This window comes from Adiantum capillus-veneris, chromosome 6, assembly GCF_014529385.1.
Source record: "Adiantum capillus-veneris isolate H3 chromosome 6, ASM1452938v2, whole genome shotgun sequence".
Taxonomy (NCBI): Eukaryota; Viridiplantae; Streptophyta; class Polypodiopsida; order Polypodiales; family Pteridaceae; genus Adiantum; species Adiantum capillus-veneris.
Window position 1 is genome coordinate 111,134,922 of NC_140936.1, and position 71,790 is coordinate 111,206,711.

Here is a 71,790-nt window from a genome sequence, read left to right on the forward strand (position 1 = left end):
ATTCCAAAGGCAAGGGCAAGAGATTACAAAAGGACAAAGGCAAAGGTAACCTCAACGAGGACAGCAGAGACAAAGTTTCCACCAAGGAGATTCGCATGGATCACGTGGCTGTGGTCACAGTGGCCACGGTGCCAAATTTCTAGCATGATAGAGGTTGCTACAACTTGCTACAACTCGCTTCATGCAAAGAGAGGCTTATGAGCCGCAGAGAGGGCCAAAAGGAGCTTCATATAATGGATTTGGACCCGTATGTCGGAGTTCAAGCTATCAATGTTTGAACCCTTGAGTCGGAGTTCAAGGCACATGCATTGGCAAGGAACCAATGCGGACGTATACAAAACATTATGGATGTGCACACTATTCATTGTTGTAGGCCAAATTATGGTCAACCTATGTTCCAAAGTTCATTTTCATAAAATCTTGGGCGTGATGCATTCATAGTCCACGAATAGGGATTCTTGGACGTAGTGTGGTTTACAATGTGGTAGATGTCACTACTAGGGTGTACAAGGTAGCTTCTTCATCAACTTGGTATGTCCACTATGAGGTGCAGAGACGGTGTTAAAGTTCAAGCATCTCAAGTGAATGGCCCAAAGGGATTCTAGTATTTAATTTGTCTTTTAGGTATTTATTTTATCAATTTGACATGATTTTGGGTAGGGCAATTTTCTCAAAGGGTACATACCACACCCCCCCCCCTCCCCCGCAATTGTATAATAATTATTTCAACGCTTAGCTGGTTGGTTTAGAAAACTTTGTTGTGTATTTTCTCCCTCATTGTACACATTCGCATCGTCAATTTTGACAAAGAGATAGGTGGTAGGGCTAGGAATGAGGTTAGTAAGTTAGTAATAGATAGTTTTCTAGTTAGCATTCGCATAATAGATTTATACAATGGATAATATCAAAGAAAATTTACAAATGGTAGAATAAATAGGATGAAAAATTAGCCAAATAGAAAAATTTACTCTCTTCTTTCCATTGGCATTGATGAAATGATGATTTGCTACCTGTGTTTTTTGCATATGGTGCATCCTTTCCATTGGATGTGGTTGGCTCATCACTGAATTCATCCTCCTTTCTTTTCCATGGTTTAAATTCAGTAAAAAATAGATAATTCCAGAATTGTTGGTTAGTGGATTGTGGTAGGGAAATGTGAAATATGAAGGTATATATATGATAGCCATTGCTAACTTTATCGAGATTTTTGTCCATACTAATAGTAGCGGAGTGTGTGTGTGTGTGTGTGTGTGTGTGTGTGTGTGTGTGTGTGTGTGTGTGTGTGTGTGTGAGAGAGAGAGAGAGAGAGAGAGAGAGAGAGAGAGAGAGAGAGTTCAAATAGAGAAAATAAAAAAGGTGTGTTGTTTGGAGTATGCGTGTATTTAATGGCCCTCGAGAGAATCGGTTAAGTCCCGGAGTCATAGTGATTGGCGAGCTCTTTTTGAATGTACAAGAGAGGAAAAGCTGGTCAAAATTGAGAGAGTCAAAAACAACTTTTGGTTTTGGAAGCATGTGGAGAATGACAATTTGCAAATTCTTATGCTCTTACAAGTTTTACATGCTTCAACTTTCTATGTACCTTTGTCATCTCCCATTCGATAGGCTTTTAAAACTATCAACAATATTTCCATCGCAGGAAAGCAAATGCAAAGGACTGCTCAGTTATTGAAGTCTCCCTGTTTTCTGTTAAGGGAAATAGTGCCACTCTTATTTTACCTTTAGCAATATTTAAATTGAGTAGCATAAATATAAATAAATAGGCATAGAAAAAACAGTATTTCAAAATTTTCTTGAGATAACCCCCAAACCATAACGAAATTATGCAAATTCACACTTATTAATAACACTCGTTTAGTCACAAAAAGGGGGATTCCAACGAGGAAACTTAATGGCATGGTTTGATCCACCAATTTACCTATGCTACATAAGATTATTAGAACTATACACATGTTCAGTTTGTTTAGGGTTGAATTCAAGACTTTTACTTTTTCTTTGTTCATGATAGTTGGACCAAAAAATGGCTATCAATATCAGTGATTATATTCGTATGTATTTATCATGCCACAAAGGTGCACACACACTCAATCCAGTCCCGTAGTGCTCTTGCGAACCATTGGGCAGGCGGGGAGAGAGAGAGAGAGAGAGAGAGAGAGAGAGAGAGAGAGAGAGAGAGAGCTGTTTTTGCAGGAACAATCCCAAGAGACCTTATAGATCCATCTGATGTGTCTTGAACATAAGAGAGATCAGGTTAACATCCTTTGGAGGCCAATGTTGATCTGTAGGACGAATCAGATAAATCAATCTTTATATCCTACTTTAAAAGAGTGAACTGTTATCCTTTTACATTCTTGCTCAATATTCATCTCTTGCATAAGCATCAAATGGGTCAGTTTTGCAGCCAATGCCCTGACTCGAGCAAGAATATCGCTTTCAAGCAGCATTAAAAGGCAGGCATAAGCTGAATGCATCATCTGAAGCTTGAAACTTGTTGCATACACAGCCCTTTGACCACGATTGCGTACAAAGAAACACAAACAAACCATTTATGGCCAACATCAACATCAGTACTCACAAAGAACCATCCATACACGCTGACTGATACACCAATGCCTTAAACTACAAGGACTCAATATCATTCATATAAGTGACTACAGATAATCTTCAACGTTTTCCCACAACATCAACATCAGTACTCATAAAGAACCATCCATACATGCTGACTGATACACCAATGCCTTAAACTACAAGGGACCCAATATCATTCATATAAGTGACTACAGATAATCCTTCAAAGTCTTTCCACGATACATTCACAATCTAGAGGTAAAATAAGTCCCCAAAAAAAGAAAAAATCCACAAGCTTCAAAAGAATCCACACACAGTAATATTTGCAATAAAACTTGTAGAATCTGCGAAGTTGGACCAAAGAAAGACCCATGCCTTGCTTCATGTCAAGATTGTGTCCATTCTTGACCTAATCACAGAAGGTAAAATGGCTCCGTTACTCTTGAAATGGAGCTTTTGGGGATTTGACAAGCGATATGCGGCCGAGGTCAGTACGTCGCGAATTTTCTGATATTTTTGACTGTATTGCAGGTAACATACAACTCCATGATTAATAAGACAATGAACAAGAGCATCTTCTGAATCCGATAAAACTAAGTATCATCAGATGCATCTTGTGTAATAGTGTCCATTGATGTAACCACCTGCCATTGACCGCTTCACATTTGACTCAAACTGTTTTGGATGATCTTTAAGTACGTCTGCAGCTTCTTGATTGAGGGGATCATCAGGGTTGGGGTCCTGAATTGAAAACACAGTATCATCTAAAGTTTGATTACATACAAAACACACTAAAATTTATAACAATTGCCATGTACTGACCAGAAATAAGTACTGCAATCCATAGATAATGGAGTTGATACTCAGCACTGGTTTCCAATCTTCTCTCAATATGTTGAGGCACACATTGCCTTCCAAATCAATATTTGGGTGATATACCTATCATTTCCGGTTTTAACACTTAATTAGAGATACAAGTGCTTAATTAGAGAAAAGGCAGATCTGGATATACCTTAGTCTTGCACTTGACTTTGGGAGCTTCATGTGGGTATATGGGTGATATTTTGAAGCTAAAGACAAAAGTACCACCCCTGAAAAAGTATGCATACACTTTGGTACCCTTTGATAAACAGAAAGGATGACATGCTTTGAAAAGACTTCTTGAATGAAACTCCTTCGCAACACTTACATATAGTAACCTTCATCTGGTCGAATGGTTATTTCAAAGTTTAAAAGATCATCCTTTCCATTGGGAAAGGAAATGAAAGTTGTTTTGGACAAGTTCAGCTCGCTGATATCTGCAACAAGAGCGAATATGAAAACAAAATAGTATATCTTTTTGGGTGGGTGTGTTAGTCTGTTGTGTGTTTTAATGTGCCTTTTTCTTTTCTTTCTTGTTTGTAAAGGTTGGGTGTTTTCAGTTGGGACTGAGAGGCTTGGGTGATGGTCTCTCCTTCTTGCCTTGCCCTACAATTTTGAAGATGCTTTTGCAAGGCAATGGTTGGTTGAAGATGATTAGGAAAGGTTCTTGTCAAGACTGTGACAAACGCCAACTTTATTTGTTGGTTTCTTCCCTTGATTTTTATTTAATTTTTGGGACACTCTTTTTTTGAAATCACAAATGCTTGGACATTGCATGGCTAGTGTGAAATGGCCAATGGCCAAGAGCTTTACCCACAGGAATCAAGGCTAGGCAGCCACGAGATGGTTGGGCCGATTGGCACTGAAATCTGACTAGTAAAGGAGTGGCTAGGCTCAGTTGAGTCATTTAGGCCCAACCATCTCATAAGTTGGTGAGACTTCATAAGTTGGTGGGTAGTAGGAAATTAAACCAAATGGGAGATTTTAGCAGGAGAATCACACGAGGGAGCACCCAAATCGAGGAGGAGGAAAGAGGGGGCTGATTTGAGCTCAATTATGGACTATTGTGTGTGTGAGTAGTGGGTGCACGTGATCACAGCTTAAATGGAAAGCTTGCCTTCTCCTCTGTCGTATGTAGCACGATGATTCCACTCTCATGCATCTCTCTCCCCTTTTGAATACATATTCGTGATACCCAGCTCAAGGGATTCTCATATGTTATGTACAATTGTGGGGATTCTATGCTCGATTGTCAAGGCAAGAGCCTCTTGCACAAGTACCGAATCAGCTAATCACTGATTCAAAGCACGTACACGAGCTAACAAGACGATTTAGAGAGATTTCTTGCAAGAAATCTTGCCTTAATCAAAGGGCAAGTAACCCAATAGGTGCGGGAGCTCGTGGACTACCCACAAGAGCAATTGGCACACGAATCGAAGTCAAAAACAGAGAATTACAACTTGCTGTAATTTTTTTGCAGGTTTAGGGTTTTGGTCAATTTTGATGCCCAAATGCCCAGGAGCTTCAGGGATGCTAGAACTGTCAAACAGGTGTTTTGGTGCATTTTAGAGGCCAAAAACAGAGAATTCAGCGTGTTTATAAAAGTGCTCTAAAGTGTGTGAGAAATCACCGTTTGCTTGGGTTCTTGACCATGCTGACTTCTACTGGTGTTATGCAATAAGAATAAAGAAATACCAAAAGGGATGCCAACCTCTGGGGCCAACAGGGTGTCTTTGGCTACCAAGTGGTTTATTTGTGAAGTTTCTTTGTGTCCTTAAGTGCAGGGGAAGTTAAGACGGTTTATTTACAGGTGAAAGCTAAAGTTTACCGCCCTTTAATAAGGCTACATGTCACAAACTGATGACATGTCAAGCCACTGAAGAACGGAGCCAACCTGCACATCCCGGCCAAGGGGCCTAAACCCTAAATGAAGAAGCAACAGAAGAAGTTTTACCAACTTGCAAAGTCTTACTGAGTGGCCTATTTTCAAAGACGAGTTCCCACCAACTTATGGGACCCCGTCCGATGGGGCCCAGGGCACCTAAAGTCATTAAACTAAAGCGGGACCAACACACACACACACACACACAAACACACACACAAAGCATAGAGAACTGATGACGTGGCAACAACTATACGGACGCTCGCGAATTGCGTCGATAGTGCCATGTGGCAACTTCTACAAAATTCCGCGATTTGTGCTGCTGGCTCGTGACGTGGCAGGCTACAGATTTCCCTTATTTTGCTTTGGTTGCTTTTGAGAGGTCAGATGCTTTTGGAACTTGAATGCTTTTCATGTAAACTGCTTTTAAAGGCCAAGGGCCTTTAAATATGACTTGGATGCTTTTGGAACTTGAATGCTTTTCATGTAAACTACTTTTAGAGGCCAAGGGCCTTTAAATATGACCCATGGGCTCTCACTCTAGCAGTCTACCCGCGGGGGATGCAGAGCAGAGCCATGGGAGTTGTACTCAGTTGAAGCAATATAAAGTAATACCGAAAGGGGCGCCAAGGTTTGGGGCCAGTGCTCTCTTGGGGTGGGACTCCGCAACTCCCCGTCTCGTGTGTCGTGCACTCTCTATCTCTTTCAATTCAATTGTTATTTGAAGTGCTTAAGTTGTTCAGTCTGTTCTTTTCCATTGGCACGTGGTGCCCGTCCCGTTACACTACACGCCAGTTTCATGGTTCCGTCGCTGGGACCACATCACTTTTTTCTCAAGAAGTGAGCCTTGGTTTGTTTTGGGCTAAACACGTACTTGGAAATCCACTATGGCTGACAAGACGGATGACACCAGGGAAGAGGGCTCCTCTTCACAGGACACACAGGCTGTTACATTGTATGAGGTTGGCGAAAGTTCACGGCCACCATTGTCTGCACCTTTTATTGATGTGAATGCGCCACAAGCTCAAGGGATAATGGTTGGGCAACTAGATGAGGATGTGTTCAGGACATTGTTGGTTACTGCCATGAATGTGTTTACACGGTTGATGCAGAATCCCAATTTCTGCAAGTTCCACCAGTGTCACAGCAAGGCAGGCAATATTCTCATCCAGTAGAGCCTATTGAGGCTCATGGGCAAGGCCCAAATGTGTCCCATCAAAAGAGAGAGAGAGAGAGAGAGAGAGAGAGAGAGAGAGAGAGAGAGAGAGAGAGAGAGAGAGAGAGAGAGAGAGAGAGAGAGAGAGAGCGCATTCTCATGTTGTGGAGTAACAGGAGGCTCCAAGACAAACCCTTTTTGTCCATGAACAGGTGGCCAAGCCAATTCCTCAGGCTATACCAGTTCAGCCAGCCAAAGTGTCCAAATGTTGCTCTAAATGGATAGGAAACTACCTTCCAAGCTATGCATCAAGTATTTCCACCACTTGTAGTACATCTTGGGTATTTTGGAAGTGGATCAATGTTTCAAAGCATGACTGGTTATGTGCCTGGAAATTAGCAGTATAAGCCAAGAACTATGATAGACTTGGACACCCCAAGTCGAGAATCCGGCACGACACACGTAAGAGCAACTGAAAATCACTCAATACTTTCAATCACAACTGAGAGATACGACACCGCCCTGCGTAGTTTCGTGCCAAAAGGTATTGGCCCCAAAGTCTCGCGCCCCTTTCGGTATTTATTTTTATACTAATTCTGAGCAAAGTAAAATGTCTAAGGGTCCTCTCTCTCTGCTCAGTGCTCCCAAGCCAATCTGAGGGAGAGAGGCGCCTTGGCAACTCTTATAAAGGCCTCAAGTCCAAAAGCAATACATGAAAAGCTTCGAGTTCCAAAAGCATTGGCCCCCAAAAGCACCAGCGCTGCCAACGTGAACAGCGCCGCAAATCGCAGAAATTCCGTACAACTGTGCCATGTCAACAGTCAGCGTGATTCGCGGGTTCTGTCATACAACCAACCAGTTCCTACACAATCTGGAGGCCTTGCTTTATTTTGAAGTTTCTTGTGTCCCCTGGGCCCCATCAGACAAGACCTCATAAGCTGGAACAACTTAAATCATTTTATCTGTTAGTTTCCCTGGACTTTGTCCGGGTAGACATGCCACGTCATCACTGTGACATACCCCCCTCTTGAAAGAATTGTAATCGCCCTCGATTACGCCTGCAAATCAAACATAAGCCATTAGACACTGACGCACTTGCACAAAGACAAGAGTCGTTGAACATTCATATCACTACTTCCGTCGAGATCTTGGATGAGAATCATGATGAATCGGTAACATATTTAGCAATCACATCTAGCTCTATCACAGATCTCCACTAATGTCTCGATTGACTAAATCTTGTTACTATCATGTCCATCTCATCTCTTCGGAAAAAAGACCGAAATTCTGCAGTCATTTCATCTTTCAAACATGCACTCAAACACTACTGACTTGAGAGAGCACATATATCAGATTCATTTCAGGAATTCCTAGTTCAAAGGACTTCTCTCGTAAAGTCATCAGCAAAATACTACCAGCCTGTTAGTATCCCTGAAATCCAAAGGGAAATCAGTGACTTTATTCCATCTAGGTAATCTGTGACAAAGGAGCGGAGTAACTCCCCTCTTGTGCAGTCCCGTCTGCACCCAATTCAACCCTGCTGATCTCCAAGATCTCTCAACATAAAGTTCCAGTATCCGAGGAGTATCTGCCAGCTCCTCCATCCACTTCGCGTCCAATGTCGAATAGTTCTTGTTAGGTGCATCAGAATGATTGTTTACGCTTTGCTCAAGATGAGTGCTCCCAACTGTGCTCGAGATTCCTTTTAGTTCTTATGGAAGGGAGAGCCTTCCGTTCTTAATGGAAAGTGCTATGATCACAACAAAGTGAATGGACACTGTGCGTGAAAGTGTATGAAACTGAGAGAGAGAGAGAAGAGAGATACGACACCAGAGACGTTGTAAAACCCTCCTCCGAAGGCCCCACTCTCGTCGACGAGAGTGGTCTACTTTTTGATTGCACAAAGTGGTACAATGACGATGCAATGGACTGATGCAATCTGGGACTATGCCGATGACGACGACGGTGATGACGACGACGACACTAGGGCTGAAATCTGCAATCTTTCTACTGCTGTCCAAAAACGCTATGGGCTGAAATCTGCAAATCTTCTATGTGCTGAATTCTGATTCTATGTCCGTGACGATGTCGATGACGACGATGCGACGATGACGCGCTTGAAAACGCAGATGCTGAAATCTGCGTTTTCCGGGCTGAAACAGTAAACCTTGCGGAAACCGACCGTGTGGCGAGGAACTGTTGCGGGAAGGTGAGATCTGCGAGGTTCGGAACTTGATCTGCGAAGTCTAACTGCTGAAAACTGAAAACGCTGATGGTTCTGGAGTTTCCGTCGCGATGATGGTGCAAAACGCCAGGGCTGATCTGCAACCAAAAACTCTAGGGCTGAATTCTGGTGTTTCTATCGCCGGGATTCTGCAGATGCAAAAACGCTAGGCTGATCTGCTGTGATCTTGTCGCCGTGGCTCTGCAAATGCAAAACGCTGGCTGATCTGCTGTGGTCTGATCCAAAAACGCTAGGCTCTAGCTTGGGAGCAAAAACGCTAGGTCACTTGGGGGTTCTGCTGATGTTCTGCTAAGAAGGTGCTTGTTGAGCATGTGCTCCTGCTGCCTCTTCTGCCATTTAGTGCTAACTTGGGTTTGCTTATATATTAACTTAGCAAATTGCCCTACCTACTTTTGTTGGGAAGTCACTTAAAAATAATAAGTGAAAAATATCAAAAATAGGGAAAATAGGCTAAATGCATTGGAAAATTCCCTTGACTGAATTTGATCGATTCTGAAGGGAATACTGATGATCATGCTGTGTGCAACCAGAGGATATGCATCTATACTAAGTGACTGGGCATGCACGGTCTACGAATAGACTCACAAAAGTGCCAGATCACTTCTAAATCTAGACTGACTCGACTGACTGAACCCTGATCATGCTGTAGCTTGGCCACGGACACATAGGGTTGGATGTGTCACGTGACAGTTCTAGACCGAAAGCCTCAACATAAAGTTCCAGTATCCGAGGAGTATCTGCCAGGTCCTCCATCCACTTCGCGTCCAATGTCGAATAGTTCTTAAATTTAACTAAGAGCCACTGTATCACTTTACCTTTCACTTTCCTTTCCTTGTGAGCCAGTATTTATTTTGGAACAAGAGTCTCCTCACTCTCGTCTACTTCAGGTTCTCCTCGGGCTCCCTATCGATTGGTACCTCACCTTTGAAAGGTTTTATCATACTCACATGAAAGGAATTGTGAATCTTCCAAGTATCTAGCAGCTTCAGTCTGAAGGATACATTGTTGATCTTCTCTTGAATCTGAAAAGGGTCATAGTATCGCATACTCAGCTTTGGAAAAAGCCACTCCTTTCCCTTCCGTTTCCGTAGGCATGCCTTCTCAAACTGTAAGACCACCCAATCATCTTTTGTAACAGACTTGGACACTCCAAGTCAAGAATCAATGGCGACAGCACCAAATAACCACATCAAAACAATTCACAGATCACAATAGATTTGCACTGGATCGGCAGAGTTCCGTGCCTAGAGATATTGGCCCCAAAGACTGGCACCCCTTTCGGTATTTCTTTATGTAATAAATCAATGTCAAAGTACAAAGAGCGGTTAGGGTTTCACTCTCAGACTCTACGTCCAGATGCTCTGAGAAGTGAGCCCTAAACCACTAATTTGAAGGTTACAAGGGATGCCCAAAAGTAGAGCCCCAAGCTTCAGAACAAAACCAAAAATTCTCTCTCTCTCAAACCCCTTTACGGCTTTCAAAAATAAAGCAATTAATCTCTCTCTCTCTCTCTCTCTCTCTCTCTCTCTCTCTCTCTCTCTCTCTCTCTCTCTCTCTCTCTCTCTCTCTCTCTCTCTCTCGCCAAGGCATAGAGAAAAAGAAAGGAATTGCGTCGCCCATGCTGATGCTTTTCACCTCCGCAAATCCCGGAAATCTGTACACTGCTGCCACGTGGCATATCAGCCGCCAGATTAGGGTTTCCAGCCAATTTAGGGTTTCAGCCAGCAGTTAGGGTTAGGGTTTCCAGTAATTAGGGTTTTGAAAATTAGGGTTTCTGACACAAATTAGGGTTTGTAGGAAATTAGGGTTTCTGGCAGAAATTAGGGTTTCTGCTGTCGGTAGCCACGTCATGACTTTGTGACATACCCCCCTCTTGAAAGCATTGTAATCGACCGCGATTACGCATGCAAAACCGACAAAAGCAATAAACCGTCTTAGCAGAAACTGACTGTTAGTACCTACGTACTAGGAACACACATCTAGCACATGTACCAAATCGACAGTCACATCACACGATATCACAAGACATCATTAGACATCACGGGACATCACATGACATTCAACATTCATTCGGATCTTAGACCATGATTTATCGGCAATGTAGCTAGCAATCGCATCTAGGTCCAATCGGGACCTCATCGATGTCCGATTGACTAACCCCTATTGCAACCATGTCTATTCGAGATCAATCAGACCAAAATGTTGCAATCATTTCGTCTATCAGTTCCTACACTTAAAAAGAAGTCAAGAACAAATCAGTATCATAATAAAAAATTCCATTTCATTAAAGTCAGACAGCAAAATACTGTCAGCTTTCAGTATCCCTGACGCTCAAAGAAACATCAGTGACTCTAGTATCTAAATCAAGGCATCTCTTGACAAAGGAGCGGAGTGACTCCCCTCTTTTGCATCCCACTGCACCAGATCTCCGACCAAGCTGAATTCAAGGTTCCATTTGAAATAGACTATGCTAAACTAAAAGCATCGAGGTAAAGTTTCACAATCTGAGGAGTATCTGCTAGGTCCTCCTCCATCCACTTTGCATCCAATGCAGGATAGTTCTTGAACTTAACCAAGAACCGCCTTCGGACTTTACCTTTATTCTTCAAAATCTGTTCAGGAACAAGGATCTCCCCGTTTCTTCCACTTCAGGTTGCTCATCATGCTCCCCATCATCAGGCACATCACCCTTAAAAGGTTTCAAGAGACTCACATGTAATGCATTGTGAATCCTTCAAGTATCTAGCAGTTTCAATAGGAAGGAGACATCATTTATCTTTTCAGTGATCTGGAAAGGTCCATAGTATCGTATACTAAGCTTTGGAAAAAGCCTCTCCTTTTCTTTTTTCTTTCTTAGGCGCGCCTTCTCAAAACCTAAGAGCACCCAATCATCATCCTTCAATTTCAAATTGCGAGGATGGCGATCCGCTGCCTTTTTCTGTCGTTCTTGAGACTTCTGCAAAGTCTCGCGAACCTTGGTAGAAGCCGTATCCAAATCTCGCATGTATTCATCCGCTTCAAAGATCTGATTTTTCATGCTTAGGAAGGGTGGAACCTTCGCAGCACCTTCAACAATCTCAAATGGCGCCTTCCCCGTCGAAGAGTGTATCGTGTTATTGTAGGCAAATTCCACCAAAGGTAGGTACTTTCCCCATTGAGCCTTCTGATCCGAGATATAAGACTTCAATCAATCTAGAGCCACTGAATTTCCAATCTCAGATTGCCCATCAGTCTGCAAGTGGAACGATGACGAAAACTGCAACCGCATGCCAATGTTCTCCCAAATTGCCTTCCAAAACAAACTCGTAAATCTAGGGTCTCTGTCGGAGACAATCGTCTCGAGCATGCCATGTAGTCTGAAGATCTGGGCCACAAACAGTCTCGCTAAGTGATCCGGCTTGACTATTTTCTTCACTGGAATGAAATGAGCCTGTTTGCTAAATCTGTCAATAACAGTCCAGATACCATCGTGACCACTCTGTGTTCTCGAAAGATAAAAAATGAAACCCATTGCAATACTTTCCGAGGGGCGGGTGGGTATGGGTAAAGGCTCTAACAATCCCTGTGCCTTATGACTGTCAAACTTGACCTTCTGGCATACTAAGCAACTACGCACAAATTCTTCCACATCCTTTTTGAGTCTCGGCCAAAAGAAGTATCTCTCTAACCCCTTCATGGTGGTAGCAATGCCGCGGTGACCCGTAAAAGGTGGACAGTGGCATTCAGTCATAACCTTTTCCCTCAACGGCTATGTAACGCACAACATAGCCTTTCTCATCAAGTAGCCTTCCCGAATGGAGTATCCTGCTATTGTTCCCCCATCCCCTATCTGTGTGAAAATATCTGCAAAATCTGTATCTGCGGCATACTGATCGACCATATCCTCGAAGCTCCTAGGATGTATCACAGAAATAGCCAAAACCAACGGCTTCCAAGACAAAGCATCTGCCACCACATTCTTTTGTCCCTGCACATGGACAATCTAGAAGTGAAACAGTGACAAGATGTTTACCCACCGCATCTGCTTTTCCGAAAGCTGCTTCTGTGACAAGAAGTAGCGCAAACTCTGATGGTCTGTAAAGACAGTAAAATCCGCTCCGAGTAGGTAATGCCGCCACTGAGTAAGAGCATGGATAACCGCCAAAAGCTCTTTCTCATAAATCTGTGCTGTCATCTCCAGCCTAGTGAACAATCGGCTCTCGCAAGCAATGACATGGCCTTCTTGCATCAAGACCGCACCCAGACTACGACCACAAGCATCACAATATACTTCAAATGACTTCTGCAAATCCGGCAAAGTCAAAACGGGTCCCGTAGTCAATTTCTCTTTCAATGTCTGAAAGGTAGTCACCTCTGTGGATCCCCAAGAGAAACGGACTCCTTCCTGTGTCAAGATATGCAAAGGGGAAGCAACCTTTGTAAACTTTCGTATGAACCGCCTGTAGTACGAACACAGTCCCAAGAAGCTTCTAACTTCATGGACATCCTTCAAGTCGGGCCAATCACGTATAGTCTCTATCTTGGCCGGATCCATTTGCACTCCTGCTGCTGAGACAATGTGTCCCAAAAAGTGTATCTCTGGTCGGAAAAATTCACTTTTCGTTGCATTAATCACTAACTTGTGATCTCGTAATGCCTGAAAGACCTGAAGCAGATGATCTCTGTGTTCTGCATCATTCTTGGAGAAAACAATGATGTCGTCAAAGAAAGTGCCAACAAATAGCCTATACTCTCGAAAAATCATGTCCATCATCCGGTTAAATGTCGCAGGAGCATTGGTTAAGCCAAAAGGCATCACCAAAAACTCAAATAACCCAAAAGTCGTCCGAAAGGCTGTCTTGTAGACGTCTCCCGGTACGATTCGGATCTGATGATATCCACTCTTCAGGTCAATCCTGCTATAGCACGAGGATCCCTGTAACCTGTCGAGTATATCATCGATCCTAGGAATCGGAAATCTGTTCTTGATGGTGATTTTGTTGAGAGCTCTATAATGGATGCACATCCTCCAAGATCCGTCTTTCTTCAAAACCAATAACACTGGAGAGCAATACGGTGAAGTACTAGGCTGAACAAGACTCTTTTCCAAGAGGTCTTTCACTTGGTTCATAATCTCTTCATTCTGTGCTCGGCTCACACGATAAGGTGGCCGGTTTGGTGGTGTGCTTCCAAGTATCAGATCAATGGTATGATCTTCAGGACGAGCAGGAGGTAACTCTCCTGGTAGGCCCTCTGAGAAGCAATCGGCGTGAGAGTGGAGAAAATCTTGGCGTTCTTTATCAAATTTAGATATATTTGTCCTATCCTTATCGCTCAAATCTTTCAAAAAAGATGGAGTAAACAAACAGACTGGATTTCATTAATTTTGAAATGGCCGAAGCCGATACAATAGGGACAGACTCGCCCTTCAATTTAATATCAAGTACAATTGTTCTGCCCTTCTTTGTAGTCAAAGTCGCTTTTCTCGCCCGATAATCGACCACGGTGTTGTTCTTGTGGTACCAGGGAATCCCTAAGAGAACATCACAACCCTCCAAAGGCATTATGAAGAAGTCCTCATGCCCCAAATACCCCTGACAATGCAACCGAAGTTTGCCAATGACAGGTGTAATGGCTACGTCCTTGCCGAGTGCCGCTAGAACTGCCTCCGCAAGTGGTCCCATCCGATCGGGAGTGATCTCGAGCCGCGCCGCCAATTCCGGTGAAATGAAGTTGGCCTTGGCTCCTCCATCAAAGAAGATCAGGGCCTCTTGATCTTTTACTTTGCCCCAAGCTCGGCAAAGTTCTGTACTCTCGTCCAAAGTGTTGAGATCGGTACCGACACAATCTGGAACCAGTCCTGTTTTCATCTTGCCTTTTCGTCCACGTTCCTCAGCTACTCTCGAACTCTCAGGCCTATCGTCGTCCTTATCATTCTGTTCTTTCTGTGCCTTTTTAGGGCACTTTGCGGAGATGTGTCCATGTTCCCCGCATCCAAAGCACTTCCCCTCCTTGATGAATCGAGCTCGCTCCTGAGGAGTAAGCTTGGGTCGTGCATCCTTTTTCTCTGGGTTGCTCTTTTTCTTTCTACTTTAATTCCCAGAAGTCTGTTCGGCTCGTTTTGTCATGGCCTCATTTGTGGGGTAGGTCAGACTGCCAGAGTGAATGGCAAAGCCCCGTTTCGCATGACTCATCAACTCCTAAATAGAAGCTGACTTCTGCTCCAAGCAGTGATCTCGGATCTCTGTCGGTAGACCCAAGGTGAACCGCTCAATCTGTTCTCTGAACGAGATCTTCTTGAATGAAGAGGCGGGTAGAAAAGAGCTCCATAATCTTTCACAGTAAGCATTGATTGTATCTTTCTTGGTCATCCGAAGATGGTTCCAAGTAGCTCGTATATCTCGTTCATACTCTTGCGTCAACCAAGAAGAAATAAAAAGCTTATTTCAGCCATTTAACTGGCGCAGTCTTGTTTAAAAGAAGCGTGGACCACCAAGAGAGCATTCCCCTTAAAGTAAGAGGCAGCTCTCCGAATCTTGGAGTGCTCTGAATAGCGTCCTCCCGCGAAAGCGATGTCAAACTGCTGTATAAAAGACAAAGCCTTCGAAGCATCTGAGTATCCTGAAAAAGTATCAAACTTGATCGAGTGGCCACTTTCCTTAAACTCTCAGACTTTCTTGCTTTTATCTTCGAGAAAGTAATACTGGTTGGCTTTGTAAAAATTCTTCTTGTTCGCATAAAAATTTCCGTCATCGGAATCTAAGCTGTCTGTAGACGAGTCCTCGGTAGAACTGTCAGTCTCTGGGCGAGATTTAGCCTTCTTTGCCTTTTTCTTGCCCTTTCTGAAGCTTTGTTTCTTGCTTCGCTTTTTACCTTTTCTGTCTTCTTCGCTTGAAGAGCTAGAAGAACTGTCAGAAGAAGAAGAAGAACTGGGTACTCCTTCAAATCGAACACGCTTCTTCTGTTTCTTTGCTTTGTCAAATGTCGACTGACGACCCAAATAACCTGGGAAGTCAGTGCTTTTCTTCTGCTTTTTTGCCGTGCTTTTTGGCTTTCTTTTGCGTGTCAAAAAGCTGAGCAATCCGTGCATCAACCACCTCTTGTAATTCCTTCTCTGAATACTGTTTGTGATCAGAAGGTTTCTTGAGAGCAGGTTTCAGGGGTGTTATAGTGGTTTTCTGCCACTGCGCATGCACTTCCTGAAAAGAAGTCTCGCTCATGTATTTTGCCAATTTCGGATCCTTCGCAAAACTGAGCATCATCTTTGTTGCACCGCCGATCAATTGACGACGCTTCATCTCTCTTTGCTCCGCCTGAGTAGGTCGAGGCGGGCCATACTCTCTGCCGGAATCTTCGTTTGGATCCCTGCCCGCATGTCCAGATGCAGAGGGAGTCGACTGATCCTTGCATGAAGCCATAGGTGCCGCGGAAAAAAAAAATTGGGGATCGGTTTTCACGTAGAAGAGAAATCGGTCGTGCTCTAATACCACTATAACAGACTTGGACACTCCAAGTCAAGAATCAATCGCGACAGCACCAAATAACCACTTCAAAAGAATTCACAGATCACAATAGATTTGCAGTGGCCCGGCGGAGTTCCGTGCCTAGAGATATTGGCCCCAAAGACTGGCGCCCCTTCTTGTATTTCTTTATGTATTGAGCCGTTAGAGTTTCACTCTCAGACTCTGCGTCTAGATGCTCTGAGAAGAGAGCCCTAAACCACTAATTTAAAGGTTACAAGGGATGCCCAAAAGCAGAGCCCCAAAAGCTTCAGAACAAAAGCAAAAATTCTCTCTCTCTCAAACACCTATAGGGCTTTCAAAAATAAAGCAACTAATCTCTCTCTCTCTCTCTCTCTCTCTCTCTCTCTCTCTCTCTCTCTCTCTCTCTCTCTCTCTCGCCAAGGCGTAGAGAAAAAGCAAGGAATTGCGTCGCCCATGCTGATGCTTTCAACCTCCGCAAATCCCGGAAATCCATACACTGTTGCCACGTGGCATATCAGCCGCCAGATTAGGGTTTCCAACCAATTTAGGGTTTCAGCCAGCAGTTAGGGTTAGGGTTTCCAGTAATTAGGGTTTCTGAAAATTAGGGTTTTTGGCAGAAATTAGGGTTTCTGCTGTCAGTAGCCACGTCATGACTTTGTGACATACCCCCCTCTTGAAAGCATTGTAATCGACCGTGATTACGCCTGCAAAACCGACAAAAGCCATAAACCGTCTTAGCAGACACTGACTATTAGTACCTACGTACTAGGAACACACATCTAGCACATGTACCAAATCGACAGTCACATCACATGATATCACACAATATCACAGGACATCACGGGACATCACATGACATTCAACATTCATTCGGATCTTAGACCATGATTTATCGACAATGTAGCTAGCAATCGCATCTAGGTCCAATCGGGACCTCATCGATGTCCGATTGACTAACCCCTATTGCAACCATGTCTATTCGAAATCAATCAGACCAAAATGCTGCAGTCATTTCGTCTATCAATTCCTGTACTTAAAAGAAGTCAAGAACAAATCAGTATCATAATCAGGAATTCCATTTCATTAAAGTCAGACAGCAAAATACTGTCAGCTTTCAGTATCCCTGACGCTCAAAGAAACATCAGTGACTCTAGTATCTAAATCAAGGCATCTGTTGGCCAAGCTGAATTCAAGGTTCCGTTTGGAATAGACTATGCTAAACCAAAAGCATCGAGGTAAAGTTTCACAATCTGAGGAGTATCTGCTAGGTCCTCCTCCTCCATTCACTTCGCATACAATGCAGGATAGTTCTTGAACTTAACCAAGAACCACCTTCGGACTTTACCTTTATTCTTCGTATCCTTATGTGCCAAAATCTGTTCAGGAACACAGATCTCCTCGTTTTCTTCCACTTCGGGTTGCTCATCAAGCTCCCCATCATCAGGCACATCACCCTTAAAAGGTTTCAAGAGACTCACATGGAATGCATTGTGAATCCTCCAAGTATCTGGTAGTTTCAATCGGAAGGAGACATCATTTATCTTTTCAGTGATCTGGAAAGGTCCATAGTATCGCATACTAAGCTTTGGAAAAAGCCTCTCCTTTCCTTTTTTCTTTCTTAGGCGTGCCTTCTCAAAACTTAAGAGCACCCAATCATCCTCCTTCAATTTCAAATCGCGACGATGGCGATCCACTGCCTTTTTCTGTCGTTCTTGAGACTTCTACAAAGTCTCGCGAACCTTGGCAAAAGCTGTATCCAGAGCTCGCGTATATCATCCGCTTCAAAGATCTGATCTTTCGTGCTTAGGAAGGGTTGAACCTTCGCAGCACCTTCAACAATCTCAAATGGCGCCTTCCCCGTCGATGAGTGTATCGTGTTATTGTAGGCAAATTCCACCAAAGGTAGGTACTTTTCCATTGAGTCTGCTGATCCAAGATATAAGACTTCAATCAATCTAGAACCACTGAATTTGCAATCTCGGATTGCCCATCAGTCTGCGGGTGGAACGATGACGAGAACTGCAACCGCGTGCCAATGTTCTCCCAAATTGCCTTCCAAAACAAACTCGTGAATCTAGGGTCTCTGTCGGAGACAATCGTCTCAGGCATGCCATGTAGTTTGAAGATCTGGGCCACAAACAGTCTCACTAAGTGATCCTGCTTGACTGTTTTCTTCACTAGAATGAAATGAGCTTGTTTGCCAAGGCGTGGAAAAAAAAGAAAAGCCTGCGTCGCCCAAGCTGATGCTTTTCACCTCCACAAATCCCAGAAATCCGTACACTGCTGCCACGTGGCATATCAACGGCCAAATTAGGGTTTCCAGCCAATTTAGGGTTTCAGTCAACAATTAAGGTTAGGGTTTCCCAACAATTAGGGTTTTTGAAGATTAGGGTTTGTGGCAGAAATTATGGTTTCTGCTGTCGGTAGCCACGTCATCACTTTGTGACATCTTCCTTCAGCTGCAAGTCGCAGCAGAGCCCTAAAAGCAGTTAAACTCAAAAACAAACTTCCCCAGACGCAATTGGTCCTCAAAAACTGTCAGAAAAGCAGTCTGTCCATATTACAAAAATCTGTACAGTCTGCAACGTCAACAACGCGTTTCGTAGAAGTCCGTACTACCACGTGAGCTGCCTGTCAGCGCGTTTTACGAGCCTCCGTACTGTCTACCACGTCATCATCTGTGGAACTACCATGTCCGTACAGTGTGTCCACATTATCCTGCGGGCAGTAGTGCCACATCATCATTTTGTGACAACTAGTGCCTTATGCTTGTCAAAATTGACCTTTTGGCATACTAAGCAACTGCGAACAAACTCATCTTCATCCTTTTTCAGCCTCGGCCAGTAGAAGCAACACTCACACCATTCAAGGTGGTATCTATGTCGTGGTGGCCCAAAAAAGGTGGACAATGGCACTCTGTCAAAACCTTTTCCCTCAAAGGCTATGTAACACACAACATCGTTTTTCACATCAAATAGCCATCCCGTATGGGATAGCCTCCAACTGTCTCCCCACTCTCTAGCTGGTTAAAGATGTCTGCAAAATCAGGATCGATGGCATACTGATCTACCATATCCTCGAAGCTTCTGTGATGAATCACAGAAATAGCTAGAACCAAGGGCTTGCCAGACAGCACGTCTGCCACTAAATTCTTATGTCCCTGAACATGGACAATGTAGAAATGAAACTGTGACAGAATGTTAGCCCACCTCATATGCTTTTCCGAAAGCTGCTTCTGAGACTGCTTTTGCAAGTCTGGCAAAGCTAACACTAGACCCATATTCAATTTTTCCTTGAGAGTCTGAAAGGCTGCAATATCTGACGGTCCCTAAGTAAAGGAACATCTTTCTGAGTCAACACATGCAAAGGAGAAGATATCTTTGCAAATTTTCGAATGAACCGCCGATAATATGAGCACAAACCCAAAAAGCTTTGGATCGGGCCACTCACGAATGGTCTCAACTTTGGCTGCGTCCGTCTTTACACCTTCCGCTGAGACGATGTGTCCCAAAAAGGGTATTTCTTGCAAGAAAAACTCGCACTTCTCACATTTACTACCAGTCTATAAACTTCATGAATATTCTTCAGATCGCACCAATCACGAATGGTCTTACTTTGGCCGGGTCCATTTTTACACCTTGCATTGAGACGATGTGTCCCAAAAAGTGTATCTTTGGCAAGAAAAACTCGCTCTTTATCGCATTTACTACCAATCTATATTGCCGCAATGCCTGGAAAACCTATAACAGATGATATCTATGCTCTGCCTCACTCTCGGAGAAGATGATGATGTCCTATCCATCATGCGGTTGAATGTAGCGGAGCATTCGTGAGACCAAAGGGCATCACCAAATACTCGTACAAACCAAAAGTTGTCCTGAAAGCTATCTTGTAGACGTCCCCAGGAACAATTCGGATTTGATAATAACCACTCTTCATATCAATTCTGCTAAAGCAAGTAGAACCCTGAAGTCTGTCGAGTATATCATCGATCCTCGAGATAGAGAATATGTTCTTGATAATAATTTCATTGAGAGCTCTATAGTCAATGCACATTCTCCAAGATCCATCTTTCTTTAAAACCAACAACATAGGCGAACACAGAATGGTGAAGTACTAGGCTGGATGAGACCCTTCTTTTACCTGGTTCATTATTTCTTCATTTTGGGCTCGGCTAACTCGGTAAGGTGGCCGGTTCGGTGGTGTGTTACTGGGAATCTGATGAGCGCGAAGCGGTGTGTGCAAGTGATAGAGCACGCGAGGAAGTGCAGGGTGTGTGCAGAGAGAGGTGGCAATAGCCTGCAAGAGAGAGGGCGCTAGCAGAACGAAGAGGGAGAGAGAGAGAGAGCGCTACTTGTTAGTTGAGGGGAATAATAGAGTGGGCAAAATTGGCTCACATGTTCCCTTTATTAAAAGTATAGGACCAATTTAATGTTAGTGGCCAAGTTCAATGTGAACTTGGCCAAAGGTTAATAACCTTAATAACTATACACAAAGGGAGCCATTTGGGCCTTTAACCCAACAACCTCCCACTTAAAAGGCATAAATGGCGCCTTTAAGCTACGTGACTCCCACCATCTCTATGCATAGATGATGTTGTGCTTTGAATAAGCACTTAGTGAGAGCATCTGCTGGATTTTGTGATGTATGGACCGTAACCAATGTAATAAGGTTATCCTCAAGCACTTCTTGTATGAAGTGATACCGCACATCAATATGCTTTGTGCGTGCATGAAACATGGCATTCTTTGCCAGGCATATGGCACTTTGGCTATCACAACCAAGCATAGGTGCCTTGGCAGGCAAACCAAACTCACTCTATAGGCATGCTAACCAAATAGCTTCTTTAGAAGCTTCAGTGGCTGAAATATATTCAGCCTCTGTAGTAGACAATGCAACAATCTTTTGCAATCTAGAACACCATGAAAACAACACCACCTGCAAGAGTAAACACATAGCCACTTGTGGATTTCCGTGTATCCACATCACCAGCCATGTCAGAGTCACAAAATTCCTTCAACTCCAATGGTCCTTTACCATAGCATAGGCATTTGTTTTTAGTCCCTTTCAAGTACCTCATAATGGACTTTACTACATCCCAATGCAACCTGCCTAGATTAGCCATAAACCGGCTCACAACTCCCACTGCATGGGCTATGTCAGGCCTAGTAGCAACCATAGCATACATAAGTGAACCACAAGCTGAAGCATAAGGCACACTTTGCATGTCATTGGCTTCTTCCTCCTTTGACTTAGGACAATCATCCTTGGAGATTTTGACATATGGCTGTAATGGCACACCAAGAGGCTTTGCTTCAGCCATGTTAATTCTGTGCAGCACCTTTTCAATGTACTTTTCTTCCGACAAATACAATAGGCGCTTGTCTCTTTGCCTTGTAACACGCACTCCAAGTATATGTTCAGCTTCCCCAAGGTCTTTCATTGAAAATGCAGATTTCAGTTGCCCTTTAAGAGCATCAACAGTGCTTCTTTTCTTTGCAGCTATCAACATATCATCCACATAGAACACAAGAATGATAGGGCTGCCATCCTCATCACGTTTGGTGTACAAACAATGGTCTGTATGGCTTCTTTTGTAACCATGTTTAAGCATGAAGCGATCAAACTTCTTATACCATTGTCTACATGATTGTTTCAGCCCATACAAGCTTCTATTGAGCATACATACCAAATGTTCATTGCCAGGAATGACAAAACCCTCGGGTTGCTTCATGTAAAGCTCTTCTTCCACATCACCATGCAAGAAAGCGGTATGTATATCCATTTGGTCCATTTCCAAAGCAAGAGCAACCACTATGGCAAACAATACACGCAAAGTGGTCATCTTCACAACAGGAGAGAACACTTTCAGAAAGTCTATGCCCTTGATTTGAACATATCCCTTTGCAACTAGCCTTGCCTTATACTTGGGTTTTGCATCAACAGTCTTGATTTTATACACCCATTTGTTAGGAATAGCCTTCCTGCCTTTGGGCAATTCCACCAAATCCCAAGTATGATTAGCATGCAAAGCTTTAATCTCTTCCTGCATAGTCGTGCTCACATGTCTTTGCCTCTTTATACGTAAGAGGCTCTCCCTCATCTGTCAACATAATGTAATGTAAAGAGGGGTCATATCTGCTCATAGGCCGTCTTTGACGAGTAGACCACCTCACCAATGATCCACATTATCCGGCAATGGGTTTACATCAGGTGGCATGATAAAATCATCAACAATGGGCTGCTGTACATCATTTTCAGCATTGTTTCGTGGCTGCAAATGCCCTTCAGGAGCCTCAATTTGCTGCCCAACATCATCTGGCTCAAACACCACTGGATCATCTACATTTTCAGCCATATGTGGTGCATCCTGAGGGTCAAAAATAGGCCTAACAAGTGGCTGGTCATGCTGAAATTTGACCCTTTTATGGTCATGCTTTGAGGCACAATTGTTTTGAAGCAGCCTTGCCTCATTAAAAACAACATCCCGGCTGCATACTACCCTTTTGAGCTGAGGTAACCAAATCCTGTAACCCATTTCGCCTTCTTCACCATATCCCATGAAAAGGCCTTTAATGGACTTGGCATCTAGTTTACTCCTCAACTCAGGTTTAACATGCACAAAAGCCTCACAACCAAAAATGTGTAAGTGATCGTATAAAGCAGGCTTGCCAGACCAAACCTCTTCAGGGATGTCACCTTTCAAAGACATGTGAGGGGATCGATTGCATATATGCACTGCAGTTTTCAAAGCTTCTCCCTAAAATCCATGAGAGAGATTAGCTGTGGACACCATGCATCTCACCCTCTCACAAAGTGTCCTGTTGAATCTTTCAGTCACACCATTAGAAGAGGGGCTATATGGCACAGTAAGCTCCCTCTTAATGCCCAAATTTTCACAAAATTTATTAAATTCAACACCTGTGAACTCCCCCCCATTGTCCGTACGCAAACATTTTAGTTTTCTACCTGTTCGGGTGGTCACAAATGCATGAAATCTCTTAAAAAGCAGCAAAGACTTCATCCTTAGATTTAAGCAAATAAACCCAAATTTTCCTAGAATGATCATCAACAAAGGAGACAAAATAGCATGCACCTCCCATAGACTTAGTAGGCATGCTACATACATCCGAATGTACAAGATCAAGCACACAAGATTTACGAGAGACACCGGAGTAATAAGAACGCTTTACTTGCTTGCCATATTGACATTCATTACAAAAGTCAAGCTTTGTGCCTTTAGCATCAAGCTTGTTCAAAGTACAAAGTTTAGAAAGGCCCTTTTGGCTCATATGGCCAAGCCTCTTGTCCCACAACTCCATGTGAGAGTTAATTTCAGCCAATGCAATAAACTTGCCCAACACGGCCTTTCCATGCAAGCAGTAAAGTGTCCCTTTCTTTGTGCCCTTTACAATCAGCCTTGAGCCTTTAGTCATTTTCCATGATCCTCTCTCAAACAAGATGTTGTAACCATGCATATCCATCTGACCAACAGAAAGGAGACTCTTCTTGATTCCCGGCACATATCTAACTCATGCAAGACAAGCTCATTTGTGCCATCTATAGAGAGATGCACAGTGCCAATACCGTCAATGGAGCATGCATGATTGTTTCCAAGGTATACATGGCCTCACTTGCCTGCATCAAAAGTAGAGAAACACTCCTCGATAGGAGTCACATGAAATGAAGTACCGGAATCAACAATTAAAGTCTGGGATAATGCATCATTGACAGTCAACAAAGCATCAATAAGATCACTCTTGGTGATCTGCACGTCCTGTGAATGAACATTAAGAGAGGCATCAATGACATAAGCATCATCATCTGACAAAGTGGCACACAAGATGTCCTCTACATTTGACAGCTCCTCAATCACAACACTAGAAGCCACATTGGCCTTCTCTTTGTCCTTTGAGCTATCCTGTGCATCTGTCTTGACTTCCTTCTTCTCTTTCTTTTTGTCTCCACCATTCTTTTTCCGTTCTAACTCAGCTTTGTAGTACCTGCAATCGGGTTTCTTGTGACCTTTCCTGCCACACTGATAGCAAGTCACATCACCCTTGCCTTTGCTGGCATTTCCCCTTTCCTTACTCTTACTCTTATTCCTTTGTGCATATACATTCTTCTTTTCTGTCCTGCCTCTAACCATGTTGGCAGAGCTGCCTCCCTCTCCACTTGCTTTCCTCCTGATTTCCTGATTCAAGATAGAACCCCTAACACCATCAAAGATCAAATTGGGGTTATTCGAAAATGAAACCACCAATGTTTCCCATGACCCAGGTAAGGTCATAAGCAAAAAGATAGCTTTCAGCTTATCATCAAAAGGAGGCAAGCCTGAATCTTGTAACTGCGACAAAGTACCTGCAAACAACGACAAGTGCTCTGCAGCGCTCTTGGACTCATCTAGTTGCATGCCGACAAGTTTTCGCATCAAATGTACTTGGTTAACAGGTGTTGTATTCTCATACATTCCCTTTAACTTCTCCCACACATCAAAAGCACTTGTGAGACCTTTCACATCAATGACTGTCTCATCGGTCATGGCCATTTTAATGTGTGTAACAGCCTTGCTGTTCAGGCTGACCAATGCTTCATCTATCATATTCTGTGGCTTTACCTGTTCAAGTGTCCCTTCACAATCCTTAAGAAATAGGATTCCCTGGATCCTGTCTTTCCAAAGGTCGAAACCTGTTCCATCGAACCTCCTAACCTCAAAGAGATTCTTCACATCCGAAGAAGATGAGGCCATAGTTGCACGAATAAGAGGACTAATACGCTGAATTTTTGGGCAAAATGCACAAAAACCGGAGTATAGTCTCACAGAGGTATGTACTACAGCTCCAAATGGTCACAGGAGCAATTTGGGGTAAAATAGGTTGATTTAGGCACAAAAAACAATTTCTGAAATTTATGCGCAGGAAATTTCAATTTGCACTTTCCCCAATGTAGTCGCATCATAAAAACACTTGCAAAAACCTGCATAAATCTGAAATTTGCTGAAAACACCTGTTTTTCGGCAATTTCAATGTTTTTGGGTAACGGGGACTTAGCAAAAGTGTTCCCACACCTTAATACATCATTCGCAAAACCTGTATTTTGCTGGAATAACCTGTAATTTGCTGATTTTGACCTAATTTCAGCTTGTTTTAAGTCAATTTGACTTGTTGGGAGCTCTCTAGTGTCCGGGGACGAGTCCTTTGGCGATGAAATTGCAAAATCTCGCGTGAAAGTTGACCTCCTTGGCGGAAAATCAGCGTTTGCAGGTTTGGGGGCAAACCCTAATTGGGCTTTGATACCAATTGATGAGCGCGAAGCGGTGTGTGCAAGTGATAGAGCACGCATGGAAGTGCAAGGTGTGTGCAGAGAGGTGTGGCGATAGCCTGCGGGAGAGAGGGCGCTAGCAGAACGAGAAGAGAGAGAGAGAGAGAGAGAGAGAGAGAGAGAGAGAGCGCTACTCGTTAGTTGAGGGATATAATAGAGTGAGCAAAATTGGCTCACACGTTCCCTTTATTAAAAGTATAGGACCAATTTAATATTAGTGGCAAGTCCAATGTGAACTTGGCCAAAGGTTAATAACATTTATAACTATACACAAAGAGGGCCATTTGGGCCTTTAACCCAACAGAATCAAGTCAATCGTGTGATCTTCACGAAGTGAAGGAGATAACTTGCTTGGTAGACCTTCAGAGATACACTCAGATCGAGCTTGCAGAAAATGTTGTCGTTCTTTTTCGAGGCTTGACATATTTGGCCTTTGATTATCATTCACTTCTTTCATGAAGATCGAGTAAACAAAAAGACTGGATTTCATTAATTTGGAAATGGCTGAAGCTGATACAAGTGGGACAGACTCGCCCTTCAGTTTTACATAAAGTACAATCTCTTCGCCCTTCTCATTCTCCAAGATGGCTTTCCTTGCCCTATAATCGACCACGGTACTATTTTTGTGGAACCAAGGGATTTCAAAAGGCATGATGAAACCGGCCCGTAGGGCGGTAGGCGTTGGCTTTCACCCGAAATTCTTTACTTTAAACACACACACAGAGCACTTTGCAAAGAGAACCTGCGACGGGAGTTAACACTTGAATACACACACGGCTCGGAAGCTAAAATGCTCCGAGCAGACGCCGACAACCTGTAGGCCCCAAAATTGGCGCCCCTTTCGGTATTTCTTTATTCTTTAGGAGGGTAAAATACAAGGTAAGGTCCTGGGAATCTTTCACGTGTATCCACCTAGACACCATTTGATTTGGCCAAATTTCGGCAGCATAACAACCCCAAAACTTGCGCGAAACCCATTCCCCTACTGGAACTCGCTTGCACTGACGTATACCCTCTGATTCCTGTCCAAAAACAGTAAATTCAGCACGCTGTATTTACTGGTTTTTGCCCTGTTTTCAGCCCCAAACAGTCCCCTAACTGTCCTTTGCCAGTGGGGCACGATTCCCAATGATCCTGGCGTCCGTATGGCTGAAAAACAGTCAAATTACAGCGCATACACAGCGCTGATTTTGCACCTGTACGGTGAGGTTATGACCCTCACCAGTGCCTGCTTTGGAGCAACAGTTAGCTACCCCTATTCCTGCTCAAGGAGGCTCTTGCCTCAGCACAAAAGCATGAACCCACACAACTGTACATCAGTCAAATGAGTAGCCCTCTTGTGGGGCATCACATAACTGCACGTAGGGGAGAAAGAGAGCAGTATGTAGCGTGCGGGGCATCACTCCCGTCACCATACTGTGCATAGAGGGCAAGGTAAGCATTCCATAGCTTCTGTACCTGTTGCAATCCGCCTGTGGCTGAAAATGGCGCCCCCTTTGTTGATATGCAGCTCGTTTTTGCCTCCCAGAGTGGCAGAATCGCTCACAAGCTGACACGTCGCCCAGTTTCCGAGTTTGGGCTTTCCCTGCTAAAAATATCTCAACTGGTGCGTCAGTTGACTTCGCGGCAGAGTTGTAAAGTGTTCCCCTAGTCATACCGAAGGTAATGACGCGAACACATTTCGTGGCCCAAAATAGCAGTTCCCTAAATTTTAGGAGATGCTTCCGTTGGGCTCCCACTGGTCTTCTGACCATCTATCCTCATTGGGACCGCATCCAAAAATGCAATGTGGCCCAACTGTCGGATACTTTTTGTTGGTAGTCCCACCTTGACTTTACGCCTTAATTGAGTTCACTTCCTAGTATCCACCAACTTGCTAAGTGCGACGGGGGGACCTATATGATCTTGCTCTGAGCCTAGACATCCTCTTACCATACGAATTCCAGTGCCGACCACTTCCCGTCTGCGGGTGAATCTACCGTTCACATTGGCCATACAATGTCCGACCGTTTGCTACTTCAAAAAGAGGGTCTTAAACAAATAAAATAAACCCCATTGGAAAGAAACCAACAACCAAGGTTAGCAGTTGCCACATCTCTGTGACATGGTTAATAACTGCCACGTCCTCGTGACACATGATGTAAAAGTCCTTGTGCCCTAAATACCCCTGACAATGCAACTGAAGTTTGCCAATGACAAGTGTAATGGAAACATCCCGTCCGGGTGCCGCTAGAACTGCCTTGGCTGGTGGCCCCTGTAACAAACTTGGACACTCCAAGTCAAGAATCAATCGCGACAACACCAAATAACCACTTCAAAACAATTCAAAGATCACAATAGATTTGCATTGGCCTGGCGGAGTTCCGTGCCTAGAGATAATGGCCCCAAAGACTGGCGCCCCTTTCGGTATTTCTTTTTGTATTGATCAGTTCAAAGTACAAGAGAGTGGGTCGGGATTCACTCTCAGACTCTGCGTCCAGATGCTCTGAGAAGTGAAGGCCCAAACCACTTATTTAAATGTTTACAAGGGATGCCAAAAGCAGAGCCCCAAAAGCTTTCAAATCAAAAGCAAAAACCCCTCTCTCTCTCAAGCTCTCTTGGGCTTTAATAAAATAAAGCAGATATTCTCTCTCTCTATCTCTCTCAACTTGCGTCGCCAAAAGCTGAGATTTTCAACCCGCAAAACCCGCCGCGAATTTCGGAAATCCGTACGCCTTGGCCACGTGGCAGTTCAGCGCTTTAGGGTTTCAGCCAGAAAATTAGGGTTAGGGTTTCCAGAAATTAGGGTTTGCTGCAAATTAGGGTTTTTGGCAGATTTTAGGGTTTGCAGGAATTTTAGGGTTTCTGCTATCCGTAGCCACGTCATCACTTTGTGACATACCCCCCTCTTGAAAGCATTGTAATCGACCGCAATTACGCCTGCAAAACCGACAAAAGCCATAAACCGTCTTAGCAGACACTGATTGTTAGTACTTACGTACTAGGAACACGCATCTAGCACATGTACCAAATCGACAGTCACATCACACGACATCACAGGACATCACTACACATCACATGATATTCAACATTCATTCGGATCTTAGACCATGATTTATCGGCAATGTAGCTAGCAATCACATCTAGGTCCAATCAGAACCTCATCGATGTCCGCTTGACTAACCCCTATTGCAACCATGTCTATTCGAGATCAAGCAGAACAAAATGCTGCAGTCATTTCGTCCATCAGTTCCTGCACTTAAGAGAAGTCCATAACAAATCAGTATCATAATCAGGAATTCCATTTCATAAAGTCCTACAGCAGAATACTGTCAGCTTTCAGTATCCCTGAAGCTCAAAGAGACATCAGCGACTCTAGTATCTAAATCAAGGCATCTGTTGACAAAGGAGTGGAGCGACCTCCCTCTTGTGCATCCCACTACACCAGATCTGCGGCCAAGCTGAATTCTGGGTTCCATTTGGAGTAGACTATGCTAAACCAAAAGCATCGAGGTAAAGTTTCACAATCCGAGGTGTATCTGCTAGGTCCTCCTCCATCCACTTCGCATCCAATGCAAGATAGTTCTTGAACTTAACCAAGAACCACCTTCGGACTTTACCTTTAGTCTTCGTATCCTTATGTGCCAAAATCTGTTCAGGAACAAGGATCTCCTCGTTTTCTTCCACTTCAGGTTGCTCATCAGGCTCCCCATCACCGGGCACATCACCTTTAAAAGGTTTCAAGAGACTGTCATGGAATGCATTGTGAATCCTCCAAGTATCTGGCAGTTTCAATCGGAAGGAGACATCATCGATCTTTTCAGTGATCTGGAAAGGTCCGTAGTATCGCATACTAAGCTTTGGAAAAAGCCTCTCCTTTCCCTTTTTCTTTCGTAAGCGTGCCTTCTCAAAACGTAAGAGCACCCAACCATCCTCCTTCAATTTCATGTCGCGACGATGGCGATCCGCTGCCTTTTTTTGTCGTTCTTGAGACTTCTGCAAAGTCTCGCAAACCTTGGCAAAAGCCGTATCCAAATCTCGCGTATATTCATCCGCTTCAAAGATCTTATCTTTCTTCCTCAGGAAGGGTGGAACCTTCGCAGCACCTTCAACAATCTCAAATGGCGCCTTCCCCGTCGAAGAGTGTATCGTGTTATTGTAGGCAAATTCCACCAAAGGTAGGTACTTTTCCATTGAGTCTGCTGATCCAAGATATAAGACTTCAATCAATCTAGAACCACTGAATTTGCAATCTCGGATTGCCCATCAGTCTACGGGTGGAACGATAACGAGAACTGCAACAACGTGCCAATGTTCTCCCAAATTGCCTTCCAAAACAAACTCGTAAATCTGGGGTCTCTGTCAGGGACAATCGTCTCAGGCATGTCATGTAATCTGAAGATCTAGGCCACAAACAGTCTCGCTAATTGATCCGGCTTGACTATTTTCTTCACTGGAATGAAATGAGCCTGTTTGCTAAATCTGTCAATAACAATCCAGATACCATCGTGACCACTTTGTGTCCTCGGGAGATCAAAAATGAAATCCATCGCAATACTTTCCCAGGGGCAGGTGGGTATGGGTAAAGGCTATAACAATCCCTGTGCCTTATGATTGTCAAACTTGACCTTCTGACATACTAAGCAAATGTGCACAAAATCTTCCACATCCTTTTTGAGCCTCGGCCAAGAGAAATATCTCTCTAACCCCTTCATGGTGGTAGCAATGCCGCGGTGACCCGTAAAAGGTGGACAGTGGCATTCAGTCATAACCTTTTCCCTCAACGGCTGTGTAACGCACAACATAGTCTTTCTCATCAAGTAGCCTTCCCGAAGGGAGTATCCAGCTATTGTTTCCCCATCCCGTATCCGTGTGAAAATATCTGTATCTGTGGCATACTGATCGACCATATCCTCGAAGCTCCTATGATGTATAGCGGAAATAGCAGAACCAACGGCTTCCGAGACAAAGCATCTGCCACCACATTCTTTTGTCCCTGAACATGGACAATCTGGAAGTGAAACTATGACAAGATGTTCGCCCACCGCATCTACTTTTCCGAAAGCTGCTTCTGTGACAAGAAGTAGCGCAAACTCTGATGGTCTGTAAAGACAGTAAAATCCGCTCCGAGTAGGTAATGCTGCCACTGAGTAAGAGCATGGATAACCGCCAAAAGCTCTTTCTCATATATCTGTGTTGTCATCTCCGGCCTAGCGAACAATCGACTCTCGTAAGCAATGACATGGCCTTCTTGCATCAAGACCGCGCCCAGACTACGACCACAAGTATCACAATATACTTCAAATGACTTCTACAAGTCCGGCAAAGTCAAAACTGGTCCCGTAGTCAATTTCTCTTCAAGGTCCGAAAGGCAGTCACCTCTGTGGATCCCCACGAGAAAGGGACTCCTTTATGTGTCAAGATATGCAAAGGGGAAGCGACCTCTGCAAACTTTCGTATCAACCGCCTGTAGTACGAACACAGTCCCAAGAAGCTTCTAACTTCATGGACATTCTTTAAATTGGGCCAATCACGAATAGTCTCTATCTTGGTCGGGTCCATTTGCACTCCAACAGCTGAGATAATGTGTCCCAAAAAGTGTATCTCTGGTAGGAAAATTTTCACTTTTCTTTGCATTAATCACTAACTTGTGATCTCGTAATGCCTGAAAGACCTGAAGCAAATGATCTATGTGTTCTGTCTCATTCTTGGAGAAAACAATGATGTCGTCAAAGAAAGTGCCAACAAATAGTCTGTACTCTCGAAAAATCATGTCCATCATCCGGTTAAATGTCGCAGGAGCATTGGTTAAGCCAAAAGGCATCACCAAAAACTCAAATAACCTAAAAGTATTCCGAAAGGCTGTCTTGTAGACGTCTCCCAGCGCGATTCGGATCTGATGATATCCACTCTTCAAGTCAATCCTACTAAAGCACGAGGATCCTTGTAACTTGTCGAGGATATCATCGATCCTAGGAATCGGAAATCTGTTCTTGATGGTGATTTTGTTGAGAGCTCTATAATGGATGCACATCCTCCAAGATCCGTCTTTCTTCAAAACCAACAACACTGGAGAGCAATACGGTGAAGTACTAGGCTGGACAAGACCCTTTTCCAAGAGGTCTTTCACTTGGTTCATAATCTCTTCATTCTGTGCTCGGCTCACACGATAAGGTGGCAAGTTCGGTGGTGTGCTTCCAAGTATCAGATCAATGGTATGATCTTCAAGACGAGCAGGGGGTAACTCTCCTGGTAGGCCCTCGGAGAAGCAATCGGCGTGAGAGTGGAGAAAATCTTGGCGTTCTTTATCAAGTTTAGACATATTTGTCCTATCCTTATCGCTCAATTCTTTCATAAAGCTCGAGTAAACAAACAGATTGAATTTCATTAATTTTGAAATGGCCGAAGCCGATACAATAGGGACAGACTCGCCCTTAAGTTTAATATCAAGTACAATTGTTATGCCCTTTTCTATAGTCAAAGTCGCTTTTCTCGCCCGATAATCGACCACGGCGTTGTTCTTGTCGTACCAGGGAATCCCTAAGAGAACATCACAACCCTCCAAAGGCATTATGAAGAAGTCCTCATGCCCCAAATACCCCTGACAATGCAACCGAAGTTTGCCAATGATAGGTGTAATGGCTACGTCCTTGCCGAGTGCCGCTAGAACTGCCTCTACAAGTGGTCCCATCCGATCGGGAGTAATCTCGAGCCGCGACACCAATTCCGGTGAAATGAAGTTGGCCTTGGCTCCTCCATCAAAGAAAATCAGGGCCTCTTGATCTTTCACTTTGCCCCAAGCTCGGCAAAGTTCTATACTCTCATCCATGGTGTCAGGATTGGTACCCACACAATCAAGAACCAGTCCTGTTTTCATCTTGCCTTTTCGTCCACATTCCTCAGCTGCTCTCGAACTCTCAGGCCTGTGTCGTCCTTATCATTCTGTTCTTTCTGTGCCTTTTTGGGGCACTTTGCAGAGATGTGTCCTGGTTCCCCGCATCCAAAGCACTTCCCCTCTTTGATGAATCGAGCTCGCTCCTAAGGAGTAAGCTTGGGTCGTGCATCCTTTTTCTTTGGGTTGCTCTTTTTCTTTCTACTTTCATTCCCAAAAGTCTGTTCGACTCGTTGTGTCATGTTCTCATCTGCGGGGAAAGTCATACTGCCAGAGTGAATGGCAAAGCCCCGCTTCGCATGACTCATCAACTCCTGAATAGAAGCTGACTTCTGCTCCAAGCAGTGATCTCGGATCTCTGTAGGTAGACCCAAGGTGAACCGCTCAAATCTGTTCTCTGAACGTGATCGTCTTGAATGAAGAGGCGGGTAGAAAAGAGCTCCAGAATCTTTCACAATAAGCATTGATTGTATCTTTCTTGGTCATCCGAGATGGTTCCAAGCAGCTCGTATATCTTATTCATACTCTTGCGTCAACCAAGAAGAAATAAAAAGCTTCTTCAATTTCAGTCATTTAACTGGCGCAGTCTTGTTTAAAAGAAGCGTGGACCACCAAGTGCAAGCATTCCCCTTAAAGTAAGAGACAACTCTCCGAATCTTGGAGTGCTCTGAATAGCGTCCTCCCGCGAAAGCGATGTCAAACTAGTGTATAAAAGACAAAGCCTTCGAAGCATCTGAGCATCCTGAAAAAGTATCAAACTTGATCGAGTGGCCACCTTCCTTAAACTCTCGGACTTTCTTGCTTTTATCTTCGAGAAAGTAATACTGGTTGGCTTTGTAAAAATTCTTCTTGTTCGCATAAAAGTTTCCGTCATCGGAATCTGTTGTCTGTAGACGAGTCCTCAATAGAACTGTCAGCCTCTAGGCGAGATTCAGCCTTCTTTGCCTTTTTCTTTCCCTTTCTCGAAGCTTTGTTTCTTGCTTCGCTTTTTACCGTTTCTGTCTTCTTCGCTCGAATCTGAAGAGCTAGAAGACCTATCAGAAGAAGAAGAAGAACTGGGTACTCCTTCAAATCGAACACGCTTCTTCTGTTTCTTTGCCTTATCAAAATTCGACTGACAACCTAAATATCCCGGGAAGTCAATGCTTTCCTTCTGCTTTTTGCCGTGCTTTTTGGCTTTCTTTTGCGCGTCAAAAAGCTGAGTAGTCCGTGCATCAACCACCTCTTGTAATTCCTTCTCTGAATACTGTTTGTGATCAAAAGGTTTCTTGAGAGCGGGTTTCAGTGGTGGTGTAGTGGTTTTCTGCCATTGTGCATGCACTTCTTGAAAAGAAGTCTCGCTCATATATTGTGCCAATTTCGGATCCTTCGCAAAACTGAGCATCATCTTTGTTGCATCGCCGATCAATTGACGACGCTCTTTGCTCCGCCTGAGTAGGCCGAGGCGGGCCATACTCATTTGGCTAGAGCTGATCCATACTCTCAGAGGACAGTTCGAGAGACTCCAGGGCAGTTCCGACTGCACGTAGGAGCGCAGAGAGGCTTTCCTACTACTCTGGCGTCCTGGGCCTTTCTTCACCAAGGTCCAGGGTGTGCTCAGATGGCACTACCGCCCACCTGTGTGGCTTTTCCCTCCTCCCATCTCTTGATCTAGCCTCATTGTACAAATTTTGTTTTTTCATTGGGAGAGTCTCCCTATCATGATTGTTGTAGCCCTCTCTTGAAGAGGAGGTTGTAGCCCTATGGGCAGTTTCATTAACTAATAGAAGGATCTTTTCCTTGGAAAAAAAAAAATAGTAGACCGCTCTCGCCATAGAGAGTGGGGCCTTCGGAGGAGGGTTTTGACAACATTCTAGTGTCGTATTCTTCTCTCTCTATCTCTCAGTCTCATGCACCTTCATTCACAGTGTTTATCCACTTTGCTTGTGATCATTTGCACTCTCTCACTAAAGGAATGGAAGGCTCTCCCTTCAATAAGTAAAAGGAACCCTTAAACACAGTTCAAAGCACTCATCTTGAGCAAAGTTCAACATTCACTTCCGCCGCACCTTACATATCCATACCCGGGATATGCGCCACCAACTTAAAGATTTCAAAGATGGCGGCACGAAAGTCAAAATTTTCACTTTTTCCGAGGTAAAAGATCGCAAGAAAGCATTGCAATTCCTACAGCAATTCGACAACATCTATGCTTTAGGGAACTATACAGAAGAATCCAATATTTCTTGAGCAACGGGATTTCTTAAAGATAATGCTATGCAATGGTGAAGTTCAATCGCGACACAACCGCATGCTCCAAGGACCTGGCAAGCTTTCAAGACACTTTTTGCACGTAGTTACATGACTTCTATGTTTGAAGTCCGGATTTTGGCAGAGTGGGGCAACTTGAAAATGCTTGCCACCAAAACCATGAACGAATATAACCAAAGGTTTCTCGACGTGTACCTTCCGGTGTCCTTCTTTAGATCTGTTCCCTTGGAGGCCCAATGCGAGCGATACACCATTGGACTACCATCACCATTGCAGGAATATTTTCTATCCAAGCAAGTCTCCACAATGCAAGAACTTATGGACCATGCCGCAGTCGGCTACAAACTGATGAAGGGAAAGCTAGAGTTTACCACAGAAGAATCTCAGGCCACTAACCACAACTCTCGCCAACAAAGAACAAATTCTCGAGAGTCTCGTGAAAGTCAACCACAAAGGCTTCGTTTGACACCTCAACAACGAGACACCTTACTGCAAGAAGGCCGATGTTTTGGATGCTTTCAAACAGGACATGACTATTTTGGTTGTCCCCAACGCACGGACAGACCCGTGGAGCCAACTCCCGCGTCGACGGTCGACAAAAACCTAGGACCATCTCCAGCCAAACAAGCTAAACCGGCTATTGGATTAGTACCTGACATCTATGGCATACGCCTTGAAAGTACAAATGAATTGTGTCGAGCATATGGCAAAGTCAATGGCTTCAAAGCCCTTATTTTCTTTGACCCCAGAGCTACAGAGAACTTCATCCATCCAAGATTCTTAAAGCAGATGCACTTTGATTATGATACAGAGGGTGGAGAAATTGAAGCTGAGCTAACCACGGGGCAAACTCAAAAAGTGGTACCGCTCATTGGTGCTCTTCCAGTGACTATTCAAGATTATCATGGAAAAGCTGATTTCCACATCATGAAGTTGGGCAATTGTGACGTTCTATTAGGCATGCCTTGGCATGACAAGAATGATGCGACTCTCCAGGTTCGGAACCGAACCATCACCGTGATGCAGAAGGGCAAGCCAATCGTCCTCAAAGTTTGGTTGTCCGAACAAAACCCTGAATGAACTCTCTAGTTGTTTTATAGTTAGATACTTTTGAACTTTGTTTAAGAAAGTAGTGTTTGAAATCTGTTTTGAACCTGTCTTGGTGCCGATTTGAAAAAGTAACAGAAGAAGAAGTCCTACCAACCTATGGGGACCCCGTCCGATGGGGCCCCAGTGACAAGGAATTAAAATAAAGCAAGACCCACGCGAAAGCTAATGACGTGGCAGTTGTACCGACGCTCCGGAATTTCCGTTGACATGATGACATGGCACTGTAAGGATTTCCGCGTTTTGCGTTGACGGATGACGTGGAAGTTGTACGAAATTCCGTGATTTACGCTGGCAGCTTTTTGGGCATTGCTTTTAGACTAGATGCTTTTGAGTTTGAAGGCTTTTCATTGTAAACTGTTTTTGGGGCCTAGGGCCTTTAAATATGAGGTTAGGGCTCATTCTCTGGCATGCATCTGGAGAAGGTGCAAAGTCTGGAGTACCTGTTTGTACTGAGTTGATGCAATATATAAAGAAATATACTGAAAGGGGCACCAAGGTTTGGGGCCAATACTCTCTGGGGTGGAATTCCGCCACTCCGTGTCGCGTATCGTCTCTCTCTTTCAGTTCAGTTGTTATTGAAGTGCTAAAAGTCTATTCAATCTATTCTTTTCTATTGGCACGTGGTGCCCGTCTTGTGACATCGATTATATGTTTCTTATAGCTTTCAGCAATTAATAGTGTTATAAAATATAATTCTCTCTAACCTTTACTATATACTCTTATTAACTCTAAAATTATCCCTGTTTGCACTCACTTTTCTTAGGTTGAGCCTCTGCTAAGTTCATGTCTACAACCAGAAGCCCGGCGCTTTCTCGGTCGACCTCGGAGAACCGCGCTCTCCGACAACGCAACTGGCAGAACCCGGCCAAGGGGCCTAAACCCTATAAAATTAAAGCAAGAACCCAAAATTACATAAAGAAAGACACGTGACGGCATTAAGCGGACTTGCCGGCGAATCCCAAAAACTACTGACATGGCAATACGGATGGCCCACGTTTTATGGGAGCAGCCCAAAGGGCGCCAGCTTTTGGGACAAGAGCTTGTGAGGCTCAATGGTTTTGGAGCACGGCTTTGCATCTGTATGCTTTTGGCCAAGGGCCTTTATAAGTGTGCCACAACCTCTCCTCTTTGAAGATTAGCTTGGGAGCACTGCAAGAGAGAGGACCCTCCAATATTGTACTCTTACAAAGTAATAATAAAGAAATACCGAGAAGGGGCGCCAATCTCTGCGGCTAGTGCATCTACGGACCGTAATCCGCCATTCCATGTCAACTCTCCCTCCCTCTCTCTCCCTTTGTTCAAGTTCAATTCAGTTGTTTGCAATTTTCTCACGTGTGTTGTTGTTGATCTTTGGTTTAGAGTGTCCAAATCTATTACAGTGGTATCAAAGAGCTCAGACGATTCTTCTTCTATGGAGGATCCGATCCCTTTCCCGCGGCGTGCATGGGTTCTCGCAATGAATCCAGTTAAGAGAGCTCTGTCCAACTGACTACCCGACTCTATGATGATGAAGTCAACCCCAACCCTAGTGGTGAATAAACGAGACTTCTAACACGGGCAGGCCTCCTTTTGAGGAACTGGGGAAAGAGCATGGCCCGTTCCCGCCAAGTGAAGTCGACAAGATGGAGTACCGGCATCCACTGTAGGTTGACGCTAGTGCTAAGCAGATGATCAAGTACTCCAAGGATCCATAGTACGCAAAGTACCTAAAGAATCACCCACTTGACGAAGTTCACGATGGCGTGCTACCATTCACTCGCCTCGCAAGTCGACCATGAAGTAGAAAGCAAAGCCAGGTACAAACAAGCAAAATTGTACTCACGAGAAGAGTTTGACGATTCTCTTGAGCATAAGGTCAATAAGCTGATGAAGACTAAGAAGACTTCTTGAAAGAAGAGATGTTCAACAGACTATCCCGGCTACTTGGGTCAGAAGTCCACTTTCGAGGAAGCAAGCAAATCCAAGAAGCGAATTCGCTTTCAGAACGATCCCAGTTCATCGTCTTCATCATCAAACAGTTCAAAGAGTTCCTCTTCCTCTAGCTCGAGCGAGGAGCACAAGAAGCACTGGAAGCAGAGCAAGACTTAGAAAAATATGAAAACCAAGAAAAGAAAATCCCACAAAAAGTCTAGAAAGCACCGCAAGCATTATAACAGTTCTTCCAAGGATATTTCATCCTCTAACTTTGACGAGCCAACGTACGGGAAGAAGCAAAGACATATACTCTATTCCAAACTTCCCCCTTCCCATGCCAACTTTCTAAGACGTGCAATGCTCCACCTTACCACCACCGTCTCCCCTCCGTATTTGCAGGCCGGTGTCAAGGAGAGCTCTTGAAATGTGAAATATTCACATACATTAGAGAAAGGCATTCCTCCAATAGAAACTTTTCTAGAGCACACATGGTGGCCCTCTGAAACCCCCCCCCCCCCAAAAAAAAAAAAACAAAAGAGGCTTCACCACACCATGCATCACAAATTCACCCAATCCATGCCCACTGCATTGCTCCTACCTCACATTCCAACCATCTAAGACTTGCACGATGCACCACCGTACTACCCGCACCTCCCCTCTTTGTTTGTATACTTGAGCCAGGAAAACCTGTTACAGACTTGGGCACCCCAAGTCGTAAATTTTGCACAACACACGAGAAAATACTTCACAACTTTAGCACACTTTAAAAATAGAGTCGACACGGCCCGGCGTACTTCCGTGCCTAGAGGTATTGGCCCCAAAATTTGGCGCCCCTTTCGGTATTTATTTATAAATTAATGCTTGAGCAAAGTTACAACTCCCCCGGGACCTCTGCTCTCAGACTCTGTGTCCAGATGCTCTGTAGAGTGAGGCCCCAAGGGTTCTATTTATTTTACAAGGGATGCCCCAAGGGCCAAAAGCAAATAGTTCAATCCCAAAAGCATCTGGTCCAAAAACTGCCCTAAAAAGCATTCAGCACAAATCGCAGAAATCCGTACTGCTGCCACGTCAGCATGCCAGCGCAATTTCCAGTCGTCTGTACAATTCTGCCACGTCATCAGCTGGTCCGTTCGGACAATACTGCCACATCATCATTTTGTGACAAACTTTTGAAATGCCCACTCCATTGGCTGGTGCCCGCAAAGAGAAACATTCCATGGTAGCCTCCGCCCCCCTCCCCCAAAAAACAAAAGAACAGAAGGAAGGATCATGCTAGCCACATCAGCGTTCAGCTTCTGCCGGATATCACGCAGACCAGTGCAATCAGTTTTTGCCACATGTTATGCCCACCATTTATGATCCAAAGCGACCCTCAACCCTGCTCTTACCGAGATCAGTGACATTCCACCCAAGACTATCTTTAACATTGTTTATTCAAGAGCATGAACATCTCCCATTTCTAACAGAAAGTATGTCACAGTGTAGTTTGAGTCAGCAAGCCAGGTCAACAAGGTTAAAGAAATACAGCGCATTTCTCTTGCTAGAAAAGGCTCACAGGTTGAAAATGCTCTGGTGCAGCCCCTCCTGAAACTGACAACCCAAACTTTCAGACTACTTTGCTTTTGAAGAGGTTACAAAAAATAGCAGCTCTTGCTGCTCTCTCAACAACTTGGTGCAGCACGAATCATGACAAGTCTTACCATATGCGCTTAACTACCCTAGTGTTAAAATCAATCTTTTGTACCTGCTAAGCTGCAGGCAAACTTTACTTCAAAAAAAAATAGGCCAACAAGCTCCGTTTACTCAAGTAGGTGACTCCTTCAGTCCCTTGCATATCCTTTAGCTGTCATTCAGAGATGAGCGCAAACTAACCTGTGTGTGTGTGTGTGTGTGTGTGTGTGTGAGAGAGAGAGAGAGAGAGAGAGAAGAGTACATAAGAAGCTCATTAAAAGTTTGTTTTGCCCCTTCTCTAACATCATTTTATCTCAATGATATAATGCCTGGGCATTGCTGCAGTATCCTTACACACTAGCAATGCTAAGCTATGCAGTAGTTAATTATAACTGATGTTTTATATTGTATTGTGTGTTTGTCTCAAATATGTTACTCCCACCAACCTTTCTGAACTCGGAGTTCTCCGGCGCTTTGCTTTTTCACAGGCACTCTTCCACCAGTGCCATCTGCAGCCTCCTTTTGCTTCTGCTTAAGACTGAAGAGGTTGATCATGTTGTTCAAGTACACTCTGCAGCGATGGACAAAAAGCAGTTTACATTGCATGCCAACAACAGAAATCATCTTCTTCTTCCTCATGAGACTTTTGAAACCTCATTAATAAAATGTTAGTGTCATGAACATTCAGATTGCAAGAAAAGGACACACCATGGAGAGCTCTTTCATGTTCTTAAGTCAGTTTTTCAGAAAACACACCTAACTACACAGTTTGAAAATCAATTAAAAACTATATCTCTCTCACTGGGGTCTTCAGCTGTCACTCCATGACCTACCTTTGTTACACAGATGGAGATCTCTCGAGATTGGATACCTTTGGAGCAAGAGGGGGTCACCAATAGCTGAGAGGGGAGTGTATAACTGCTTTTGGGCTCTGCTTTTAGCAACCCTTGTAAATTGTTTATAAGTGGCCTTAGGGGCTCAGTTCTAAGAGCATTTGGATGCAGAGTTTGAGAGCGAGCACCCGAAGGCTCGATTGTACTTCGCTCACAGATTAATATAAAAATAAATACCGAAAGGGGCGCCAGTCTATGGGGCCAATATCTCTTGGCATGGAACTACGCCGGGCCGTGTCGATTCTCCTGTAAATTATTTTAAAGTGAATCTCTGCTGTGTCGCGGTTGAATCTTGACTTGGGGTGTCCAAGTTTGTTACAGTGGTATCAGAGCACGGCCGATTTCTCTTCTACCAGGAAATCCGATCCCTTATTTCGTCACTCATGAACTTATGGATTCCAAAAAGAATCAATCGACTTCTTTTGCATCTGCTGATGCGGGAGGAGATCATGCAGAAGATTTTAACGATTTAACAGAGGAAGAGTATGGGCCACCTCGGCCTACTCGGTATGAACTTCAAGAGATGCAACATCGACAGCAGGTTGACGAGTGCACAAAGTAGATGATAAAATTTGCGAAAGACCCTCAGTTTGCAAAATTTTTGTCTCAACAATCCATCGTTGAAGTGCACACTCAGTGGCAAAAAGCCACCGAACCACCCATCAAACCGGCAATCAAGAAACCTCCTTCTCCGAGGATGTTTACAGAACAAGAACTTCAGGAGGTGGTTCAGACTCAGACCGGTCAGCTTTTGGACGCGAAAAATCAATCCAAAAAGCAATTGAAAAAAGCACAAGAAGGGGACTAACTACCCTGGTTATTTGGGTTGTCAATATTCTTTTGCCTCTGCAAGAAAGCAAAAGAAGTGTGTACGCTTTGAGGGACTACCCAATTCTTCTTCTTCCCCTTCTTCTGACAGTTCTTCTGGCTCTTCTGACTCGAGCGAGGAAGACAGAAAGGGCAAAAGCGAAGCAAAAAGCAAAGCTTCGGAAAGGGCAAGAAAAAGGCAAAGAAACTCAGATTCTGCCCAGTTTCTGATAGTTCTACGGAGGAGTCATCCTTTGACAGTTCGGACTCCGATATGTTTTATGCAAAGAAGAAGCACTTCTACAACCAATATCTCTTGGCACAGAACTACGCCGAGCCGTGTCGATTCTCCTGTGAATTATTTTGAAGTGAATCTCTGTTGTGTCGCTGTAGAATCTTGACTTGGGGTTAAAACGTAAGGGGCATAGTGGACACGTCTCAGTAGGAGAGCAACCTACTATACAACACACACTTCAAAAACCCATCCCCAGCTTGGGGGTCCAAGCATTGTAGAGATTTGTGCAATCAATAGTAGACCGCTCTCGCCATAGAGAGTGGGGCCTTCGGAGGAGGGTTTGAAAACATTCTGGTGTTGTATTCTTCTCTCTGTATCTCTCAGTCTCAGCACCTTCATTCACAGTGTTCACCACTTTGTTTGTGTCCATTGCACTCTCTCACTAAAGCAACGGAAGGCTCTCCCTTTCGTAAGTAAAAGGAACCTTCAGCACAGTTCGGAGCACTCATCTTGAGCAAAGTTCAACATTCACTTCCGCTGCACATAACACTCATCAAGAGACACCTCACCTTGCTGATACGAAAGCCATGCAGTCTCTGCAATGCCAAACACAGTTGCCCCATGCTACGCCACAATTGGGCGGCCAGAGTCATGATCAAAGAACGTTCGCCAACCAGCCCTGATGAGAGGGTATAACATGCTAGTCAGCAAGAATAGCAACCTCTATCTCTCCCATACATGCAGCAACCCCTCTGCAGATCCCATAGGTAGCTCCAATGATCTACACATGTAGAGCATAAAAGGGCATCAGAGGTAGGTATGAGATGCTATTCACCGATCAGCCCACTCTACGCGTCAGATCATGGAGTCAAAGCTAGTTTGGACGATTCCTTTAGGAGATACCTCAACATCTTACAGCCCGCAACAGCAACGGTGTCACAAAACGGGAGCGTACACGAGCACTTAGAAAATCTGAAAATTATAATTCTTTGGAAACATGAGAGAAGGGAGAAGATCGACATAGTATTGGGGACCAGAAGATGGGCTAGTCCCCCCCCCCCCCCCCCCGTTAAGAGTATTCTTTTATTCAGGGAGAATTCTTATACAAGCACGAGAACCCGAGGAAACCCCTCCGTTCTGTAATCTTAGACCCGAAGGTCGTGCTTTCCCGTAATGGGCTTGGGCACAAGGCCGTTCCTTCCCGTAAGGGACTTAGGCACGAAGCCGTACTTTCCCGTAAGGACTTAGGCGTGAAGCCGTACTTCCCGTGAAAAGCCTTCCCGTAAGACGGGAGATTCCTGCAAAACAAACCACAACAAACACGCGTCAACAATTCGTAGGCGAATCCACATAATGATACCTGTCGCTCTTGCGCACGAAAAGCAACTTCCGTGCTTCGTAGTCTCGCGATCTCTTGCGGCAGAGTCTTCTCTTGCTAACGTTGGTACCCCCCTTTGAGTGAGGGCATGTGGTGCTTTTATAGCTCCCTGGCCACGGCACGAATAGCTGCTCGCGTAGAGATCGCGGTTTTTTTGTTTTGTTTTTTTTTTTTTTTTTGCGCTGTTCTATCCGAAATAGGAAGAGAGAATTCGCTGGCTGGTTTTGTTGCTTTATCTTCTAAGTGGCTGCCCACTTATTAAGTGGGTGGCCGGCATATTTTAAAATTGGTCTGAACCTGCCCAAAAACACAATAAAACCTTATAAGTTAAAACCAATGCATTTCACAACACTTTCCCAGGCGTCCCTGGATGCAACCACATGCACGAATGCAATGCAAACATAGATTCCTCGCGGGAAAGCGTCTGCCTTCCCGCGATTGTTCCTGCTTTTCGTAAAAAGCTTCATTGAACCCATCTTTATTCTTGTGCTTGCGTTCTTACGCGTATTTTCTTACTCAGTTCGGATTTCCTCCTTAGCCTACGGGATGCCCCCTCCTTACTGATGCACCCGTCACCCATCATGTGATGCATCAGGGGCACTCGTAACCCGGCCCTTTCCACCGAACGTATGGAAACTCCTTCGAGATGTTTACCGTCACCCATCAAATGACACATCAGAGTTGTCCGTTCCTGATGGCAGTTCCTGTAGCTACAATCTTTTAACAGTTCTTAGTGCACATAATAAAATATCCTTAAAAAAAATTAATCATTAAAAATAAGAAAATAGTCCAATTGGCAACATCCCTCTGGCTTCTAAACAGTTGACCTCAACTGTAGTGCTTGGACATATACCTCCAGTATCTCGGGATAAGCTGCTAATTCCTCCTGCGTCATCCACTGAGCATCTAGATTCGAATAGTTCTTAAACTTAACCAAATACTTCCGTGTTATCTTTCCGGATTTGAGAGACCGCTCCTGATGACTTACTATCTGCTCCGGCTGGAGTATTTCTTCTGTTTCCTCAACCTCAGGAGGTTCCTCAGCACTAGGCTGGCTTGGAGGCGGTCCCACATACGGCCGGAGTAAACTGACATGGAAAGCATTATGGATCTTCCAATTAGGCGGTAGCTCTAATCGGAAAGTGACATCATTCACTCGCTCAGTGATCTTAAACAGCCCATAGTAGCGAGTAGAAAGTTTTACCACCTTCCCCTTATGAGACGCTTGTTTCTTAAGTCTTGCCTTCTCAAACTTAAGTAAGACTAACTGTCCGATTGTTAAGTCTAGATTCCTTCTGTGCTTGTCTGCAGCTTTCTTATGCTTTTCCTGAGAGCGTAGAATAGCTCTCCTAACTTGCCCGTAGGCTGTGTCCAAATCCCGGACAAATTCATCTGCTGCAAAGATCTTATCCTTAGTTAAAAGGAGGAATGGAAGCAAAGGCTTACCATAGAGAATCTCAAAAGGTGCTTTCCCCGTCGATGAGTGTATGGTATTGTTATACGCATATTCGACGAGAGGCAAGTATTTCTCCCAGTCAGATTGCCGATCTGACACATAAGCATTTAACATATCCAATACTGTGGAATTGGCTATCTCACTTTGCCCGTCCGTTTGAGGATGGTAGGCAGATGAAAAATTCAGCTTCGTACCAAGATTATCCATCAAGGCACGCCAAAAATTTCCTGTCATGCGAGGATCTCGATCACTCACAATAGACTTAGGCATTCCATGATGCTTAAAGATCTGTGCTAGAAAGACCCTAGCCATATGATCTGCTTTGATCGTTTTCTTGACTGGTATAAAGTGTGCTTGCTTGCTAAACCTGTCCACAATGGTCCAGATCGCGTCATTTCCAGTCTGAGTTCTAGGGAGGTCCATGATGAAGTCCATGGCAATACTTTCCCAGGGTTCATTAGGCACAGGCAATGGTTGTAGCAACCCAGGCGTCTTATGCCGATCATACTTCACTTTTTGGCAAACCAAGCATTCCCTGACATACTTATCAATGTCTGCTTTAAGGCTAGGCCAAAAGAAATATCTTTCCATTGCTAAGGTCGTAGAGAGAATACCCCGATGACCCGCATAAGGCGAAGCGTGTGCTTCATCCATGATCTTCTTTCTTAATGGTTCCGCCACACATATGGCCTGATGGTGGTAGAGATAACCGTCCCGAGTGGAATAGGGAAACTCATTCTCTCCACGATGTAGCTTTTCCCAAATGGTGGAGAAGTCTAGATCATTCGGATACAAATCCGGTAGTGCTTCTAATTCTTGGTGATACACCGAAGTGATAGCGTTCACCCTTGGCCGCCTAGACAATGCGTCTGCGACCACATTCTTACTCCCAGCCGTGTGAAGGATCTGGAAGTGAAACATAGACAAAAAGTTTGCCCATCTCATCTGCTTCTCAAATAGTTTCCTTTGCGTTAAGAAAATACCGCAAACTCTGGTGATCAGTCTTGATCGCTCCTAGAAGATAGTGCTTCTAGTTGGATAAGGCGTGAATCACAGCCGTGAATTCCTTTTCGTAGATTGATGCATGCAACTCTGCATCCTTAAGCCGTCTGCTTTCGTAGGCCACTCCATGGCCTTCTTGGTTTAACACTGCTCCGATGCAATCGCCTGAAGCATCGCAGTGAACCTCAAATGGTTTTCTTAAGTCAGGCACTATCAAAATAGGCCCATGGCTTAGCAAGTACTTGAGCCGATCAAAAGCTTCTTGTTGTCTCGATCCCCATCTGAAAGGAATCTTCTTCTTTGTCAAGTCATGAAGTGGTCCTGCTACATGAGCAAATCCTCGGACAAACCTTCGATAATATGAACATAATCCCAGGAAACTACGTACATCATGTACCGTAGTGGGAATAGGCCAATCTTCTACCCCTCGGATCTTGGCAGGATCCATACTCACTTGATTGTGAGAGACTATATGGCCGAGATAGTGTATCTCTGAGAGAAAGAACTCGCTCTTCTTTGCATTCACATGCAACTCATGCTTTCGCAATTCTTGAAACACTAAGTCCAAGTGCTTCCGATGTTCCTCTTCTGACTTAGAGAAGATGAGTATGTCATCAAAGAATACTCCCGTAAAAGCTCGATACGGGCTGAAAATGCGGTCCATCATGCGATTGAACGTCACAGGAGCATTGGTCAAGCCGAAAGGCATTACCAAAAATTCATATAGTCCAAAGGTCGTGCGGAAAGCAGTCTTATGGACATCCTCAAGGGCGATCCGTATCTGATGATACCCACTCTTTAAGTCTATGCGACTAAAGACACTTGCACCCTGCAACTTATCAAGTATATCATAAATCCGAGGGATCGGAAAGCGATTCTTGATTGTGATCTTGTTTAAAGACCGATAGTCTATGCACATTTGAAACGTGCCATCTTTCTTCTGCACCAGTAGAACTGGAGAGCAGTAGAGTGAAGCACTGGGTCGTACTAACCCTTTCTCTAGAAGCTCGTTGACTTGCTTCAAAATTTCCTCTTGCTGAGCAAGACTTACCTGATAAGGGGGTTGATTGGGAGGCGAGCTACCTGGTATGAGATCTATGTGGTGATCTTCCGGGCGTACCGGAGGTAGTTCATCAGGAAGTGTTTCCGTGAAACAATCCTTGTACTTTTCAATAAATTGAAAACGCTTAATTTCGAAACTAGAGAGAGAGTCCCTACTCTTCTCACGTGCAAAAATCAAGTAAGCAGAAACACACTTCTTCATTTCTTTCTTAATGGAGATATGGCTTACAATTGGAAACTACCAATCTCCTGCATCAGCATGAATCTTTATTTTCTTACCCCCATGATAAAAAATGAGGGTCTTTTCCACATAATTGGGAATAGGTGTCATGTGGAAGTGCCATGGCATACCCAAGATGATATCACATCCCTCGATGGGTGCCATCAAAAATGATTCGCGGTCCTTGTACTCGCCAATCCGAAGATTGAGCTGTCCTTGCACGGGAGTTGCATTAGTTGTCAACCCCTCGAATGCCGATCCGGATGTAACCGGTGTGCCAAGCTGAGCCGGTGTGAGGCACAAACGTTCCGCACTATCCAGGGAGATGAAGTTATCCGTGGATCTTGGATCATAAAGAATCAGTACTCGCTGGTTGTTCAAAGACCCCCAGCCCTTCAGAAGTTGACGCTTTCCTTTCTCTGTTTCTGTGTTTCCTTGAACAGCTGGAATTGAGTTCGAGCTTGGTGGTGCGGGTTCCTTCCTTGCTTTCTCTTGCCTCGTAGAGGCTTGTTCTTGCCGTTGCTCCTTTAGCGGACAATCCGGTTTCATATGTCCTTTCTCGCCACAGTAGAAGCATCTTCCTTCCTCTCTGAAAGTTTGAAGTTGAGTAGGAGAAAGATACTTAGTTCGCTTGCCAGTGCCCTCTGGCTTCTTAGAATGATCATCGTCTCTAGATGGAGGACGTTTTCTTCCTTGGCTCCCATGGTCATCGTAGACCCCTCTTTGTCTCGCACAGTAAGTGCTATGCTCCATCTTTCTGGGCGTCCCAGTTGAGTACAAATCCTCAGCAATGATTGCTGACTCCATCATCCTTTGAAGAGTATCATGCGGATACACCTTCATACTCTTTCGAAGCTGCGGTTGGAGACCCGCTTCGAATTTTCTTTTCTTTTCCTCGTCGGCAATCTTCATGAAGGGAGTGACCTTCAGAAGAACCGACCAATACTTGTCCACATAAGTCGTTACTCTTTCATGTTCCTTCTGGGCAAGCCAGTCCCATTCCTTCCGTATGTCCTGCTCGAAGTCAGGTGGAAGAAATTGTTCATAAAATTCAGATTTGAAGCTCTCCCAAGTTTTGGCCTGTGAACCTTCCAGAATCTTGGCTAACCACCAATTACTTGCTGTTTCCTTGAGGTGCATCCCCACATGGCGTAATTTGGATCTTTCTGTGAAGTGCCCATTGGTAAAGGCGACTTCAAACTGTCTGATGAAGGACAGTGCTTTGGAGATGTCTCTCCGTCCGTTGTAGGTTTCGAACTTAATGTCCTTGTCGCCCGATTTGAAGACTCTCATGCGATGTTGAGACTTGCGACCATGCTTCTTGAATCGAGGCTTATCTTTAGGTTGATGTACGATAGTAGTAGTAGTAGCGGCTTCCTTCTTCTAACGAGATGATCGAGAAGTAGAAGTATAATCAGGAGAGTAAGATGGAGATGAGATAGAGATGTCCTTGCTCTCGTCTAGCAAAGAGAGCGCTTTTTCCTGGCCTTTCCTTGGAGTAGGCCGTTCATTACGATCTGAAGATCCTTTGTGCACCTCGGCACGTTCTTCTTCTCTTGCCTCTTGTGGTCTCAAGCCAACAGTGTTGTCTGGATGCTTGACTGCATCAGTTCCATTCGTTTTCTTCATTCCGCCCAAAAGCTTTTGGACGTCTGGCAACAGTAAAATTTGTTGCAACTCCGCAAGCTGAGCTTGCACTTGTTGAAGCTCCTCTTCAACGCTTCTCCCTTGGCTCGACATGGTTCTTCTCGTTCTTCCCGGAATCGTCCTTCTTTGCAGAGAAAGAGAGGAGTCCAAGCTCTGATACCACTGTCACAAAACGGGAGCGTACACGAGCACTTAGAAAATCTGAAAATTATAATTCTTTGGAAACATGAGAGAAGGGAGAAGATCGACACAGTATTGGGGACCAGAAGATGGGCTGGTCCCCTCCCCCCCCTCGTTAAGAGTATTCTTTTATTCAGGGAGAATTCTTATACAAGCACGAGAACCCGAGGAAACCCCTCCGTTCTGTAATCTTAGACCCGAAGGTCGTGCTTTCCCGTAATGGGCTTGGACACAAGGCCGTTCCTTCCCGTAAGGGACTTAGGCACGAAGCCGTACTTTCCCGTAAGGGACTTAGGCGTGAAGCCGTACTTCCCGTGAAAAGCCTTCCCGTAAGACGGGAGATTCCTGCAAAACAAACCACACAAACACGCGACAACAATTCGTATTGCGAATCCACAATAGATACCTGTCGCTCTTGCGCACGAAAAGCAACTTCCGTGCTTCGTAGTCTCGCGATCTCTTGCGGCAGAGTCTTCTCTTGCTAACGTTGGTACCCCCTTTGAGTGAGGGCATGTGGTGCTTTTATAGCTCCCTGGCCACGGCACAAATAGCTACTCGCGTAGAGATCGCGGTTTTTTTGTTTTTGTTTTTTTTTTTTTTTGCGCTGTTCTATCCGAAATAGGAAGAGAGAATTCGCTGGCTGGTTTTGTTGCTTTATCTTCTAAGTGGCTGCCCACTTATTAAGTGGGCGGCCGGCATATTTTAAAATTGGTCTGAACCTGCCCAAAAACTCAATAAAACCTTATAAGTTAAAACCAATGCATTTCACAACACTTTCCCAGGCGTCCCTGGATGCAACCACATGCACGAATGCAATGCAAACATAGATTCCTTGCGGGAAAGCGTCTGCCTTCCCGCGATTGTTCCTGCTTTTCGTAAAAAGCTTCATTGAACCCTCTTTATTCTTGTGCTTGCGTTCTTACGCGTATTTTCTTACTCAGTTCGGATTTCCTCCTTAGCCTACGGGATGCCCCCTTACTGATGCACCCGTCACCCATCATGTGACGCATCAGGGGCACTCGTAACCCAGCCCTTTCCACCGAACGTACGGAAACTCCTTCGAGATGTTTACCGTCACCCATCAAATGACACATCAGAGTTGTCCATTCCTGATGGCAGTTCCTGTAGCTACAATCTTTTAACAGTTCTTAGTGCACATAATAAAATATCCTAAAAAAGAAATTAATCATTAAAAATAAGAAAATAGTCCAATTAGCAACAGGCGGCGATATCAGAGGGTGGGAGACAGTCAAACCTCACTAACTTCTACCAACCGCTCACAACCACACCCACCACAGGGGAAGGGAATACCCTATAGCAAGCTAAGAGGATGAGAGGGAGACTGTCACAAGACGGGCACCACATGCCAATAGAAAAGAACAGATTGAAGAGACTTTTAGCACTTCAATAACAAATGAACTAAAAGAGAGAGACGACACGCGACACGGTCCACCCCAGAGAGTATTGGCCCCAAACCTTGGCACCCCTTTCGGTATTTCTTTATATTTGCATCAACGCAGTACAAGCCGATACTCCAAACTCTGCACCTTCTCGAGGAAGCATACCCGAGAATGAGCCCATGGCCTCATATTTAAAGGCCCTAGGTCCCAAAAGCAGTTAACATGAAAAGCCTTCCAACTCAAAAGCTTCTGGTCCAAAAAGCAACCAGCGTAAATCACGGAATTCCGTACAACTGCCACATCGACAGTCAACGCAAAACGTGGAAATCCGTACGGTGCCACGTCATCATGTCAGCCGAAAATCCGGAGCGTCCGTACAACTGCCACATCATCAGCTTTTGCGTAATTCTTGGTGTGTGTGTGGGGGTCCTGCTTTTTAATTCCTTTATGTCACTTGGGCCCCATCGGACAGGGTCCCATAAGTTGGTAGGACTTCTTCTTCTGATACTTGTTCTTCTTAGGGTTTAGGCCCCTCGGTCTGGATCTGCAAGTTGTCTCCATTCTTCAGGGCTTTGACACGTCGGCAGTTTGTGACAGAGACAACCACGAGCTTCGCGTTATAGAGCTTCTAGAGTCCATTGTAGACAAATTTAAGAGATCCAGCCTCGGCATTACCAAGATGTCTAGAAGAGACGAGCCCGGATGGAGGCAAACCCAGTAACATTCATACTAGCTACTCTCACCTCAGAGCCACCTATGCATCATGTATTACACCTACAATTTGGTATAGGATGGAGCTAGCTAGTTTAATGCACTCTCATGATTGTATTACTCTAAGCATATAGACATGCATTTCTACCCCTGATAAAGCTCCATCTGCCCTCTCATGTATCATGTGTCATGTATCAGGCTATATGCTTTTCCTTTTGTACCTCTTGTCCTTTCACTGATGGATACAGGACACACATATGTACATCTCATTTGTCTCATAGGCCGACTTCAGCCTCTCATAGACATAAGAAATCTCTCTCTCTCTCTCTCTCTCTCTCTCTCTCTCTCTCTCTCTCTCTCTCTCTCTCTCTAATCCTACGTAGTAACATTTTACACCAAGAGTTATGGATCTGGAAGGAGCTAACGGACACCCTTAACCAACTACCTGGAGTATTGATTGACTATGGCACAGGAGCTTTGTATCAGAATAATTGCACCTATTTTATGCCCATTAGAATCTCAACAATATGTGCTCTCTCTCTCTCTCTCTCTCTCTCTCTCTCTCTCTCTCTCTCTCTCTCTCTGGCGTGTGTGCGTGTTCACGTGCGCGCATGTGACGATTCGATTAAGACTGAGAAAGGGCACTTACATCGCTGTAGAAATCGGCTGCTGATGCTTGAAAGCTCGATTTAGCAGAGAAGCCGCGTTCGTAAATCTTCCTAGTAGAGCTCTTGAGTTCAAACCCGATGGTTCATTGCTTCAGTTTTATGAATTTCCTACTAGGTTATGGTGGTGAGGGGTCAATCCTCCTTTTGAGGGCCCACGTCATTGGCTCATCATCTTACTATATATGAAACGCCTTGGAAATTTTGAGGCCAAAGAGGGCACCCACGTGTCTCCCTCTCGCTTCTTCTGCAGCTTCTTAATGGCCTCCGAAGACCTCGCGAAAAGATGCGCTCTTTGCAAGGTTGAAAATTCGTTGGCGATGTGATCTACGTGCGCGTGCGTGCGCCTTCTGCACTGCTGCTGCAGATACCTGCCAGGGCTCTCTCTCTCTCTCTCTCTCTCTCTCTCTCTCTCTCTCTCTCTCTCTCTCTCTCTACATTGGGGCTGCTTCTCGCCTCTATCCACGCTCATTTGCATAGCCACCATTGGGCCAGTACTCTCTCTCTCTCTCTCTCTCTCTCTCTCTCTCTCTCTCTCTCTCTCTCTCTCTCTCTCTCTCTCTCTCTCTCTGTGTGTGTGTGTGTGTGTGTGTGTGTGTGTGTGTGTGTGTGTGTATACAGTGGCGCGGGGCCTGCTTCTCGCCTCTATCCACGCTGATCTGCAGGCCGGAGACTCACGAGTCAGGAGAGCTCTCTCTCTCTCTCTCTCTCTCTCTCTCTCTCTCTCTCTCTCTCTCTCTCTCTCTCTCCAGTAACGCCATCGGTCAGTTTTGATTGCGCTCAGAGTTTGTGCGTGTGTTTGTGCAGGTCGACAACTTGCAGAGCGCAGTGTACTGCATCGAGTGTGTGTGTGTGTGTGTGTCTACGCGCACGCTCGCGCGGCACTGTGGGTGTGCGCACTGGAGGGCCAGTGATGTAGTCAAGAGAGTGTGGGCTTGGGTGCGTGCACTGAAGGGCCACTGTAGTATTGATCAACTCCTCATCGTCGAGAGAGAGAGAGAGAGAGAGAGGTAATGGCCCATCGAGTAGCGATTGCTTCCCTCCTTGCCTGAGAGACTCCTTGCCTTCTGGGGGTGCTTGGAGCTGAGCCGCCAGAGACAAGTTCAGTTTATGCGAGAGAGAGAGAGAGAGAGAGAGAGAGAGAGAGAGAGAGAGAGAGAGAGAGAGAGGTCTCCTTGCCATTCCAACACATCAAAATATAGTGTACCCTGGCTTTTTTCTAACACTAGTGTGTCCCCATGCCATTCGAAGGTAGGCAATCCACGCCAATCGACTTTCTTGAAGGTTGTCGCTCGGCAAGCAACAAAAAAAATACAAGGTGGGAGCAAGCATCGTTTGGGTGGCGAAGACAGCGAAGGCGGGTGATTGTGGGCGCCAAACGTTGCTCTCGACGGTCGTTTCTTGACAAGCAACAAGAAATCAAGGCAGGAACTAGCGGGCAGTGAAGCCGAACAAATCGAGCGGTAGTGGGTGGCGAAGGCAAGCAACGCGGGCGAGGAGACAAGCGTGGCATGATTACGAGCAACAAAAAACAATCCTCGGCTACATTCGAAGGTTTTTTTGCGTTAAGCTTTTCGTTTCTCATGTGCAGCCACCTTGAGGTGTTTTCATTATCAAATTGACGCTTTGAAAATTCAACTCCTGTGTCATACAAAGGGGTGTGTAGTGCAATCCCATTAATTAACCATTGCACACAAATAAAAAACAGCAAACATCCATCTTCTAATTAAAAGCAATTGAGTTCCCTTGAACACTATGAATAATTTTTTTTAAAACTGGAAATTGGAAGAGCTTGGACAGTTGGAAAATTAGAGCATTTACTGGTTAAAATTAAAATTTGTATATTTCGGCACCGTTCTTCTAGGCAAGCTCGGAATTTGCCTAAGAATTTGCCTTTTTTCCCAATACAAATAACTTTAAATTTTGATAGTATTGTTATAGGAAAGCTTGGAATCTAGCTAAGAATTTGCAATTTTGGCCATTAAAAATAACATTAAAAACCGGAGATGCACTCGAGCGACGGAGGCGAACAATGTGGCAAAGGCGAACGATGGTGGGTAGTGAAGGCAATCGACAAGGATGGGGAGACTAGAGTGCAAGGTGGGAGCGAGCAACACTTGGGTGGCGAAGGCGACAAAGGCGAGCGATGGTGGCCACCAATTAACACTTTCGACGGTCGTATCTCGATAGACAATATAAAAAAATCAAGGTGGGAACAAGCAATGCTCGGCAGCGAAGCCGAACAAAGTCAAGCGGATATGGGTGGCGAAGGCAAGCGACGAGGGCAAGGAGACGAGATTGACCGGATTACGGGCAACGAGCAATAGCCCTTAGCTACATTCGAAGGTTTTTTTTGCATTAACTTTTTCGTTTCTCGTGTGCATTTACCTTGAGGCGTTCTCAATGTCAAAATGACACTTTGAAAATTAGAATTCAACTCTCCTACCAGGCAAAGGGGTTTGTGAGTGCAATCCCATTGAACATTGCACAAGAATGGAGAAACTCCAAGCCAATTGCCATTAAAAATAACATTAAAAACCAGAGATACACTCGGGTGACGAAGACGAACGCTGCGACTAAGGCGAGTGATGGTGGGTGGCGAAGGCAACCGACGAGGACGGGAAGACGAGAGTGAGCGGATCGCAGGCAGGGAATCTACCTAGGAATTTGCACTTTTAGCCAATAAAAATAACATTAAATCTCGATAGTATTCTTCTGGGCAAGCTCGGAATCTAGCTAAGAATGTAATTTTGGCCATTAAAAATTGGAGATGCACTCGAGTGGTGGGGGCGAACGGTGCGGCGAAGGCAAGCAATGGTGGATGGCGAAGGAAACCGACAACGATGGGGAGACGAGAGTACAAGGTGGGAGTATGCAACGCTTTGGTGGCGAAGGCAACGAAGGCGAGTGGTGGTCGCGACCAATCAACGCTCTCGATGGTCCTTTCTCTGCAAACAATAAAAAATCAACTTGGTGGGAGCAAGCAATGCTCGGGCGGCAAATCCGAACAAAGATGAGTGGTGGTGGGTGGCGAAGGCAAGCGATGAGGGCGAGGAGACGAGATTGATTGGATTACGGGCAACGAGCAACAACCCTCGGCTACATTCGAAGGTTTTTTTGCTATAACTTTTTCGTTTCTCGTGTGCGGTTACTTTGAGGTGTTCTCAATGTCAAAATGACACTTTGAAAATTAGAATTCAAGTCCTATGCCAGGCAAACGGGTTTGTGAGTGCAATCCCATTAAACCTTGCATAGGAATGGAGAAACTCCGAGCCAATTGCCATTAAAAATAACATTAAAAATTGGAGATACACTTGGGTGGCGAAGGTGAGTTGAGCCCAATATTAACCGGTGTTTCAAAGAATTCTTAAATTTTAACCTATTTTTTTAAATCTCAAACCCGTTAATTTATTCTACGATGTAGTGAACCAAAGATATCGACATACCTCGGTCCTCAACTAGCTCATAATATATTGCAAATCTCAAAGAAAGAACAAAGCCAACACCGTTATCTGCAAATAAAAAATAACAGATTACTGGTAACTGTAAGCATACCTTGAGTCTTGATATCAGCTTTTCTCATGGTTTTGATCATGAACTGGTCATTGTGAGAGAGGTAGCTATGAGACAATCGACTATAGAGGCAATATTAGGCTTGCGGCTCCAACATCACGTGTAGGTTGTCTCAACCCTCAAGGCTTCCGAGAACCAACCCTCACGCCTTGAAACATTCCCTCTACACCCTCAGGCCTCGTGAGTTGTGGGTAGCCCTTAGCCCTCAAGCGTCGCGTTATGAACTCGCACACCCTCCCTTCTCCTATGCACTATGTTCCAACGTTCCCTCTCTAAATAAATATTTGCTAGAAAGCTTGCGCGCGCTAGAGCCTTGGTGTTTTCTCAAGGTCAAAATGACAGTTCCAAATTTAAAATTAAACTCCTGTGCCAGGCAAATGGGTACGTGGTTGCAATCCCATAAAACATTACATAGAAAAAAATACCCACTATGAAACAACAAATATCCATCTTCTAGTTTGATGATAAAACATCCTCTCTCTCTCTCTCTCTCTCTCTCTCTCTCTCTCTCTCTCTCTCTCTCTCTCTAGCTAGCCACTTTTGACCACAAGCTACCTCTCTACACCTTTGCACAATAGCCTTAGGTGCCACTAGGACCACTACACCTACGTTCTATTACGCTGCCATGCTCTCCAAATTGATTATATTGGAAGTTCTTGAAGCTGGATTTCTCTCAAAATTTGTAGGTTTTTCGCCTTCAAATCTAAAATTTACTAAGTTGAATCTCAAAAAAGTAGATCTTATTGAAGTTTGAAACTCGAACTGCTCTTACTATGTTTGAAGAATTTTACATTAAATTCATAGAGATAAATACAAACAAAAACCACTTTGCGAGGGTTGGCAAGCATGACACCTACGCACAAAAAAAAGGGACGCATGGTGCCCATGTATGATTCACACACACAAAAAATTGTTTTTTTTTTTCAATTTTTGAGCATTGTTCCATACACATGAAGCATTAGTGTTAGACAAATGTATATTTGTGTGCTCAACATAAATAGCCACATTGAATTCATACGCACAAAAGACAAACTTGCTTACATTGTGCATACAAGCTTGCCAATGTGCACACAAAACATAATGTTGTGAGCGCACACGCGAGAGAGAGAGAGAGAGAGAGAGAGAGAGAGAGAGAGAGAGAGAGAGAGAGATCAAGAAAATTTGTGCCAGAAATGTTAACCCTCACGGCACACGGACACCCTATGATCTATAAACGTTGTATTATTTAGAGTCAGGTACCGGGCTTGTCGGACCAATAGGAACAGGTTAAGGGTGATCGCCGATGAGAGGCGCACTCTAACTAGGACATTCAAGGGATTAGTTGGCTAAGCATGGGCGCCCAAGTGTGAATGGGGTGAGCTCATATAAAAGCCAACTAAACCTAATTTTTACTCATTCTCTCATTTGTGCAATAGAAGAGTGCTCTTGCTCCATCTCCATCTCCATCTTCTTCTTCTTCACCTCCTTGTCTGTGTGTGTGTGTGTGTGTGAGAGAGAGAGAGAGAGGGAGAGTGTGTGTGCGATCGAGCATTACGAAGGCACGATGGCGGCGAAGCGGTTGAGCGCGGCACGACTGCAGCTTCTTCTTCATCGCGGCGAGGAATCCACCACGAAGGCGAGCGTAGAGCGGTGAGTGACACACCCTTTGCTCTCTTGAGCTTGCTAGTTTAGGCTTGTTGTGTGCTTGGAGCCATTTGTGGCTCGCACACGGTGTATTGGCAAGTCCCTTGCTTCGACAGTGCGGCAAGGAGCGCACATTTTTGGCGCCGCTGCCGGGGATATGCCCTACACTAAGCTCGGTTAGTACTTTACGCTTTCTTGTGGTGCAATTTCTATCATAGGAAAGGCAGGGAATGAGTGTGTGTAGTTGTGTGGAGATTTTTGTTTTTTGCGTTTTCTACGTTTTCTGGTTTGCACTGCACAGTTAGCATTTCTTGCGTTTTTGCATTTTCTGCATTTTCTGGTTCTGTCAAGTTTCAATTTCTGCATTTTTTTCAATTCCCTGCATTTCTTGCGTTTTTTCAATTTCTGTATTTTCTGCGCTTTTTTCAATTTCTGCGATTTCTGCATTTTCAATTTCTGCATTTTCTGCATTAATTTTTTTTCTTGAAAAAAAAAATTCCGAAAAATAAAAACGCGGGTGAAGGGGAGGATAAAATTTTCGAAAATAAAAAACGTGAGTATAAAAACGGACGGGTTGGTTTGTATAAAAGATAGATTTGGATCGGTTCCCCAAGCCCAAGCCCAAGCCCAGGCCCAGGCCTCAATCCTCAATCTTATGATATACACTAGACTCACTCTTATATATATACCCTACTCCCTCAAGAGAGAATGAGAGCATGTGGGGCAAGTCCTCCACTCTCCTCCCTTCTCTTCCCACTTGCACCCTTAGACTTTCTAGTTTGGGCCTAGTTCCCTACTGGAAATTGACAGTTTTAGGGATTCCGAGGGAATAGAGTGACCAAACGGAGGGCTGTAAAGCACGGCACGACCCTCTGACCGAGACGCTCGTTTTGAGCTATCATACGCTCTATTCTATAGCCGGGTCAGAAAAAAAGGACCAAAAAATCAAATTAAGGAAAGACTTGGGTTGCAAAACACCCAAAAATACTAGGTGAGCAGCCTTCACGGGCACTCACTGACACTTCTAGGGGATCAAATCATATGAATCTACACTCTGGACGAGTGTTAGAGCACGATCACATTGGTAGTGCCTCTATTCATACGGACACCCATTACCCATCCACGATAAGCTCTAGACCCTCAGCGGGGACACAAGGTAGCACCACCCAAGACCCTAAAATAGCCGCTAGTGATTCCTCCTCTGACTCAGAAATCATGGAAGCATACCCTACCCAAAACACTGAGAGAGAAGACCATGCACCTCCCGAAGCTCCACAGCCTAGTACTAGTATGTTTAGCCGTTTCATGGAAACATTAGGTAGAGCTACTCGCTCGGAACCTGATGCAAATGGTGGGGAAGTGGACTCTCCTTTCACATCGCACGTGGACCCCACACCCCCAAAGAGTGTCCATGTGGATATCCTGCCAACTTCTTACCAAAAAGGCCCTGTTGAGCTACCTCCTTCAGAAGTTCCCTCTAGAGTACCGTTGGTGACAAGTAAAACCACGGGGAGCAACATTGCTTCTACCTCACAAGAAACCGTTAACACGTCGACTCTAGAAGGATTGTTCATTAATGATCATTGGACATACGACCTCCACACTGAGGTGTTGACGGATCTACACTCTGGCCACGCCTACCATGTAGGATGGATAGAGATTGTACAATCCACCTCTAGTGCCACGAGCATCGAAGATCAACAGAAAATGATCTGTAATGTTATCCATGGCATTATTCAATCAGAAAGGCAAAACCGAGGGGTAAATATACTCTCAATTGGCCCCATGAGATTTCTGGATACGAGCAAGGCTCAACAGCCTACTCTATCACAAATGGAGACTCCTCTAATGAGCCCCATGGACCCATCTTACGTCATTTCACCTGGGGTCTCTATGCAATCTGAGCCTCCGAGCGACAACTTTAGCTTCCCTAACTTGGCTCAACCCTCTATTAAGGAAAACACAGTGCTCACTCCAGGGATAGGCCTGACAAAGAATGTACCGATGACATCTACGGTTAGCGCAGTGCCACTACCTAGTGTCGTAGTACCTAATATGGGGCCTCGATCGTATGTGCCTCTAGCCCCTTATGCACACATGGCCCCCACACCTCCAATTGTACCACTTGCTTATGCTCCTCGAGTGCCGCTCCCTAGCCCTTATCCGAGTGGACCTATGCCCGGTTATGTTCCATATCCTGCATCATCCACACATATGTCAAGACCGGTACCCGTCCCTCTCTCACATATGATTCCAAGAGTACCTCCACCGGCCCTGCCTCCTCACATAGGTGACTTGGCAGTGTTTGCTCAAACCATAGGTCGATCTATCGCGGAAAATATGCGTCATGCATCTGATAGAGAGCCTAGAAGTAAGGCAGTACAAATTGCCAAACTCACGCAAAAATTCAATGGGGACGAAGATGCTAGAAAACACATTGAAGTGTTTGAACAAGTATGTGATTCCTTAGGGGAATGCAACGAACTACATAAGTGCAATGCCTTAAGCTTGACATTAAGTGGGAAGGCTGGAGATTGGTATAGAACCCTAAGGGTGGACGAGAAAACAATCTACCCTACCCTTCGAAGGTTGTTTCTAAAGGAGTACATACGAGAAGGTGTGCTTTGGGGTGTAGCATCTCAGCTACAGAAGGCCGAATGTAAGGAAGGAGAGTCAGTAAGGGACTTCATTAGTCGTCTAAAGCACTTAAACTCTCGCTGCCCTGTAAATGAACGCTTCAACAATAACCAACTGCTTGATCGATTTATTCGAGGGTTGAGGAATGAAGGAATCTATAATGGACTAGTGATTAGAGGTATCACAACCTGGGAAGATGTCACTGCCAATGCAATCCAATTAGAGGAAAACTTGATGATAGCAGGCATGAGGGTGTCTACTGACACGAGATCCACTAGCTCACAAGCCATTGAGTATAAACCCATGACCGCAAAGCCCATTGCCAATGAGCCAAAGGTATTTGAGACATTCTTGACAGACCTCACCAAGGCAATCCAAGAGTCTCTTAAGGACAATCGACCCCCTCAAAATAGTCACATGTATCCAAGAAGGGAGCAACAATGGTGTTCCATTTGCTTAGGTCCACATAGCACTAGTGAGTGCTCTACATTTAGAGTAAAATTTAATGGAACTTGCAACGCATGTGGTAGGTATGGTCACCAAGCTAAGGATTGTTTAATGATCAAATGTATGATGGCAAATAGACCACCTGTAGCCTGGACGGATGCGCCTCGAGCTCCTGTATTGATGCCTGCTCCACCTGTTGAGCAACTACCGCAACACATGGTCCTTAGATCTCAAAATGTTGTACAAGCTACACCGCTACCACCTCCTGTGCTAGGACCGCAGCCCCCGCATCCAAGAGTCGCCCCTATGAACCAAGTGGGTTGCGAGCCATCAAATGCTTATGCAGATGGCTGTGAGGAGGAAATAGACACTAGTATTGCCTATGGACTTGATACATTGGAAGAGTGTCCTATATACTACATGGAAGATTGTTGGGGGCAAGTCAAGCCGGTTTATCAAGCTGCTGCTCTCGCATCCAGAGGTCAAAATATCAACACCCAGGCTAGGAGGCCACCTCTTCAATGCTACGAGTGTGGTGGACCACATCGGGCAGCGGAGTGCCCTATTAGGCTGCAAAAGAATGCTGCACAGATGCAAATGAATCAAGGGAGCACGTCTGCAATGCCAATACTCACATGTAATCGTTGTGGCATAGATCACTTGATTGCCCAATGCCCCTATAACCCAAATGCGCCTAAAATCACACCCCTAAATTTGGTCGAAATTGCTAGTGTGACATCGCCAATACCACCCGTCGCACCCGCTTATGCAATTACACGGTCCATGCTTCAAGGGCCAGGCCATATCCTCGAAGAGAGAGATACCGTGTCAGTTATCCAAGCAAAGAAAAAGAAGACACGAAGGACGAGGTCGCAGAATACGAAAAATTCAAAGCCAAGTTCCAAAACAAACATAGGAACAAGAGATGACCCCGTGTATATGAATGACCTCGAGGATGATTCAGATTCAATCAAGACAATGGAGACTAGAACCAATACCACAAAGGGAAAGACCGACAAAGAAAACCGTAACATGGAACCAAATGAAAACCGAATAAGAGAAAACCATAAAGAGCCTCTGAAAACACCACAAGTGTTTCCAAATCCAATCCAAGACCCCCAAGATAAACCGCAGGGGCAAAAAGGGAAGAATCGTAAAAAGAAGATTGGGACGTACCCAAACCCAGTAGACGAGATTGAGCAAGTGAAACATCTAAGAGGTTTAGTGGAGGAGACTCAAAGGAAACTAGAACCAGAACCCATGCATGTCAAAATTCATGACACAGTGTTTCCCACGCAAGTTCATCCACCCCACATGAACCATAGACCGTTAGCCATATCTAGTATCATCCAAGAAGGGAGTGAGGACGGGACATCAGAAAGTGAGCATACACCCTTCTTGTTGGAAAGGATGTTTAACGAAGGAATACCTGATCCCATTGAGGAATATGAGATTCCATCCTCACCAGTTCCTAGTCAAGGACCTACACCCTGCAAAATGCCAATGAATGTTGCCAAACTAGTGGACTTCATGTCTTCTGAGGTCCGAACCACGATCATAGCAAAGCTGTATGGAGATCCTGAGTTATTCCTTGCACTTCGAGCATTCCTTAATGGAGAGCTACGAACGGGATTACCGCAGTTTGTGCAACCAAATAGGCCTGACTCGATTATGATTGATGAGGAAAATCATGTGCAATCACTTGACTTAGATGGACACGAGTCTGTGATCGAGGTACCCATTAACGAATTAGGGCAGTATTTTGAAGGCGACGAGTCTAATGCGACCCTACCCATCACTACCAAGGGATTAACTATAAAGGGAATTCTTGATGGTGGTGTGGGAGTTAGCATCGTTACAAAAGATTGTTGGGAATCCATGGGAAAACCCTGCCTCAGTGTTACTAACATTGTGGTAAAGATGGCAAATGGTACCATAGCCAAACCTATGGGGATGCTCAAGGATTTTAAGATCAAAGTTCTAGGACACAAGGTACGACATACGTTCATTGTAATGGATTTCTCTAAACACCTTATGTCATATGAAATGATTTTAGGACGACCATTCATGAGGGAAGCACAAATGGTTCATGATTGGTCTAAAAATCATGTCTATTTGCAATTCCAAGACTCTGTCCTTAGAGTAGATTTGGTGACTGGTAAGGTACACCCCTTAGGGAGTAAAACCATTATTGATCATCGCTCTGACACCACAGTTCACTCGGTCCCACTACAATATTGTTACACTTGTAAGAAGGATACAGACATTGGCCAAGATTCTCCTTATATGGATATCTACCTGGGATGACTGAGTCGGACAATGTGGATTGGGTACACCTAGCATCAACCATAGACACTTGGGGAAATAGGGGGACGACCTGGGTAACACCTGAGGGGGATGAAATGCTTGTACCCTTAAATATGCTACAAGCAATGCATATCGCTTCTGACAAGACTCATCCTAATGTCACGAAGAAAACATACAAGTGGGTCCCTAAAGCTTCTTTAGTGACCATAGCTAGTGCTAAAAAACAGAAGCCTTGTAAGAAACGTACCACTCGCTCTAAGAAAAGTAAGAAAATGTTGCGATGGATCCCTAAACGACTATTGGAAGCCCAAGGCTACTATCAAGGAAATGATCAAATCTGGGTGCCAAAACGTAGATTGTGCTCTTACCTATCACCTGACCCAAGTGAGCCCAATCCCGTAGCTCCAAAACGAATCAATGATCGTGGAAAGAAAAAAATCACAGAATGCTACACACCCGCTACCGAGCTAGTTTGGGTACCAAAGAAAGAACGATTTGTTCCACCTAGCTCAGGAAGGGGGGAGTCCCATGAAGCTTCTAGCTCCTCATGTAATACATCCATAGAGGTAAAAGCTTCTACATAGCCTCCATCTATAGTAGTGGACCTCCATGAAGCTACAAAAGAATCCACACCTCCCAGTGTTCAAGAATCACCTGATGAACCACTTCAAGTTCGATCCTGGGAGAGTACCTTACCACCCTTGCAACTCGACGAGGCACCTAGGGTAATAGAAAACTACTGGCAAAAATCCTCACCTATTACCAACTGGAACAATTGATTTCAAAGGGTGACAAGCTCATTTCAAACGGTATGATCTACCCAAGGAAGGGGGGAGTGTTTGCTGACAGTCATCATTCATTTGTTTCCCTCTCAACCTTTCTCCCTGACCTCTATATCTCCCAATCTTAGGGAATGTACATATAAAGCTTTATACTCACAAAAAAAAAAAAGAGCAAGAGCAATTAGCAAACGAGTATGCACATTAAAAGTCAAAACATTGACTCAGACCTACACATGTCACATCTGGCACAGTGAAACAGAAACCTATGCCATAAAACATCTTTGATCCTCATCACTTGAGTGATGGAGGGTAGGTAAGATTAGTACGATAGGAGTGTTTCTGTTTTAGAGTTGAGAGATTAGCGAAGTTCTCTTTTCCCACTGATGTGCCTCCTGGAGGTATTCCTTTTGTTTCCTAGTGTGTACAGGAGCGTGTTGCTATTGGTAGGATTTGGACCTTCATGGAACCTTTCTCTCGTTCACACTTCAAATCAAGCGCGACCATCGACACAAACAGGTGTTTCTTGTCCATTAGCATTGCCCTTATCTTTTTGCATCCATGTTTGTCTGCTTTGATTGTGATTGGTAGCATAATATTCAGTGCATTTGCTTACTATCAAACATTTAATTCAATGTAATGTTTTGTCATAATCTCTTGTCTAGGTGTACAAATCAAGCAGTCCGACTAAGCTAGTTTGACCAAGCTAGGTATTAGAAATCTTCTCTTAATACCATGGGGAATGCCTTCCTAATAAGCAATGGTTACTTAGGTTCTTAATCCAATTTAGGCAGCATTGTGTGAAATGTACTAGGGCTTTCTAGTGGGCTTAACCCTACTGACCTTTAACTTAAGCATTATAAAGGGAGTTTACTAATGTGATGAGCCTGGGGAGGGTAACAGTGTTATATGACCCCCCAAAGTTACAAAATTAAAATGCTGAAAATGAACAAACAAAAAATCAAAGTGCCACAATGTAAAATTTTAAGCTGGAAGAGAAATCTCAGCTTGATTTGGTACTTCACTCACATGTATTGCCTATGGTACTAGAGCTCTAGAGGTTCCCAGTGTGGGCGCTTTTCCTTGAAAAGCAAAAAACCCAAGGCATACAAAATAAGCACACATATCATAATTGAATCAATGTGAAAAGACTTTGGGGGGGTCAAAGAAAAAGTAATCAGTCAAGCGATGATTTCATGAGAAATTCCTTTTATGGTAGCTTAACTACAAGGTCTTCTAGATATAGCCTCTAGTCAGCCCTCGAACATGAATACTTGGCTCTCGCGATTAAACAACTTAATTGACCACAGAAAATTAAGAAGCTTACCCATGGTATTAATATTCGATCTGTAGTGCCTTTTGACCGTCAAATTAGCGACCCCGGACTTGTTTAATTTTTTACCTTTATATCTGTTTATGCATTTGATTACATTGCAATTTAATGTTCATTGCTGACAAATTGTTTGAAATTTTTTTACCAATCCATGTGTCTACCTAAAACTGCATATGCTTTTTAAGAGAATGCCATTACTGTGCCAATGTTGTTTGATTTTGCAGTGACTGAAGAAGGCTAAGGACATTCATCTCAAATGCTCTTCCACCTCGACGAACCAGCTTCAACTCAATAGCTTTTGAGGACGGAATCTACATCAGGAAGGGGGGCATGTTAACCCTCACGGCACACGGACACCCTATGATCTATAAACGTTGTATTATTTAGAGTCAGGTACCGGGCTTGTCGGACCAATAGGAACAGGTTAAGGGTGATCGCCGATGAGAGGCGCACTCTAACTGGGACATTCAAGGGATTAGTTGGCTAAGCATGGGCGCCCAAGTGTGAATGGGGTGAGCTCATATAAAAGCCAACTAAACCTAATTTTTACTCATTCTCTCATTTGTGCAATAGCAGAGTGCTCTTGCTCCATCTCCATCTCCATCTTCTTCTTCTTCACCTCCTTGTGTGTGTGTGTGTGTGTGTGTGTGTGTGTGTGAGAGAGAGAGAGAGAGAGAGAGAGAGAGAGAGAGAGAGGGAGAGTGTGTGTGCGATCGAGCATTACGAAGGCACGACGGCGGCGAAGCGGTTGAGCGCGGCACGACTGCAGCTTCTTCTTCATTGCGGCGAGGAATCCACCACGAAGGCGAGCGTAGAGCGGTGAGTGACACACCCTTTGCTCTCTTGAGCTTGCTAGTTTAGGCTTGTTGTGTGCTTGGAGCCATTTGTGGCTCGCACACGGTGTATTGGCAAGTCCCTTGCTTCGACAGTGCGGCAAGGAGCGCACAAGAAACTAGCCCCAACATTTTCTGTTTTAGAGGAACAAGTAATTCCTCATACTACAATGGAAAGCATAGAGCTCATTACCTTATCTACGTTGTTCTGAGAAATGTTGGATGAGACAAGCAAGGCCCCTTGACACATCCACACGTCAATAAACTGGACTCTTCCTCTTGATCATGGATAACATAGATGTCAAGAATCTAGAGGGAATTGTAAGAGCCACTCTATTGCAATGGGGGAGGAAAATTTGATTGACCAGTCTACCAAGCTTTCATCTTCCTCTCCTTCTTCATGCATGACGTAGCCATGATAAGTACATTTTCTAGCACCATGGGAAGAACCCAAGAGAGGGAAGGTTTTGAAAGTGATACGGACAATGGTAATAGACCGATGAGTCTTGATCCCTAAGCATACTATTTCAATGTGAGTTGGGAGAACCAACCTACAATATTTGGAGAAGAAATTGGGAGAGCCCGTCTACCATATTGGGGGAGAAAACTAACAAAAATAGTCTACACACTTGGGTTGTTCAGGCTTTCTCCCCTTCTGCATGCATCCATGAAAAAAATGTTCCTGACATCATAGAGAGAATCCATGAGAAAGGATGTTTTGAAAGGCATACAGAAAATGCTAAGGGACCTTCAAGAAGTCTCACAAGAGTCTTGAACTCCAATGCTGTGATTTCATAGCTAATTCATCCGCTGATGGCTATTAGATTTAATACATAGTATTGATAGAAGAAAAGGGAGGATTCATGAAATGAAAGGTTTGTTAAAGCTATAGAATGGATCTATCTGATGAGCCTTGAATTCATGTTCACTCTATCTTCCTTCATTAGGGTGTACTACTTCATTCATATTCTGATGTATTGAGGGTATTTTATGCTTGCACTTGGAAGTAAATAAAATGAAAACCTTCCCTGCCTTAGGTACACTACTCCAATCAATACTATGATGGATTAAGGGTATTTCATGCTTGCATTTGAGAGTAAATAAAATGAAAAAACTTATACACTTATTATGAACTTGGTGTTTTCTTTGTTGCTTAGCAGAAGCATTTATGAGGATAAGGGATACATGCCTTTGTCTTCCTGAATCTCCAAGTTATTCCTCCCATGTGCGTGCACGTCGAAAGGTTGCACAAAATTATCGTCGCCAGCTCGCAATACAACGTACGACATACTTGCCAAGTGGTACTGACGGGAGCAAAGCGAACCCCGAACCCTCGACGGCCTCTAAAACACCGGGGACCGAATGGCGCGCCTTGAGCCTGTCATGGTAAAGCAAACAGGGGGCACCACCTAGCTTGAGCGGCTAGGACGCAAACAACACACCACCATAACAAAGTTTTCATCCAAGAGAGATGGATGCTTGGGAGTAATGATGAAGAGGAAGGGAAATGAGATCAACGGAGAGAGAGAGAGAGAGAGAGAGAGAGAGAGAGAGAGAGAGAGAGAGAGAGAGAGAGAGTGAGTGAGGGAGGGGGTATAGCGGCTTAGTACTTAGGCACCACAGAAGGATGGCGAATCCGCACACCCTTCACACATACACAAGCTCACTCCAAACACAAGACTAGGTGGCGATTCCGCACACCTCACATGGGCAAAACATTGCAAGAAAACATACTCACAAAACGTCAAGCTTTATTTAGAGAATAAGGCGATGAAATGGGAAGCATAGGGTAGGGGAATGAGAAGGGAGAGAGTGGTAGAGCACATGGCGGATAGATGGGAGTTGATGGCGAAGACTCGCACGAGGGTTATGGCCATCATCCTTCATTTAGTTGCCCTTCATCTTCCATAGCCAATGGTGTAGAGGTCATGCTCAAGACAAGCATGGTGATTGCGGTGATGGTGATGGTGTGGGTGTGTGTGTGTGTGTGTGCACTAGGCACACACAGTGCATAGTGTACTCTTTGGTGATGTTGTCTGTGTTTAGTGTGATGGTGACCCCTCTTTATATAGGGGAGGAGGGGGGAGAAATTCTAGAATTTAGAAATGAAGAAATCATTATCTACATAGGCCATGTGACTGTGGGCCCCACTTGTCTGGCTGTGTGTATATGTGCCAAAACAGCAGTCTCATGAGAGAGACTAAGAGTGAGATGGGTTGATGAAAAAAAGTGAGAGGTGACATGGAGAATAAAGTAATTACAAGAGGGGAGAGAGGGGAGTGTGTTCAGAGGTGAATCTGTGTGCAGATGTGTGTGAACACAAGAAAAATCAGGTAACCACCGGGTGGGGATGGGTCTGTGGGTACCTTTTTCAGTGAAACTCAGTGTGTGTGAGTGTGGGGGAGGTTATTTAGCTACAAGACAAGAGACATGGCGCCCTTTAGAGAGAGAGGGGGGTATTTGGGTCATGGGATATGATAGGAGAGAGAAAGGGGGGTGGGGTATACTATTTTGGAAGATAGGATAAGTTGCATGTGAGTTAGGGTGCATTATTGGTGAGTTAGAATGCATTATTGGTGAGAGGTGGGGTAGCTTGAGGGGAGAGAGAAAGGAGAAAGGACAAGAGGAAGAGAGAGGGGGTTGACCTTTTGAGTGGAGGAGAGGAAAAGGGACACACGGCGGGGCAACAGTGAAGAAAAAAGAGGCAAGGTGGGGATGGGCTGCCCCGCAGGCATGAGGTGGCCTATTTTACCTTTCTCATATATTTACATAATCATACTTTATTTTTTTTCTTACTTTTCCAATGCCTTTTATCACTCCCTCCCTAAGAGGAGGTTTCCATGGGGTGGGGACGAGAGAAGAGGGGTATGGGAGCTTGGCTTGTGAAAAGCCCCCATCAGTACCTTGCCTTCCGCAACAAATGACCATGGTCATGGTAGGAGTCCTTCCACATTCGTGGAGGGTTGTGTCGATGGTGATGTTTATGTTCCACAAGCCCCTCTGCAAACTGGCATGCAAGGAAAAGGATGAAGACAACACACTCTTTCATGTTTGGATGCGACAAGAAGATATCTTCGACAACGGGCAAGGTAACACACCTCCAGCATAAGAGAGAAACGCCATCAACATGACGGTCACTTCTGCCCTCTCATAGACACACAAAAGGAGGAGCAAGCCCCTTATGTTCATGACACATCACTTGGAGGCATTGCTTGCATTTTACATGCCTATCCCTATATACAAGGGGTTCACCCTTCCATGCTGCCATTGACACATGTCTCATTGCATACAAATCATACAGGAACCATGTCCTCCTCCTGTGAGTTTTGTGGTGCACGTCTTTGGCCGTGTGAAATGAAGAATGAACATATGCCATCCACAGGAAGATATTGTTGCAAAGGTGGGAAAGTATCTCTCTTTGCTCTTGCAGAACCACCATATGTATTGGAGAGGCTACTCAATAATAGTGATGCTTTGAGTAGGTCTTTTAGAAGAAACATCAGGAGTTACAACAGTGTGATGGCATTTGCATCTCTTGGAGCTACTATTGATGAGACATTGATGGGTAGGTCTGGTGCATATTGCTTTCATGTACATGGGAGTTTGTATCATCGAATTGGTTCTTTGGCGCCACATGAAGAAGGGGTGCCAAAATTTTCACAGATGTATGTATATGATACTGAGCACGAGGTTCAAAATCGTATGAGTTCCTTGGATGGTTTGGATTTTTCCACTCTTGAAGCATTGTCAATGATGATGCGATCATGTAATCCATATGCCAATGCCTTCTACAATGTTGGTAGAATGTTGCGTGATAGCCCTGGTGTGGAGATCAAAATGACAATTTGTGAGAATAGAAATACTTCCAGGCAGTACTTGATACCTGTTGGCAATGAGGTTGCTGCAATTATGCTAGGTCAAGGGGAAGTACAAACAATTGGTCGTCGAGACATTGTGATACATTGTCAAGATGGAAGGTTGCAGAGAATTTTAAATCTACACAGGTCGTACATGCCACTACTATATGTTCTTTTGTTTCCACGGGAGAAGATGGATGACATGTCAAGATTCCTTATGCTAATGTGCATGGCCTTTTGGATGCCTTAGTTAGTCGACAATGTGTCACTCAACGAGAGTATTATGCATATCGGCTACAAGTTCGTGCTGATACAGAATCATGCTTGCTTCGCGGGGGTCATTTACTTCAGCAATTTATGGTCGATGCATATTGTGTCATCGAGGAGTGTATTCTTGCATTGGTTCGTAGAAATCAGCAGACGTTGAGGGTAGAATTGTACGCAGGCTTGGCTGACATGGTGCATTTGTCTGAGAGTGATGTTGTTCTTGGACGATCTGTGGGTCGAAGAATTGTCTTACCCTCATCTTTTATAGGCGGCCCTCGGCACATGTACCAATTATATCAAGATGCAATGGCAATTGTCCATGCAAAGGGAAAGCCAAACCTATTTATCACATTCACATGTAACCCTAAATGTCCAAAAATAAATGAGGCATTGCTTCCAGGACAGGTTTCTGTTGATCGACCAGACATAACCACTAGGGTTTTCTTCCTGAAACACTTGAGCATGATGAAGTACATCTTGAAGAAAGACATTTTTGGAAAAGTGGTGGCTTACATGTCTGTCGTGGAGTTCCAAAAGAGAGGCTTGCCACATTCTTATACATTATTGATTCTAGATCCTCGATGTAAGCCTCAATCAACATTTGACTATGACAAGATGGTTTGTGTAGAGCTGCCATATAAAAATCAGTTTCAAATGTTGCATGATATCATTATCAGTTGTAATATTCATGGCCCATGTGGTGAGCTCAATAGTTCATCACCTTGCATGGGTGGATGTATTTTGTGCATCCCTCTGCATGTGAATGATATTATGTCCATTTGCTTTTGACTATTTGTAAAGGATGCAAATCATTTGAGGATTTGCGTATTGTAAATGGCGTATTGTTCACAACATTCAAGGCAACATGCATCGCAAGAGGTATCTTGGAGGATGATGGGGAATGGTTTGGTTGCATGGAGGAAGCTTGCAGTACACATACAGGCTTGCAATTGAGACATTTGCTTGTGACCATTCTATTATTTTGTGAACCCTCCTCCCCTCATCTCTTATGGGAAAGATTTCGACATTTTTTGTCTGAGGACTACCAACACATGTTGGAGTCGAGATATGAGTCCTTGGATGGATGTGCACAGGTTGCTGAAGGATATGCGTTGAGAGATTTACATAACATTCTTGGTACATTTGGATGAAGTTTAACTGAATATCCTGGAATTCCAATGCCTGATGAGCGCTTTGTGACACGTAATGAAAACAACTTGCTTTTCCAAGAACAATGTTGTGATACAACACAAGAGCTATTTGTGTCACATGCAATGGAGCAAACTCTAAATGAAGATCAAAGGATTGCTTTTGAGATCGTTTTGCATGGATTGAGTCTTGATGGTGGGGCTACTTTTTTCCTAGATGGGCCTGCAGGGACTGGAAAAACTTATTTGTACAACTGTTTGTTGTCACGTGTACGTGTAGAAGGAGGAGTTGCATTGGCCACAACATCTTCTGGGATTTCAACATTGCTACTATGAAATGAACGCACCACACATTCCAGGTTCAAGATACCCTTGGAGCTCAATAGTTGTAGCACATGCAATATCCCTGTTCAGGGTCAGCTTGCTGAATTGCTTAGACTATGCAAGTTGATTGTGTGGGATGAAGCTCCTATGATGCATCGATATGCCTTTGAGGCTTTGGACAGGTCTTTGCAAGATATCATGTGCTCAAGAAGGCCATTTGGTGGAAAAGTGTTGTTTCTTGGGGGTGATTTTAGACAAATCTTACCAGTGGTGTTCAAGGGAGCAAGTGCTGACATTGTTGATGCTACACTTTGTCAATCACACTTATGGAATCATGTGAAGATCCTTAAATTGGCACATAACATGCGTGTGGGAGATGGTGACGTTGCAAATTCTGCCTACAGAGAATGGCTTATGGATGTAGGAAAGGGGACTTTGACAAGTGGTGATGAATAGAAGATGATGATTCCCCGTCACATGGTGCTTTCTTCGTCTCCGTTAGATGTATTGATAGGTTGCATTTATTCAAAATTGGATCAAGATGTGGGCCATGCAAAATACTTCAAAGAGCGAGCCATCCTTGCTCCCAAAAACTCAAATGTTGATATTCTCAATGCTAGGGCCCTGTACACAATGAAAGGTGATGTTGTGCAATACTTTAGTGCTGACTCTGTTGTGGAAAATTCTATGCAAGATTCATCCTTATACTCTGTGGAGTTTTTAAATGGGCTAAACATGGGTGGTGGATTTCCAACACATTGCTTGGAGTTAAAGATGAACGCCCCAATAATTCTACAATGAAATCTTGACCCAAGTCCAGGTCTATGCAATGGGACACGCTTGGTGTGCAAGGCATTTCATGCTAGAGTTTTGGAGGCAGAAGTTATTACAGGTACACGGGTTGGGACCATGGTTTTTATCCCTCGAATATGTTTTGTGCATTCTGGCACGAATTTGCCATTTGTTCTTAGACGAAGACAATTTCCAGTTAGATTGGCTTTTTGTATGACGATAAATAAGTCACAGGGCCAAAGCATTGTTGTGTTGGGGCTATCCTTGGTGACACAGGTCTTTAACTCATGGACAATTGTATGTTGCTTTATCACGCGTACGTTCACCTGTTGGAGTGAAGATTCTCCTACGTGACATTGATGTGAACGAAACAACTGCACTAACAACAAACATTGTGTATCATGAGATATTAAACAATACCATATGAATGCTCCAATCCTTCTTATCATTGTCTTCTTCTTCATAAAATATTTCATGAATCAATTTTCTACCTCTCTCCATACCATATACTAAACTATGTCATGTGAAGGTTTTGTTCCTTCCTCACATTGTCTGTTTTTTGGTTTCCATTTGGCTGTATAGATCATGGATCAGATTTCTTACATCTCCGAGGTTTCCTTTCTGTTAGATGTAGAAGATCATCCATACCCTGGTATGTTTTTGTCCATCATTAAGGCATTATGTGGAGACTTATTGTGTTCCTTTTGGGACCTTGATTTTTTAAAATTATTTTGAGCAGAGCCACGTTTTTGGTGCGCACCTTTGCCGCACGAAAAAATTGTTAGGACCATCCGAAAGCACTACAAGACCAGGTGTGTACGCGTGAAATCAGGAATTCACTTGCGTAAAGTAAGATTCATGGCTTTTTTGTTTCTTTTTGTGTTACGGACCTTACAAAGTTGCCA

At 44.3% G+C, this 71,790-nt stretch overlaps 3 protein-coding genes across 4 annotated transcripts; 2 read left to right on the plus strand and 1 right to left on the minus strand.

Moving 5' to 3' along the window:
• Positions 1-2,736: 2,736 nt before the first annotated feature.
• On the minus strand, positions 2,737-51,104 carry RCE1 (RUB1 conjugating enzyme 1). 2 transcript variants are annotated; one of them, XM_086514654.1, is made up of 6 exons: positions 50,950-51,104; positions 39,756-39,880; positions 3,755-3,863; positions 3,578-3,656; positions 3,388-3,504; positions 2,737-3,306 (listed from the first exon to the last, which is right to left on the minus strand). In XM_086514654.1, the coding sequence occupies exons 2-6, from the start codon at positions 39,862-39,864 to the stop codon at positions 3,169-3,171; spliced, it is 552 nt and encodes a 183-aa protein (XP_086370780.1). In that variant the 5' UTR covers positions 39,865-39,880; positions 50,950-51,104; the 3' UTR covers positions 2,737-3,168. The 2 variants fall into 2 exon arrangements, with proteins under 2 accessions (XP_086370780.1, XP_086370781.1); XM_086514655.1 differs by lacking the exon at positions 50,950-51,104 and adding an exon at positions 50,746-50,861.
• A 16,699-nt stretch (positions 51,105-67,803) lies between these two features.
• On the plus strand, positions 67,804-70,549 carry LOC147456089 (uncharacterized). The gene is made up of 6 exons (XM_086513806.1): positions 67,804-68,501; positions 68,609-68,930; positions 69,027-69,321; positions 69,423-69,525; positions 69,775-70,039; positions 70,184-70,549. The coding sequence occupies exons 1-6, from the start codon at positions 67,804-67,806 to the stop codon at positions 70,547-70,549; spliced, it is 2,049 nt and encodes a 682-aa protein (XP_086369932.1).
• Positions 70,550-70,570: 21 nt separating this feature from the next.
• LOC147456090 (uncharacterized) lies at positions 70,571-70,894 on the plus strand. Its single transcript, XM_086513807.1, has one exon. The coding sequence runs from the start codon at positions 70,571-70,573 to the stop codon at positions 70,892-70,894; it is 324 nt and encodes a 107-aa protein (XP_086369933.1).
• The last annotated feature ends 896 nt before the right edge of the window (positions 70,895-71,790 follow it).

What these genes read in the sequence shown, in the direction of transcription:
- RCE1 (XM_086514654.1), bottom strand. Translation starts at nt 39,864, where the DNA reads ATGATCAACCTCTTCAGTCTTAAGCAGAAGCAAAAGGAGGCTGCAGAT. An exon ending in AGAACTCCGAGTTCAGAAAG is followed by an intron (nt 3,864 to 39,755) that starts GTTGGTGGGAGT and finishes CTCTTGTTGCAG; the next exon opens with ATATCAGCGAGCTGAACTTG. An exon ending in CCAGATGAAGGTTACTATAT is followed by an intron (nt 3,657 to 3,754) that starts GTAAGTGTTGCG and finishes ATACTTTTTCAG; the next exon opens with GGGTGGTACTTTTGTCTTTA.
- LOC147456089 (XM_086513806.1), top strand. Translation starts at nt 67,804, where the DNA reads ATGTCCTCCTCCTGTGAGTTTTGTGGTGCACGTCTTTGGCCGTGTGAA. An exon ending in AGAATTTTAAATCTACACAG is followed by an intron (nt 68,502 to 68,608) that starts GTCGTACATGCC and finishes TGCCTTAGTTAG; the next exon opens with TCGACAATGTGTCACTCAAC. An exon ending in AATTATATCAAGATGCAATG is followed by an intron (nt 68,931 to 69,026) that starts GCAATTGTCCAT and finishes CTTCCAGGACAG; the next exon opens with GTTTCTGTTGATCGACCAGA.
- LOC147456090 (XM_086513807.1), top strand. Translation starts at nt 70,571, where the DNA reads ATGGTGCTTTCTTCGTCTCCGTTAGATGTATTGATAGGTTGCATTTAT.